The 68,979-nt window shown below is 36.8% G+C and overlaps 1 protein-coding gene and 1 long non-coding RNA gene across 2 annotated transcripts; both read left to right on the top strand.

Moving 5' to 3' along the window:
* Positions 1-1,108: 1,108 nt before the first annotated feature.
* Positions 1,109-4,864, top strand: LOC146004076 (uncharacterized). Its single transcript, XR_014443892.1, has 4 exons — positions 1,109-1,384; positions 2,481-2,642; positions 3,256-3,382; positions 4,739-4,864. It is a non-coding gene; the product is annotated as an uncharacterized LOC146004076 (long non-coding RNA).
* Positions 4,865-9,673: 4,809 nt separating this feature from the next.
* On the top strand, positions 9,674-36,252 carry G6P (Glucose-6-Phosphatase). The gene is made up of 6 exons (XM_083143182.1): positions 9,674-9,779; positions 15,269-15,375; positions 19,077-19,241; positions 28,576-28,779; positions 33,183-33,313; positions 35,720-36,252. The coding sequence occupies exons 2-6, from the start codon at positions 15,302-15,304 to the stop codon at positions 36,229-36,231; spliced, it is 1,086 nt and encodes a 361-aa protein (XP_082999308.1). The 5' UTR covers positions 9,674-9,779; positions 15,269-15,301; the 3' UTR covers positions 36,232-36,252.
* Positions 36,253-68,979: the final 32,727 nt, after the last annotated feature.

Below are 68,979 nucleotides of genomic sequence, written 5' to 3'. Positions count from 1 at the left end.
CGAATTGCGAGTGAAACGTGCGAACTTTCAGACTCTGATATTCAACAAGAAGGCATAACAGAAGATATTGGAAATCTTCTTGCAAAATTATCCATACAAGGATATACCCCCTCGTATCTCCAAAGTCGATCAAATATCCCCTCCCTTTTCGGCTAGGAATTTCCATTTCGAGCACTGTCTGGCAAGATTTTGTCGGGCTCAGTGACAGATCCTGCAGTGCGGTGCTGGGCTTCGGAGGGGGGGGGGGAGTGGCCCCTTCAACAGTTGGTTTCCCAGTTCCATAACGTTAACAACATACAAAATTCCTCTCCATAGACCTAATATGAAAATGAATATGACACATTAATGACACTGTGGTAGAATTTGTTAATTACTGAAGGGGTTCGTATTTGTTTGGCGACTGTCAAACAAATGTTTTGACCAATAATATAATAATACAATGCCAAAAATGTACAAAATATTTAGCAAAATCATCTCCACAACAAGTACAATGTTGATTGAATTGATGTCTTAAGTCCACTTTATGCACAGTAACGCTAATCGGGACTGGACCTAAAGTTTAAAGTGAGATCCGAACCACTATGAGCCTCCACCGGGTATCGAACCAGGGACACCTTGATTACAAGGCGACGACGCTCCCACTGAAATGAAACTGTGGTATCGTTAGAGTGTACATATTTTTTGTTTGAAAATTATATTTGAGCAATTAAATATAAAATATTAATAATTGAAAATATTCAAGCAGGTGCTTTTATATGATGCTTTTCTTCTTATCACAAGTGTGACTTAAAAAATAAAAACATGAAGCATCCATAGCAAATACATTGATTGCGTTCATTGGGGTAAAACCAAAGTATATTAATTATCAAATTTATTACAAGAAATTTTACCTGTGAACTGGAAGATATGTTGGATTCATAACCCGCCCCCCCTTACGAAAATCCTGGGCACGTGCCTGCTGGCATGATATTAGCCAATGGCAAACACAATCATGTCCCCATGGGATCAGATTCATTGAGTATAGAATAAGTCATTTTTTATGGTCCCTAGCATAGGCGTATCCAGAATATTTTTCTGGGAGGGCATGGTTCATGATGTTCCAGGGGCCTAAGTCTTGAACTGTCAACACGTTAAGGTCTAACGAGTTCGTGACGTTTTTGTCAAGAAAGGCTAACGAATGCCATTTAGTGTAGTCTCCACTCTTCGTTAACGAATACGGTTACGGACGCGCTAACAGAAAACGAGTGGAACCTACTCACAAGCCAGGCACCTACCGAGTTCGTTCACGGCTGCAGATTTTCAAGATGGACACTATCAGCTGTTGCGGATGATGGTTTTGAAGAAAGAAGAATTGCAAGCCCACTTCGTTTCAGTCGTATTTCGAGTAAGTACGTCATGTTAGTATGTTATTAATATTATTGGGTATGAACATAAGGACAATTGGAACAAATCTGGGGGAGAGTGAAATACGTATGTATTGTGAATTGTTGCTACGATGTACCCAAAGAATTAAATACTTCGTGCCATTTTCCTTCTTATTGTTAATTACATTGTTCCACGTACTTTGTAAGAATTAGAGCTGATATTTTTGCAACATTCCTTAAGCTTAGCAATCGCGAAATAAAATAGTACTGCAAAATATATTTTGATACACCTGGGAAATGTATGCCAACATTCCACCAACGTCACATCAAAATGTAAAATAACGATGCCGCACAAAATAAGAACAATTAATTTTCTGCAACATATTGTCCTGTTACAACCAGTAAATGAAATTACGGTACTATAAAATACATCAATTAGGCACCACTACTATATGTTATATATAGGGGGGAAAAAATGGTACACATGATTTATACAGTACGTGAACTGATGATAAAGATTTTAAAGGAAATTTTGACACTATGTTTTAAGTTGTATTAATTGCAGGTCGAGTGTACTAAATTACGTACTCCCTCGAATTTCCAGGAAAAATTCCCCATGGAAAGATTAACTGTTGTTAAGACTATATCAGAAGCTTGGGGGCATAGAAACGTATATTTACAGAGTTACGGACATTAGAATTTATCCCAAATCTATTTTTTTATCACGACGGGAATGTAAAATTATCTTTTTTTTTTATTGTAATCACAAAATCTAACCTAAACGCCTAAGCACCAGTAAAAGTGAAAGTACTCCATTCAGTTGCCCAGACACTGGTGAGAGAAAACCTTTTTTTGTGACAAAAATGTCATTAGTAATGTATATATGTGTGTGTGCATGGGAGGGGGTACTTGGTATACTGTATTCATAACCATCAATTGAAAAGGGGAAAATATTTTTTTCTATATGAAACCAGCAACAGAATGCACTCAGTTTAACTACCTTATGTCATGTGTTGATAGTGGGTAGCATGAAAATCTTTGAGTCAGTGGGAACTGTTTGATAGAAGTTTCCTTGTAAGAGAATTTATATTTATTTTTTCTGAAATAATTTTATAGGTGCTAGAAGCTCTCATTTTCACAACATGGAGGTACCAGCCAGATGGTTATAGGTCATCAGCCAGTGTATAGATCAAGTGTGCAGTGCTATGGTGGTTATTGCTCCTCACAATGGATGAAGTTCCCAATGATACAAGCAGATCAGCTGGATGTTAAAAGGAGGTAAGATAGTGTACGTTATTTTTGTTTCATTATAATAACACCTATTGACATCCATCATGTGGTGGGTTTTAGACAGCTTCTACAATAAAATGTAATAAAACATAAATACTGAAATGAGTGGCTGACTGGCCATGTAGGTAGGTATATTGTGCAAGTGAACATGCTAGTTTATTTTCAATACTATCCATATAGTTCTGGATTAGCAAACAAATTTGTATCACTTTTTTATCTCGTATTCCTATTTGCATGGACAAAACAATACAATTATAATTGTTAAGACAAACCAAATCAAAGGTGCTCATGGCAATAACAGTTCCAGAGTGATATTCTTTTAATATTTTATTATTTTTTATTGGAACACAGTAAAAGGTGAATTTGTGGGGTTTTCAAAACAGTTGCTATTTTAAAATAAATCAGAAGTAAACAACTGAGTAATGTGTAACATCAGATGGATGGTATTTCTCATTCAGAATAACATGAATATATATATATATATATATATATATATTTTAAAAAAATCATTAACTTTGTGCAGTATCTTATTATGATCAATACCTCAACTTGTTAACCCAATTATTTGTGCAAAAGTTACAGTACTTTTCCTCTTTTGCAGATAGCCGATTAAAATGAAAATATTGTGACTACTCTCGGTATCCAGGGTGGACACATGATGAATTCCAACATCAGATACTTTTGTCAATATAAGAATAAGGCAGGTACAAGGAACACTTGGCTGTTAGGTATGTAGATGTTCTAAGTCTGGAATAATTATTGTTAATAATTTTTCCATGAAGTATTTAAATTGCACTCATCTCATATATGAACTGCATTATTCAAGATGTGAAGTACTATGTTTATTACCATTACTGTATTATGAATACATGTGCAGTGTTGTTTCATAATTATCTATATTCTACAATAAGTCTAGTATTCTCTTCTCTCACCTTTTTATTATTACAAAATGTGCATTATCCGTAAATTTTAAACTTAAACATTTCTGAGTTCTTCAAATGTTATCAAAACGTTTTATTCCTAGATACAAGTAGTAATAATAATAATAATAAGAAACCCTACCAGTATACAACAAGACCATGCTAGGGACAATTTTATGTGGAAGCATTTTTATTAATAGAAATGTTACGTGAATGTTTCATAAAATCATATAACTATTTTTATTCCAGACAATACTTTTCATGGAAGCCTTCACATAACATTCACAGTTAGCATAATCTATAATGTTTGCCACACAATGAGCATGTGATTAAATATGATACATGTTTAATTTGGATATCAATAACAAGATTATTGAAATGTAATAGAATTTGTAGAATGTAAATTGAGGATGTTGTAGGCAAGTTTATAAAACACCTAGGAGTCATAACACATTAGCCCCGTCTAGTTGACTGCACTTTTTGACTCTCTTTGCACTGAAGCGTCTAGTTGGTTGCACGGTGCAACACTGAGTTGTCTAGTTTGTTGATTTGGAGTCAAGTAGTGTATTTGGTATCTGCACTACCTTTCGGACTGGTATATGGTCACGTGGTGTGTGCTAACTAATCAAATGACCGTTCAAAACAGCAGACAGGCATTTGTTGAATCTTCTTAACTGGAACACTGCTTTCCGTCTAGTTGGTTGAACGTGATTTCCTTGCACTACTCTTGACACTGGATACACCTGCACTGCACAGAGTGTAAAAAAGTGCAGCAACTAGATGGGGCTATTACATGTTCATTTGTTCAACATTCCATTTGCTATGGAAATAGAGCTTTTGTGGAACACTTGCGTATTTTTGGAAGTCAAACATTGACATTGCGATTTAAACGAAAGTACTCAAAATTTATATAAATGTGGCACTTTAGAGGATTGCCAAATTTAACATACAGTTTGTTTCATAAGACACTGGGGGGACCATCACCGGATATGTGCACTTTAGATGTTTTGAAGTAAAGCAATAGATTATAGAAGTGCTCATAAGTTAATACTTGAATTCCTGCTGATCCTTTAAAATCTTTTAAGTGAAGTTACTTTCAATTGTTATTGGGATATTTATTATCTACAGTGGAAACTCAGGACAGGCCTTTCTTTATCTTTGCAGGTAACAGTGGGTATCCAGAGGACCATGGGTCATGACACCAATAGATGGTGCTGGTGAAAACACTCTTGAGGTGCATAGCTGTCTAATGCCATTTAGACCATTGGCATCCTAAAACAAAAATGGAGGTGTCTTTTAAAGAACATGGTGCTTCACTATCACCCTCCTATGGCAACAAAAATCAAAGATGGAGGGATGGAAGAAAATTCAGTTTTCCTATCCACTGTCAACTCTGCATGTGTGTGTGTGTGTGTGAATCTTCAGATGTGCTTTAATGTTATTAAGTTTGTGTGAAATAGGTTTTCTGTGACATTCTTTTTGAAATATAACATTGTAACGGTACACCAGAACTTTATTTCAATATTGTTAGCAGTGCCAATTCCTCACTTATTTCATTTAATTATTGAATACTTTAAATGGTTCACTTATTTATTTTTACTACCTGCTGGAAAGTTTTCTTGAAGATTGGGACTCAACCAACAGAAAACTAAATATCTGCTTGAGCCAGAATTTTCAGATAATTTTTCAGTAAAATGCACATCAGCCATTTCATATGGCTTGGATGGCTGTTACCTTAAAATATATTTCTTTAAAGAAAGGAGATTTATATTTTCATATGCAAGATGAAACATGAAAAGGTTTATTTTATTCTGTTTAAAGCTTCCCCTTTGCAACAGTTTTTAAGCCTTGTTTGTTGTTATGAAATATCAATGTACTTCATTGCCTTAGTTACTTTTGCCATAAAGTAGTGTGTTGTTGTAGAACATTGTTATTGCAAGAGCTGTAACAGAACACACAAAAGGGTTTTCCTGAAGTTTTAGAAAGCTGATATTACATGCAAAGTTCCCATGTAGTCAGTTGTTTTTTTTTAACTATGCCTTTTCTGTGTACAAAAGGTCTGCATCAGTGTGTATCTGATTTCATGAATACATGTTTCATAATGTACACAATCACCTCCCACTTGATTTAGAAAAGTTTCATTGCAAATATATTTTTCAGTGCTGTTCTATCTGAAATTGGTTTACTTTACTCATTTGCTCACTGACAGTTCAAGCCTCTTCATTGGTGTATTGGAAATATTGCATGTTGCCATCTTGTAATCAAGGGATTCCATGTTCAATACTCAGCAGAGGCACTTAATGGTTCAGATACCACATTAAACTGTAGCTTCTTTGTGCATAAAGACGACCTCATGTCATATGTTGCCGTGTGAGAACCAGAGGAACGTAACTCTAAAAAAGCCGTGTTTGGAATCAGATTCACCCATGTCCAGCTTTTCTCATTAGTGGTAAAGAGGATTTAAGTATCTTCAAATTACTGACTTTTTTATATTCAGACATAATCACTCATGAAAATTACATAAATTTAAGTTAGGTCCAACTGGTTCTCGTACAACAATATTGCAATAGTCATTAATGGGAGGACTTCTTTGAACAGTCTCCCCATTAATAGATTAGTCAAATCTTAATTACCTCAACATCAAGGGGACTCCAGATTTCATTTTCAATCTCTTTAGAGACTTTTTATTATTATTATTTTTACCTTTTGATGCTATATTTCAATTTTCATACGGCATCCACAATAATTTTTATTACATCATCTACTTCAAATGGTACGGGTGCTTCCCCAATGGCATAGTTGTAACATATTTGCTTTGCAATCAAGGGGTTCCAAGTTTGAGAACCGGTGAGGCATAGTGGTTCGGATCGTACTTTAAACTGTAGGTCCAGTCCCAATTAGCCTATCTGTGCACAAAAGTTGACTTAAAACTCCACTCCACTCAAAGAGTAAGGGAAATCCTACACTAAGATTGTCATTATAATTCATAAATCTTTTCACATCACTGTCTCGGTACTATAACGACTGAAATAAATAGTTTTGAGGAATTATAGTTGTTGTACCAATCATTAAATAGCATCTAGGAAAGCAAAATTTACATGTTAGAGACATTAAAATTGACTGAAAATTTATGAAATGGAAAAACATGTCTTTGGTATTATGTGCCAATGCTCACAGAGTTTCCAAAAAAAAAAAAAACCCTGTGTATTGCACTCCCATAATTTCCACAACTTGGATCTCTGTGTAAATTTACAATGCCAGTTCTGTAACTTCTTGGTTCTGTTAGGCATTAATAAGTTACAGCATACAATTTGTCATGCAATTAATGTGTTCTTCCTGCAATGGAGGTGCCATCTAGTTAAGCATATTCACAACTTGCCATAAGCTATTGCATATAACTAGCTAAGGATATTCACACCTCCAGAAATGTTAACTTGAATGGTAAGTAGATAGGTTGAGGTACACAATGAAGATTGTGTGGCTGTCATAAACTTCCAGAAGTAACAATTTTCATTTTTGACAAAGCACCTTTATGAAATCAGTAAGTATATTTTCAGATTTTTTTCCCCTTACAGGCCTCAGATTTTTGTCATGTTTTTATCCTAGCTTGTTTCTCCACACCAAATTAAATTTCCTATCTTCTGTGAACGCTATGATGATGCTGTCATTTGTCATGTAAATGCATACAAAACCTAAGGCATATTTTTTAGCAAATTCATTGTATGACAGCATATTTTTGTCATTTTTGAGGTATGTTTTCTGTACATTTCACTGAGGAAAATCACACTTGAATTGGTAATGCAAAGAAATTCTGTATACTTCCATCTCCATTCAATAAATTATGAATTAGTGAGGGGAGGAACCTGGATTTACCAGGAATGTGCCATAAAAGAATTACATCAAAAGGTTGCTTTTGCACTTTAATGTTATGTCAACAATGGATAACTCCTGTATTTCCCAATGTTTGATGTCTTCGTTCGATTTTTCAATAGTTTTTTTTGTAAATAAAATTTGGAAAATATAGGATAAAATGCATACATATTCCTACAATGCTCATAGAAAATCACCCCTCATTCACAAACTCCCGCAATTACCTACCGAAAATCAATATTCTGCCATTAATAGAGAAGTTGGCAACGGTTCCGAATGTTGAATGGTATTCTTTTCTTTTTTCTATCTTTTTCATTTTTGCAAATTTTATAGATGTATTAGAAAGTAGTTTGGAATACTGGAAACAATATGTAAAGGTAAGTTTGAAGCTTGGAGAAATGAATTATCACTGTTAAATTCTACACAAAGTATTATTTACCCAAGATACTTCGATTTTTAAAGGAGCTTACACGAGTAGCTGTGATTTGCAGCAAATAATCATTCTTGGTTTCCGGTTATGTAAGACATGGAGTTTTAGCAGATTTTCATCAAGGTTCGAAGGGAGTTTTGTGCTTGAGATTGGATGTTTTGTTCACTTAGAGATATTGTTATAATGCTAAGAACCCTAAACCTGACTAACCCAACCTTACAACGAAAGTATTTAGGAATGTTTTATTAATTCTAAGAGCCTTAAATCTAACCTGCTTAACCTAAAACGTAAGATACCAATCAGCTATTTGTATCAAAGACAAGCAAAACATTCATTTTAGGAATATGTGTGTATCTTTGCCATTAAAATTTCGTAAAATATTATTTACCAAGAAAAACCTAACCTTCAATATGTTGCAATATATATATACTCCCAAACAATCATGTAGGTATGTGTGGAGGGGAAAAATCGTTCTTCACACGAGATGCAGCAAGAAATCACTAAAACTATAAAGAATGTGTGGTAACGATGTGTTAATACAGATAAAAAAATCGAGCCGTGTAAAAAATACCATTAATTTTGAATTAAACGATCGGAACTTGGACCACATATTTGAAACACCTCTTTTCATAATAAATTTGAAAGAAACAACACTCCATCTCCCTGCCTTCTATGCAGTGAAGAAAACTACTATTACATCTTTAAAAAATATTGGGCTGGACATTCATAACATTGTACAACTTTTTTCTTCCTTTTTTAAGTCTTGACGTTATTAGCTAATTTGGTAAGTGCATAGATTTGTTTTATTTTTTCTTCCGAAAAATCCGCATGGAGTGCCACTCACATACATACATGAATATTATCTATTCGAATAAACTCACTATTTATTTTTCCGTGCAGTTTTACATTTAAGATCAATTTCGACATTTGGGCAACTTCATAAGACAGTAAACAAACCACAATCGATTTTTAGGAAGATCGATCGATTCTTCACGACTCTCGATTTCAATTCTCGCCATCTGATTGGTTCTTTGGGTGTAGCCTCTACGACAAACTTGTTTTGAGTGCATCACAGACTATATTCTCAGTCGTTAGCGAGAACTCGTAAGCCATCGAAGTCGGCACTCGTTAACGACCAGTCAGGACTACGATTTTCTCTCCAATCACGAGTTGGGGTGATAACGAAATGGTCGTTTCCGTTCTCACGTATTGAGAGTCGGGACTAAGCACCCAGATTCAGTTTCTCGTGGTGGCACACTTCTGTGAAGTGAACAGTCCGGATTAGCTACTTGTGCTAAACTTAGTTTTATTTTTGTCTGTAAAACGCAGTGGCGGCGATTGGGTTTCAAAACCGGGAGGGGATCTGCCAAAACTGGGGGGCAAGTACAGTTATTTCGCCCTGTAGATAATGTTTAGCATGTGGAGCAAACCTGGTAAAAACTGGGGAACTGCCCCCTCGCCCCCACCTAATCGCCGCCACTGTGTAAAATTATATTACTCAAGGAAGCTATTGAAGGGAGGGACACGTGCCCCTCCAAGTAAATCCACCAATGGCTACTAGCATCGAAACGAGGACATAACATAATTCACTGCAAGAGTGACGATTGTTATTGATTTGTGGCATAGTAAGTGTTTCAAAGATAATTTAATGGCCTAATGATTTTAAAAATGATTGGCGAAGAATTCTCGTTTGAAACAACTCGTTAGTTTGAAGGAGTTAAACATAAACAGAACAGAAATTATAAATGTGCATCTTTTGTTAGTGGTTGACTGTAGCAGACGCACTCACAATGAAACAAGCAGAATGCAGTGAAGAATGCGGCACATAGACGTTGTAGTGAAATGTTTAATGTTACTGGTACTGAAAGAGCTGTTTACATTTTATTATTATTCGATAGTTGACAGGTATGTGCATTCAAGTTTTAAGTGTGGGGTGTTATGCTAAAGTTTTTGTATTTCTATCAGTTATTCTAGTAATAACCTGGCTCGCTTCCGTATGTTTATACAGTATGTAACATTCTTATTCGTACACACGGATTTTCAAAGAAAATGCTGTAATATCTGAAAGGAAATACACTCTTTTAAAATTGTTTCTTTACAATTCAATAACTAATATCATTAGGAACATAAAATCTTACCCAATAACTAATATCATTAGGAACATAAAATCTTACCCAAATTCTGTATAACCAATGACAATAATAAATTAAAGGTAACAGTAGTATAAGCCGGAGACACATAAAACTCTGTTGTTTTCAAATAAAAATCATTGCTACTTACCTCATATGCATAGCGGAAGATTTTTCAAGCTGGCCATAACTTTTTTCCCAAGAAAAACACGTTACTTTTAACATTATAATCATTTATTGGTCGTTGCTAATTCGGCGGGCAAATCTTGACTCACGTTGTCTATCGTCAGCTGATGTGCAGTGTTTCCAAACTTATGAACCGATAAATGCCGCACAAACTATTCACAAAAGGTTTTTAAGCGAAAATTGAGGCTAGACTCTACTTTACGTCCTTATCTGCATGGTGATTGCTTCTTTGCGTTCGCGGTGCGCGATCGTGGTGCGGCACCCGGCATCTCTTTGGGTAAGTACCTTTTTCTTTTTACACTTTCTGTTCACGATAGCCCCACTATCCATTCACGGGGTCGAGGTATGCCTACGAGGTTAGGTTAGGCCTGTTAGGTTAGGTTCCATTAGCACTCATTTCACCCCTAAATATGTGCTTCAGCATCTAAAAAATACCTCAGTACGTTCAATTGGGCATATCCGGACAACATCGGTTTTTCTCGATATGAAATTTTTGCTCGCTTTGGGATTTACGTTGTTGAATTCCTTATAAAATAAGCTTTCCAACAATATATGACATGTAAGGACGTAAACTAGAGTCTTGCCTTTTATTGGGAAAAAAAACGCTCACACATCGTCTTGTCAAACTTCCGCGTGGTTGCTACACTGTGAAGGGGTTACATAACCGAACGCACGGAACATTTGATTCACGTAGTCGACGGTAATGGCGGCATGAGGTATCGCACAACGGAGATGCATGATTGACGAAAAATACCTTATTTACAGGCAAAATACGTAGCACGATTATAAAAAAAAATATCTCCGGCTTCAGAAAGTCCTCAAGAACACAATTCCGTAAGTACTTTCTCGTCTTTTCTCCTGTAAATTTTAAGAAATCCGTCTCCGACTTATACTACTGTTACCGAAAAAAGTATATTCAGAGCAAATTGACTGACAGTTCTAATACTTTGATGCGTATCCTTTGGCTTTAATTACTGCTTGACACCTGTTCTTCATAGAAAACCAGTTTCCAACATGTTTCAGAGGAGCTTATTTTATTCCACTCGGCTTGCACAACAGTTTTCAACTCTTGTTTGGACGACTCGCCTCTTCAAAATTGCCCATAAATGCTCAATGGGGTTTAAGTCTGAACTTTGAGCTAGTGTTTGTAGTAGTTTGGGCACATTCCATATTAGCCAATTCATGTTAACTCGCGCCTTATGCTTACTGTCATTGTCTTGTTGGAATCTGTAGATAGGCGGCATGTCCATTTTTTGGGCACTCTGCTTTACATTGTTCTTCAATATGTCCTGCGTCCATGATACCATCAATAAACTGGATGATACCAACACCTTTGGACGACATACAGCCCCAAATTATTAATGACCCACCACCGTGTTTAACTGTTGGAACTATGTTAATGTGATCGTTGTCTTTATTTGATTTTCTCCAGACCCTATTTATCCCATCTGACCCATATATATTAATCTTGGACTCGTCTGACCATATGACACTATCCCAAAATTCCGGTTCTTGTGGATGTGCTCTTTTGTGAATGAAAGTCTATTCCTGCGATTCACCTTATTTACATACAACCTCTTTCGTGGTATTCTGCCATGATATCCATGCTTCCACAAGGCACGTTGGACAGCAACGTTTTCTACTAATGGTCGGAACTGAGGAACACTTAGTCGGGGGTTTTCTCGCACTCTTTTTAGAATAAAGTGTTAATCATGTTTATTCAACCGTCTCTCTTTTGGTTTTCTCGGCACATTCTGTGTTGAACCTTCCTCTCTAAATTTGTTTACTATGTATTGAACTGTGTAGTGTGATTTATTGACTGTTTGTCCAATTTTTCTTAACGAATAACCTCTAACGGCCAAATTTATAATAACATCCTTCAGTTTGGAACTAAGTTCCTTCACCTTGCCCATTTCGAATATGCTGATAGATAGACGATAGGCCTACAACAATACCTACGCCAGCATTCCGCTTGACTGGGAGCGTGCCTGCATGTTCAAACTTATTACGAAGTTGCAAACTGCACGAAATCACCCGAATAGCGGTGGCGCTGTATGCGAGGAAGATTGAAACTCTTGCCTGTACGAATATCAATGTTGCACGAAACAGTGTGTTTTTCTCTTTTCACACAAATTATATGCTCTGTTTATACACTTTGAACATACTTTTTTATTGACATTTGTTGGTGAAACCTTCATTAACATTAATTTCCAGGTACATATGAAAATGATTATATTTACTAGTAGATATGACTTTTTTCCCTCGGAAATTCTATGTGTACGAATAACAATGTTACATACTGTATTAGGTAAGAATTTACAATATAGAGAAAGTCTCCAATTTCATTAATTTTTGGTATACTAACTAATTTTGGCCTCCTAATCACGAATCTGTTGTAAAAAACCGGGGGTCATGTCTGGAAATTGTACATTTTGATGAAAAATTGTTTGTTAGCGCCAAAAACCATCCATGGGTAGCCCCACAAACCATTGACGTTAGCCCCAAAAACCATCCAGGGGTAGCCCCATAAACCATCCACGGATAGCCCCGCAAAGCATTGACGTTAGCCCCGAAAACCATCCACGGGTATCCCCACGAACCATTCACACTAGGTTAGGTTAGGCCTGTTAGGTTAGGTTCCATTAGTACTCATTTCACCCCTAAATTCATCGAAAAAATAGGGATCGTACTAGAATTGAACATCATAAATCATTTTCTTGTAAAACAACGGCGTGGTTGGACACAATGACAGGAGATTACATTTTTGTTCGTAAAACTACGCATATACACTTATATATAAAAAAAATTCAATCGGCTTTTTTTCAAATTTTCAGACGTGACCCCCGGGTTTTTTCAACAGATTCGTGATTAGGAGGTCAAAATTAGTTAGTATACCGAAAATTAACAAAATTGGAGACTTTCTCTATATTGTAAATTCGCTCCCTGTATTATGTTGTGTAGTTCGTAGACATGGACAAGTGTAGAGGTTACCTGTAGCGGACCTTTATTTGAACTACAAGTACTGTAATTTTTTAATATGAATGAAGGGTTCACAAGTAAAAAGGTAAATGTATCTAATTATAATAAATAAAATATTAATTACAAGTACTGTATGTCTAAATGAAAAAATAATAATTTCTAAATTACTATTTACATAATAGTACGTGAACTCAGGCATATTTATTATTTTTGTTCATTAATAACAGATCACATTAGATCTCGTTGTAAAGAAAACCGTTATGTGTGAAGATGTTCTCAGAGATAATGAAAAGAAGACCAAAGTAAAGTTGCCGAATGGTTAGAAAAAGTAATTGTTATGTGAAAAACTTTATTGTGTTTTTAATTGTCTTTTTGGTGTTTGATTCCAAGTTTTCTGAAATTGATGTTGTGTAAGGGAAAAGCTATTAACCCTCTGGCTGTTTTTGAAGAAATATAATGTAATCTTTTAATTTATAATTGGCAATTTCTATGTTGATTATGTCAAGATAGAACACCGTGCCCCAAAGGTATTATTTAGTCTGTCAGAAATACTAAAGGTTTTGTCTGTGTTTACGTGAATTAACACTGGTAGGGAGCAACTTCGTATTATTTTCTATTGTCTGCATTGGTCGATCAAACTTCTCACCTTTAATACGTGCATAGTTGATATGTAACATTAGATCTAGTCAAAGATGATTGAATGTTTTACGGAACTGAGTGAGAATAACACTTGTAAATAAATACATCTGTTCCCCACATATGCCATTCTTTTCCGCATTCTACAATCAATGAATTCACTGCATTCCTCCTATGTATGCATACATAAGGCCCAAGTTTCTTTTGTTTTATTGCGATTTCATCATGCTACGAATGCAACTTTAACATGGTTCAATTTCGATTTACTTCTGTTAACACATACTGCAGAGTTTTAGCGATTACTTAACATTTTGTTCAACATATGCATTCGTAGTTAGGTTAGGCAGGTCAGGTTTGGTTCTCTTAGCATTAAAATGAAGTCCCTAGATGCATTCTACTAGGTTTCAATTTACTTTTACATTAATTCCCACTAGTCTACGATACTTACAGTTGCTTGTCAATGGAAAATGCATTGTCCAAGGGAAGCACGCATGCTTGCATAAGGTAATTTTTAAGTTGTTTTTTTTATTTTTTATCATAAATAACTTTTTTTGAAATCCAAACAGTGCTCATTACTTTAAGGAAGTTCAAATTTTGTGTGACAATGATTGCCAAAATTCTACGATAATTAGTCTTCCTGCTAAGAGAATTCGAAAAAAAATCATAAAACCATCGGAACGGTTACCAAAATCCATACTCCCATATTATACTGAGGATAGGAAAGAGTGTATTTTTTATGGAAATAACTTCTGAAACATAATGAACAACAAAAATCCTTTCTGGTAGTGTACACCATTTACTTTACTGTTTCAACTGTTATCCTAACTTCTTGCAAATCGAATGGTCACCCCTTAACCTTCCTAAAATTGTTGGAAATGTTTTATTACAACACTTAAGACAGGTGGTACACCACCCTAACTTGTTGATGCTATCCTTGTGCAATCAGTGAATTGGATTTCAAGTTGTTTGCTTTCCATTTTAACTCTAACTTCAATCCTGAATAGACTATCTGCGCATAAAGCAGACTTACCGAAAGATCTGTGTGCTGGATGATTTCCATAAGTTGAATTGGAGGATGAAGAAAGCATATGTAATGTGTGGATGTAGTACCAATAATCACAAGTTTTGAGAATGTTAATTCCGCATTTGAGAGTCATGGTCACTTTATTTTGAATATATTTGTTTCTGAAAAGTGGATTGAGAAGCCTTTTTTTCTAAGTGTTCTGTACGAGTATAGAAATAGATCGAAAGTAGAAATAAACTATATTAGTTCTAAATTACCTTCTTGTGAGAAATCATCCAGTAGTTGGATGGTGGACCGAACAAACATAACAAAACTGCATTTGTGTGGTTAGACACAGTGGAGTGAGGAGAACACTCTCTCGTCTCCTACGTAGTATTGCTGTAATTTTGCAAGAATGTTCCCATGTTAATAAATTACATGTTTTTCACTTCATATTACAGATATAGCATTACAAACAGTGTACAGTAGAAAGAATGCAAGTGCTAACACAATGGTCGGAACAAATGAACAAAGTTGGAACAGATATGATTGTTGCTTTGCAGCAGGGGTAAGTAACTACAGTGTTTAATTTGTCTTTTGGTTATGTTACATCACTTTTCTAAGTATTTGGTTAATCACAAAGATTAGGATGGATGGTAAAAAATACAATAATACTTCCATGTCCAGTAGCCAACTTTTGAGAAACATTGGGTGGGCTGAAAATTTTATGCAATAATGTCAATTTGTCATGCATAAGAATTGCCCAAAATGTGTATGCTTTTATGTTTTAAAACTGTGTAAGGCCATTGTTGAGAAGAATGCATCAATTTTATAGACATTGTGTTTCCTATTTTAGTCATAAGTGCCTATTTTGAAGATAACTGTTATTGAGAACCTAATCTGGGAAAATGATGGAAGTCTATCAATGTTCATCACTTGTAGTATCTATTTTATATTTTTGGTGCTATTTTGCCTGCGTGTTTTGAGATGTTTTAGTGCCTATCAATCATCATTCTGGTTATGAACCATTATCCTCCTTACTTTCCTAAAACCGATGTGATCACAGGTACTGTAAATAATATAGGACCCTGAAATTGATCATATTGGAAATGTAAAAGTTTATTAGGGGTGTAAGGGGTACCTTCCACGTAGGTGCCCAAAAGTCAACCTCACTTCCACATAGTGCACCCTGGACTAAAGACTAACGAGGCTCTGGCGACAGGCATTATGGCCAGTATAATTTTGTTTGTGTTGTCCTGTTTTTTGTCCTTGTGTATGCTGAGTGCCCGTTTACTGCCTCAGCTTTTAACAGAAGTCAGAAGATTTTACGATTTTTAGTTATGCAACGTTAGAGTTGTTATTTGTAATGATAGGGGCTGGCCCCCGTATAATGTGACGGGAGCAAAATAGCCTAAGTGCTGACACTCCCAAAATTTTAAATTCAAATTCAAAATTCAAGTAAAAGTTTATTAAGAAATAATATGACAACACTCTGTCAGTAATTGTGAGAATTCTTGAAATGTATAATGATGATTAGGGAAAGGATTTTAAGGTGCAAAATTATGGTTGGGAAAGGGAAAAAAAAAGGTTCTGAAAATGTTTTAAAAAAGGTGCTGATGTATTTATTCAATGCTTTCTTTTTCTGCGCCTTCTGTATGTAATGCATGCAGACCACATAAAGAACTGTGGTTCTGCCGAATAGGTTTTGTTGAAGTGTGTGTTTTCTCTTGCGGGTTTTGCTACATTATGTTGGGAACTATTGGAGCTGCAATGATTACATTATACCATATTATAGCTCTCATTCTGCTCTACAAAATGAGACGATAGGATTTTATGTAGCTGCTCAAGAAGAGTGAAAATCATTTATTTTTCTTCCCACGTTTTTAAGAAAAGGAAGGAAAAAGGTGCTGAAACATCGAAGAGGGGGTAAACAAAGGGGATAAATGTGCTAATCTCACAAAAAGGTGCAACAAAGTGTGTTAATTTTACTTTGTTCCATGTCTTAAAATGCATATCTGAAATGATCGGTATGAAAATAGCTATATTTTTGGATAGGTGCTGCACCTCAAAATCCTTACATTGTGTTAAGTGCAGGGATTTTATTTCTAAAGCAAAATATAATAACAGGCGATTTATTGGGTAAGCTCGACCCCCATGTCCACTGTCCACATCTTATACATGGATTGAATGTAGAACCTCCAGCTTCATAACATGTTATGCTGACAATTCTTGAAGGAGGCAAGTGACTGAACAGGTATATACTAGCTATGGTTGTTGTGAATTTTGATGTTTACCTTCGTTTGGTTGACTTATTACATTTTGGCATTTACATTTGAATGCAGTAACTAAATGGAGTGATATATCAACTGTTACTTTTTCCTGTTTTTTCTTCCCAGAGCCATCTACAAATTTTTAAATTGTATTAAGTATTCTCTAGCAGGGTGGAGGAAAATCAGGATTTTTATTTAAAAGAAATAATTTTTGATGATTTTTTTTATTTAAAAGAGTTTTTTTTTATTTCAATCGATTTTTTAAAAAAAGACCATGCTTAAAATTGCTTTTGTGATTTTTGGCACCCATATATATTTTTGTAGAAAGGATTTTTTTTTGGTAAACTGTCCTGTAAAATATTTTAATAGTTTGATTAAAACAAATAAAAAATTACATGTAAATATACATTTTTTCTGTTTTTGATACTGTATATGTGAATCCACTATGGAAATGTTTGTTGGGTGTGTTAATGAAACCATAATGATTTCAGTAACTTTTCTTCCAGTGAAAATGAAACATTCTGGATGTACTATATAATTGTAACTTTATATATTTTTACAGTTTTTGTAGCTGATTTTTGGTGATTTTTTAAATGACAATTTGCAAAATATCAGCTGTCATGTTTATTTACAGTTTAATGATAATGACACTATTTATGGTTTAAAATGATTAGTATTTGTATATTATTAACACAAAATGTTTGTTATTTTTGCCTATAAAAATGATTGAATTTTAAATCAGGAGATATTTAAGTTTAAAGTAAACATATTACATTTCTTTTTGTATGAGCTTTACCCCATCTGACATATATTTTGTTTTCTTTCTTAGAGCCTAATAAACACCATTAAATGATTGAGTTTAATATACTTTCACCAAAAGTGATTTTGATATTTACAAAATCCTTATGCACATTATTGTTTAAATTATTTCCTTAAGTGATTTAAATCGGTGATTTTTAAAAAAATCACCTAATTTAAATATTTTTAAAAAAATCACCTGATTTAAATGAATCCACCTTGTTGTCTAGTAAGTTAGAATTTGTAAATTACACTAACCCCTCTGCCTGGGATTTAAATCTCCTGCCTGCTTAACATTTAGTGGTATTTAAATCACTCAGCTTTAGCATTTTCTGGTTATGTCAAACAAATTTCTATATTTTTAAATATAGAGAATATATTTAAATCAAATATTCAGAGTTATTCACTGACAGTGTCCTCACACATCTTGAAGGGTGGGATTTTTTGTTTATGACTATAATATTTGAAAGTAAGGAACAACTGTTAACATAGTGTTTATCACATTAACACTTGTCGTTGCAAATAACTTGAAAAATTACAATACATTTGAATGGCTTATTGCAGAAAGGGACCTGAGTCACATTTTTGAGGTATCGGAGTCACAACTTTTTCATCTCCTCTGTCTCGAGCAGCATACTGCAGGAGGGTGCATTGAGGGTTGCAAAATTAACTATTCATTATGCTAAAAATTTGAGCCAACAACAGCACATTTCTTTCTTACACTCTCAATATTATACGATTTTTCTTGTTTTTCTCAGAATTGTGCAAAAGTGACTCAGGTCCCTTTCTGCAATAAGCCATTCATTTGTAGGAGAGTGTCAATGTCGAAGATTTGCAATTTGATCTTTGTAAGGTGTTCTCCCACAACGCTTACCAGTTGGTACAACCCAGCAATTGTTGATGTTTGACGGACAAAAACGATGTTGTGCAAGTATTTTTCTTATTTCACTATAGATGGCATAAAAAAACACTTTTGTGGTTAACTGGTAAAAACAGTTGATGTCTACCGCCAATAGATGGCATCTAACAGCAGTTTGACATCAACCATGCAGAGAATTACGTATGAACGTCGTTTCACATTGAGTGGTTAAATTTGAGAAGGAAAAAATGTGTAATTAACTAATTCTATTTGTAAAAATAGCATTTTTTTCAATAAACTATTACACCAACAAATGAATAACTGTTATTTTTTATATTGTAGGTTCCCAAATGGAGAAGGCTTCTTCATGGGCGTGACAAGGTTGGCTGATCCACAGTTCATCTGCTTCATTGTGTTTCCTTTCCTGGCAGCTTTGGACTCAAATGTGGCAGCCCTGTTTCTTGCTACGGCAATGGTATCCGATTGGACAAATGTTCTTATAAAGTGGTGGGTAGGGTATTATGTGCATGTGAATGAACTGTTTTCTTTTTCTTTCCATGTACTTGAGTAGCTTCATAATAGTGACACTGATGGCTGATTTACTTGTTGATAATTTTTGGTAGTACAGTAAACCCTCGTTAATCCGGACTAATGGGGGATAAGTTGACCAGTTTAACGAAAGGCCGGATTAACTGAAATAACCTAAAAGTACAGTAGAAAGTGCATTAAAATGCCATTTATACCAACAAAACACGCTTATTATGGTGTACTTAAAGGGCATATGCCTAAATACACTATACAATACAGTAAAATGTTATGGAGCAATATGAAGAATGCGATTCTTGACTTCTAGCCACATTTAAAACCTTGCATTCCGGTGTTGTGGCATTAGCACCTACATTGGCAGAACCATCCACACTGTCCAAGAACGGATTAATTAACACGTAGAAGGTGATGAAAAAGGACACACCAAAATCAGGCCTTTCTCAACACCTCCACTCCACAAACCACACCATCGCCTCCGTATCCATACTTCACCCATCCGGCTCTGTCATAGAAAACACTGTCAAAGAAACCCATGCTATCATTCAACAGAAACCAGCATTGAACCTGGACAATGGACAGGCACACCCGACTTGCTACCCCGTCTTCAAAAAATCCCCGGCCAGGTAAAGAAAAGATGCCATGTGCATACTCAGCCTCCCTCCAACCACGTGGGGAACAGGAACTGCTCTGCACCGAGCAACACGATCCAGCCCCCCAACCACCAGCACCACCCGACGACATGAAGCAGACGACGCAAACCAGGATACACACGCCAGCGCCGCTGAACGAGATAAATTGCAACTACCGCCACCTGGGAACAAACAAAGCAGTGACGTGGTACTATCTCCGCTCCAGACACCGTACCCTTAGTGAATGAAGACAGAGGATCTTCGAAATTAATAGGATTTGACTATTAAATAGTGCAAAAATACGAAATTTCTAAATTTCGTAGAAGTAGAGCTTCGACATTTCTAGAGGGGAGGGGAATTTTTTTTTCAGGGTCTCAGAATTGTGCAGTATTAATTTCTCATGGCCTACTTTAATGTTTTTAAAAAACATGGTGATCAAAAAATACAGCTATCTGAATATCACTCTTTTGACTGAATTTCAAAATAATGGCTCTTGAGTGCAAACTCTGTTATTTGTTACAACTCGTTAGAATGAGTTTACAAATATTAGCAGATGGATGTAATATTTACAAGTGGTGTAGAGATGTAATATTAACGAATTCCCTGTCAAGTGAACCAATGAAAAACACCTGACCATCTCTAATTTTATTCATACTTAATTGTCATGAAGTACTAGCTAAGGTAGGAAAATCTGCAAAATTTCAGATTTTTATCTGTTGTACATTTTTAGTTAGATCCCTCTAAAATATGAAAAATAGCACAATTTGCCAGACACATGCAATCACAAATAAAGTCATAAATGAAGCTAGAATTGACGTAGAAGGTTGGAATAAGAACCAAATTGTTGCTTTTGCTATGAGCTTTAATTAGATATACACATGACTACTTTTAAATTTTTTTCATTTCAAGGTCATTCAAACTTTTCTTGAAAATCAAATTTTTCAAATGCCTATATTTTGGAATTTTTAAAAAATATGCATAGAAACACATATTTCAACATCAAGTGTTAGAAGTTTTGTTATGGGATTGCAATGGGATCATAGTTGTTAACATGTATAAACAAATACAAGGTGCGTCTGAAAAGTTCAGTGAATGATCCCATATTTAAAAAACCGCGCTGGTTAGGATGACACACCCCCACATGCGCATTGAGAGACATGTCAACAAGCGCCCTTTATCATGCAAATCATCGAAGTGAATCAGTGGTGTACCAAGCTAACGGAGTGAGTGTGCGAACTCATGTCATTGCAACATGGAGCGCAAAATGGAGCAACGCATTAACATGAAGTTTTGCTTCAAATTAGGGAAAACTGCAACTGAGACTCATGGAATGTTAGTGCAAGTGTACGGTGTTGAAGCAGTGAGTAAAAAGTGTGTGTTTGAGTGGTTTAAACGCTTTAGAGACTGAAAGGAAGGTGTCGAGGATGAGCTGCATTCGGGTCGACCGTCAACAAGCACAATCCCAGAAAACATCGAACGAGTGTGACAGATGCTTGCGGATGATCGGCGACTCTCGTTGAGAATGATCGCAGAAGAGTAGCAGATAAAGCAAAGACAGTGTACGCACTATTGTTCATGAACATTTGAAAAAGCGAAAGATTTGTGCCCGGTTTGTACCGCACACGCTGACAGACGAGCCGAAGAAAACTCGGATGGTAACGTCTGGAGATGTCATCGACATGTCTGACCGGAATCTGCAGTTTTTGGAAACCATCATTACTGGAGATGAGACCTGGAGCTACCAATATGATCCGGAGACCAAGCGACAGTCAATGGCATTGTGTTCATCGTCTTCCCAGCCTCCCAAAAAAAGGCGGCTGGCAAAATCCAAGATTAAGACGACGATGTTCGCCTTTTTCGACAGCTAGGGCTTGATCCATCATGAATTTCTACCCGTGGGTCAAACTGTCAATGTGGAAGTTTACGAGGGAGTTTTGAAACGGCTGCTGCAACGCATCTGGCGGGTTCGGCCAGAACTGTACCGGAGTGGACAGTGGCCTTTCCTCCTCGACAGCACCCGTCCGCACACTGCGATCCGCATGGTCAACTTTCTCGCTCAACGCCAGGTGACTGTTCTTCCACACCCTCTGTATTCTTCAGATTTGGCACTGGCAGACTTGTTTCCCTGCCTTAAATTAGCCCTGGAAGGCTTCCGCTTCGCAGACGTTGTGGATATCCAACAACGCGTGACCACGGTGCTTCGAGCGATTCCACATGAAGCGTTTGTTGCCAGTTTCCAACAGCTTTACAACCCATGTGAGACGTGTGTTGTAGCTATTACTTTGAAGGCCAGTAAAGGTATTTTGTTTGTAAGTTGTTTCCTTTATTTTCTGAGACCATTCACCGAACTTTTCAGATGCACCTTGTACTATACACTGTGTGTGTGTGTGTGTGTGTGTGTGTGTAAAATTTAATGTTTTAAAAATTTTAAAATATTTTTTTTAACAACTTGCTCTGCCCCCATAAAAAAGCGAGACCCCAAGTTACGCCCCTTTCCTACATACCCATTACTTCATCATTTGGCCAATTTGGAAAACAACATAGTCCCTTTACAAATGAATGGAATTTACATTGCAATATTCCCATGTCATATGGTCTTACCTAGTGTATAGTATTTGTTTATACGTGTTAAAAACTATGATCCCATTGCGATCCCATAACAAAACTTCTAAGATTTGATGTTGAAATATGTGTGTTTCTATGCGTATCTTTAAAAATTTTCAAAATATAGGTGTTTGAAAAATTTGATTTTCAAGAAAAGTTTGAATGACCTTGAAATGAAAAAAAAATTTAAAGTAGTCGTGTGTATATCTAATTAAAGCTCATAGCAAAAGCAACAATTTGGTTTTAATCCCAACCTTCTACGTAAATTTTAGCTTGATTTATGAGTTTTTTTGCAATTGCGTGTGTGCCGAAAATTGTGCTTTTTTCCATATTTCAGAGGGTTCTAACTGGAGAACTACAACAGATACAAATCTGCAATTTTGCAGTTTTTCGTACCTTAGGTCTTACTTCATAAGAACTAAGTATGAATAACATCAGAGATGGTCACGTTCAAAGTTGACCAAAATTTTGTTCACTTGACATTAGGCAGTGGTGAAGTATAACATTTTTACGTAGTCATCGCAAGACTTTCCAAACCTGAGGGTCGATCTTTCAACCGAGGGTGGAGGACAGTATTCGTCCGTGGTAAATGCCAAGGTCATTGCCGCTTCAGTGTAAAAGCTGACTGCAGGGCCATAGGGCTTATGACGACAAAAGACAAATGGTATCCCATATGATGAGAATTATGAAATCTGATTAATTTGTATTCTTCCTGTAATTAAATATAACAAATTGACATGTACGAATTACAATGTAAACATAAAGGCTACAGTACAACATGTTATTGTATTTTCTTTTCTTGTTCATAGTGCTTTTGTGTGAATTGTCAGTTTATATACCAGTTTAAAAATACTGGTAACAACACAAGAAATTATAAACTTGGAAGAAAATGTTTGGAGACCGCACCACTTGAATTGAGCAATACGAAAAAGCAAGAATTTCATTTTTTTCTTTCTCCCCTAGTTTGAAACTGAAATGCAAACATCTCAATTGGGGCCTCCCCGTTGGCGCAGTGGTAGTGTCGTGGCCTGGTAGTCAAGGGGTCCCGGGTTCGATACCCGGTGAAGGCACAAGTGGTTCGGATCCCACTTGAAACTGTAGGTCCAATCCCGATTAGCCTTAGTGTAAAGTGGACTTAACCTTTTACATGCCGAATTGTCTTTGGATTTGAAATTAATGAGTTTATCAGTAATTTTTGTCTCTTTGGTGTACATTAAAGAGAATTATTCAAAAAAATTGTTATTTTTTATTTTCTCTATATTTAAACTGGAGTGTTCCCAATTGGGAACATTGGCGTTTCATGTGAAGTATTATTACAGAGTTTTCTAATTATAATTCAACTGGTCCAGCATCTTTTCCGTTTATATATTAGCATAGTAAATGTACAGAAATATTACATCTAAGCTTACAGAGAGTGAAATAACATTACAACCTTCAAAATACAAAATACTAGTACAAATACATAATAGGGTAACATAATTGTATAAAAATGAGAAAAAATCATTGTGCAATTTTACTCAAGGGAAAAAGGATTTGTTTTATTGAAAATGTAGCAATACCAAATTTTAAATATATGTAGTTTACACATTTGAAAATGAAAGAGAAGAATACAGACACACACAGAATGTCCTAAACTGGTGATAAGCCGTGGCAGTGTAAATGCATATTTCTTGCACACTCGCGACATTGTAGGCGAGCATTTTTTTTTTTTTTGGGGGGGGGGGCAAAATGCACACCTTCCTTGTCCTGCTTCAATCAGAAAAAGACCATCAGTTTTCCTCATAGACCCTGGGATTTCAAATCGTGGTCCTGGCCTCGAAGATGTTCGTGGATTTTTGCGAACGAGGACGGTAGCTACTTCTCTTCGAGAATCCAAGTGATTCTTTGAATTCATCCTATGAAGTTCTTGGTGAATTTTCCAGGCTGCAACAACTGCCACATTCAAAGCATTGGAAAATAAATTCCACCACCATTTTTTCCCTCGAAGCTGAGGTCTGTAGCTGGACAGCATACGGTCGAAGACGTCGACGCCCCCCATTCCTTTATTGTACTTTCGTACTAAGTGAGGTTCAGGGACATCAATCCTCTTCTTTGATTGCCGAGAGTACCGCTTTGTTGTTCCTAATGGCAAGTGTGTCTGGTAGTTGGATGCCAAGGTGACTACGGAATTATCATTCCATCTACACATGTAAATATCACCATCGCATCGAAAGTCAAACTCTCCTCTTTTCTTTATCTTCATTTCATTTGTGAGAACAAAGGGACGTCTACCAGTCCTTCCTTCTCATACTGTACCCATTGCTTTGAACCCCTTCATTTTCAGCTCTTTCAGCAATGTGTATGAGGTAAAGAAATTATCAAAGAAAACTTCAACTTGCAGAGGATTAGTGATAACATTCAATAAGGTTGTCACCACTCTAGTCCCAAGTGGAGAGTTAGATTCATCTTCTTCCTTTCCTTGATAGATTTTCATAACATAAGGATATACATCACTTGAACTAAGAGTCCAGATTTTGATTCTGAAACTAATCGGTTTTCCCTTTATGAACATCTTGCAAGAATGATGCCCATAATAGGGAACCATGGATTTGTCGATGCTGAGTTGTTTATGAAAAATTCCATATTGCTGAAGATTGTTGTTTAGCTCATTATATAATAGTTAAATTTTTCCACGTTTATCCCCTTGTTTCAATTGAGTATTGTCCATAACGTGGAAATATTTCTTTATATCCCGAAATTTCTGCCTGGGCATCGCAGTTGGGACAATTGGTACAGTCACGTCTTCTGCTGTTGACCAGTACATATCTTCTCTTGGAACATTGTGATAACCGCTGATTAGAAGCAAACCAAAGAACTGAGCTATGTCATGTTTGGTGAACGACACAATTTTGCCCTTTTGAGCTGCATATAAGCACGTCATTGAAGATAGATGCTCGAGGTATGTCTCTGGTAAAATTTTATGAAACAACTCAATGGGTTCCAGTGGCAGTAATTCTGGGTGTTTGTCGGATAAGCACTGAAATGAATCATCGCAATGGAGCGAATTGTTTTCTATAACCGTAGACTTCTTCCACGAATAATGTCCAACTGTATATTTGATGCCCCTTTAGCCTTTCTTGTTGTGGTTGGCTGAAGAGACTCCGGAGTAGATTGTTCCACGTTAGTTGTGACAACCAATTCACCACACACATCTTTAGGAACCACTTCTTCCAAGACGTTGTCATCAATTTTTTCCTCGTCGGTAAGATCTGCAGTTTCTTCTGGAGGCAACTGACAAATATCCACTACATCTCCAATGTCTTCAGTATCGCCATTTAACATTTCATTCAAATACTGAAAAGCTGCTTCCAATTATAGGAAATGATTCGATGCAAATGTTGTTGAAAGACTGAATTTTATTACAATGAGACAGCATGAATCAACAGAAGCAGCTAACAGAACGTGGCACAAAACACCCCGGGATCTTTGTTATACAAACAATGTAAAAACAATTATTTCAAATGTACTTGTAGCCAACAATAAGCATGATTTTATTTCCATTGTTGACCAAGTTACAAAACAATCTTGACTCACAACTCTGAGAAAGGAAAATTTCTCTTCAGTTTTTTTGTGCGAGTTATTTGTTGTATGTAACCATTGTTCATGCAAAACGCCAATGTTCCCATTTGGGAACATGATAATAAACTTAGGTCCAGATGAATAGAAATCAATGAAAAGCCCATTCTAATGCATTTCATGTAATACTAGCATTATGTTCTGCCAGATTATGTACAAAGAAGACAAAAGTAATTGATTTGGGTGTAAATAAAAGATATATAATATTATGAATGCAATTTTAACCATTTTGGTGTAATTTCGTAGTATATTATCCAGACGATAATAATGAAAATATTAATTAAATGTTGTCAATAGTAAATATACACCCTAAATTAATAGATCAAACTAGAATACTATGAAAAATTTTGTTTCAATATAGTTGAAATGGAAAATTAGTTGATGTTCCCAATTGGGAACATTGGCAGGTAAAGGGTTTAAGACACCAAATAAAATCAAATAAAATCAAACATCTCAATTGTCACGTTTAAAAGTAAGTGCCAATTGTTGCCGGATATAGAAACAAGAACATCATTGAGATTTGCATGGAGCTTACTTGATACTTCCAAATGTCAAGTCACGTTAAGTCAAGTTTCGATGATGGTTTTGATAATGAAAGACAGATTTCATATCACTTTTACTCGATATGTATTTTTCCTCTTAAAAACAAGTGTTGCATGCTTCACAATGATGGAAAACTCGGAAGAAGTTAATTTTTTTTTGACATCAGAGAAACCCTGCTGTGGTTGTAAACATAGGAGCTGAAAGAGGCCTGTTGTGTGACCAGATCTTCAAGGGGCAGGGGGAAGTCTCTCGTCTTTCTTGTTGTAGGGTGTCTGCAGAGAACAGCCGAACGCTTCTGAACATGGTAGCGATTCGCTCAATTCTACTTGGAACTGGGACGTGTAACACCATTGCACTCGATAGGAAATTTAGCTAGAGGGTTCGGCATGGGGAATAGTACTGGGCTCTCATTTCAATACTCTAAGCTTAGCAAATCTCTTGCGTATTTCTGGCTGTTTCTATTATTTGCCAATATTTTCACTGGCCACGGTGGCTCAGTCGGTAACGCGTCTGACTACCATGCTAAAGGTCCCGGGTTCGATCCCCGGCCGGTTCAAATCCGGGAACTTTTCTAACGTTGGAAGCGGCCCCGGCGTCCACCCAGCGTCGAATAACATGGGTACCCGGGGGGGAAACCCTGGGGGGTAAAGGCAGTCAGGGGCGTGGTGCTGATCACATCACCCCCACTCACGACCGGATCAAGAAAGTGTGGGGCGTTACCCCCACACCCCCTATATGCGTGGTGCTAAGCACAGGGAACACTTTACCTTTTTTTTTATTTCTGGCTGTTTCATGCTGTCGCTTGGCTTATTTCGCGTGAATATTCTAACTTGTTTTTTTTTACTTCTCTAAAATTTTAAAATGCAATATTTTAATTATTTTGCTTTGTCATTCCTGCATTTACTAATAACTCTGGCATTAGGGCTGAGCCAATACCAATGCTGATGTATCGGTATTGACTAATATCAGTTTTTGTTGGTATCAAAGTATCGGTTGGATTTTATTTGCCAATATTTTTCCTGCATTTTGATCGTTTGCAGGGTCTGCAAAAATGCCACGCAACACTTTTGCAGAGTCTTATTACCCTGGATGTTATGCAAAATTGAAGTTTCCTTTGATTTTGTACCAATATTATTTGTAAGAAACTATTTTATGATTACATAACAGGTATTTTTATATTCTGATGTATTTTTTTTTAAATATTTTAAAGCAAAACTCTGGTAAATTGATGCTTTTAATTGGACTAATATTAATCAATATTTTGAACAACTTTTTAATTGTTACATTTTTTTTGCATCAGCATCCGTGGGAATTGGTATCAGTTCCAAGTGGTATCAGCTCAGCCTTAATTTGAATGAAAAACAAATAGAAATGAAAGTTGATCAGGAAGTTGGGGTCTCGGAAGTCAGAAAAGTGGTGGTGTGACCTGATATGCTAACCATGCATCACTCAACCAAGGACTCCTCAGCAGGTTTTGCCTCAAAGATCGTTAAGATTGGATTGATTTTGCACAGGACAGATGGAAGGAGTGCAGCAATCTACCTTCGGGTGTAGTGGCCTCCTTAATGGTATAGTGGTTGCGTCATTGCCTCATAAGCAAGGGGCCCTGGGTTTGATATCTGGTGGATGCACATAGTGGTTAAACTGTAGGTCCAGTCCTGATTAGCCTTTCTGTGCATAAAGTAGATGTAAAAAACAAAATCAAATCTTCAGGTGTAGGAATGCCAGAGAGTTAGTTATTTTACTTTTCTTTTACGATTCGTGTAGATTTTTTGAAACAATAAGGCTTCGTTTTGTTACAATGGATTTAGTAAAAAAGGAATATACAATTTTGTAGTTACTAACAAAATTTTAGCCATTTGGATTTTTTTTATATGACTATTTCTATTATTTTTTATTGTCAGGGTCATCCGAGGCCATCGTCCATACTGGTGGGTCCGTGAAACGAATGTTTATGGAACCTTGACGAGGCCCGAGCTGTTCCATGCTCCAGGCACCTGTGAAACGGGTCCAGGCATGCCATCGGGTCATGTGATGGTGTCCAGTGCAGTGGGGTTTATGCTTATCAACACGTTTCTCCAGCAGATGGTAGCCCCAAGCAATGTCAGGTGAGTCAAATTACTCTTCGTAGATTGAGATTGTGATATTTTGTCTCGAAAAACATCTTATTGCATTAATTCTCATAATTCTTTTTAAAAATTTAATTTTTGCAATTTAAAAACCAAATAATTGATTATGTAAATGTCAGCTAAAATTTGGTTTTGCTAGTTCAAGCTCAGATCAATCCTACAAATTATTGCTGTCAGTGAGTAGCATCAGTTAAGGTGTAAGTCTTTTTCCTCCATAAATTTTGGTTTTGTCTCAATCCCAAACTTTCAATCAGTAATGTTTTGTATCATTATTATTTGTAGCATGCAGAGATTGCTCTGTTGTATTTAATTTTAAAACAATTTAATGTTAATTTACACAGGAAACCATTTAAAAAAAAACTAAAAAAACTACTGTTATAACCAATGTCTTCATTTGTGGAAGCTGATATGCCATTGATATCATGTTGCCATATACAAGGTCATGTTTTGTCATAAAGTGGCTTATCCATCCTTTAAATTCTCCTTGAAGAATTTGTATAATCCATGAAGGGTGAATTGAAAATGCATGTGGCTTTGTTCTATGTTACATCAGGAGATTGGGTTTAATAATTTCAATTTCTTCCCAAGAAAAGTTTTCCCCAAATGTTACTGCCGTATGTGTATATATGAATTTATTTATTTTTATTGGGGATGACACAAATTAATCACCCGGGTTCGATTCCCGGTGGAGGCACATAGTGGTTCGGATCCCACTTTAAACTGTAGGTCCAGTCCCGATTAGCCTTACTGTGCATAAAGTGGACTTAAAACCTCAATTCAACCAACCACAGATTATTCAGTACTCTATCTATTGGGCTGATATAGGCATATTGGTTCATAAGTAAAACTATAATTTTACTGATCTGATGTATCTATAAATATCTTATTATTTAGAACAATATTCTGCCATTTTGTTATAATTTTTATGAATATAATCTTCATCCCTTGCTTTGGTTAAAAGTAAATGTGTAAATATGCAGCCTCTGTTGCATTGTTGGGGCCTCCCCGATGGCGCAGTGGTAGCGTCGTCGCCTTGTAATCAAGGGGTCCTGGGTTCGATACTCGGTGGAGGCACATAGTGGTTTGGATCCCACTTTAAACTGTAGGTCCAGTCCTGGTTAGCCTTACTGTGCATATAGTGGACTTAAAACACCAAATCAATCAATCAATCTTTTGCATTGCAGTCATCTGGTAACACACATTTATTAAGGAGGTCAGTGAAACATTCATGTTTTTCAATGACCATTCGGAATATTATATTGGATCGGTTAACGCTATTGGTAAATTTTGTATCGGTCCATTCCTAATATATGTATATACATAATAAAATAGTGTAGCCTGTGTGTGCGAAAAAGTTATTCCTATTGGCACTCCCATCAAATGAATAATAATAATAATAATATTGGAGCCGTGGTGGTCTAGTTGGTAGAGTCCGAGTATCAAGCAAGAGACCCAGGTTTGATTTTTGTGGTTGTACCTACATAAAACAGCTCTGAAATGAGTTTCATGTGGGGAACTTTACCTAATAATAATAATATGTATATTTTGTGTGCATCAATTTATCTCATCAGTCTTAACATATATACTTGCATCTTTTACAAGAGAAAATTTACCTATGAAATTTAAAATTATTACATGAAATTCAGTGTGCAAATGTCCAGATTTTTAAAATATTGTAAGTGCAGAGTTATTAATATGCACAGCAGTGGAGTGGCGTGGGATTTTTAATGTCTTCCAAGTAGTTCATATAATATTAATCTGGTACGTCTGCAATTCAATACTAGATTTTGGTAAAGTTATTAATCAGGAAAAAAAATGTTAACATAAGGACTGAAGTGAAATCGCAAACATTGGTTGTTGACACAATAATACGTAATTTGATACTTACACAAACATCGAAGGCTACTTATAGAGCAGATCAATCCGACGACTCTTCTTTGAAAATACTTATATGATGCTGGGGTCCCGGGTTCAAATCCTGGCTTGGGCATGGACATTTGTTTTGTCTATTCATCAATTTCATCATATCATCACTCATCCCCAGCTTCGCAAATTAGCCAAAAGTGGCACAAGCGAAGCAAAATCAATCAAATCAAATCAAAGTTCTATGATGCTGTCATAAAGTGAAGTTTTTAATTTGAATTTTTTTGTGCGTCATGGTGATGGTCCATGTTATCCACACCTGAATTCCACTTGTTTTTTTCACCCGAAAATAGAGTACATGGCCAACAATACAGTTTCGACAACTCCGCACAACCACATAACCACGGATATTCGTTATACCACGAAACATTGAAATGTCGGTCATACCCAGCAGACGACTTAGTTTTTAAATCGGCTTTGGCCTCCCTTTCGCCACAATTTCGCTTTTTTCTGCAAAAGAACGAAACGAAAGATTGCTTCAAAATATCTTCTATCGCACAAGTACACACACTGTTCAGATAGGATGAACCCGCCACCTCGGAACTCGGAGCAAGCTCCATTCCACTTGTTAATTTATAATTGACAATGCCCGAAAACAACATAAAGACGAAAGACACCACTCACAAAACTCGCACTGCACAGTTCCTTCTGCAAACTGTTGTTTACTTTTGTAACACGTGAAGCACCCTCCTTGCCCCTCCCCTCTCAGCATCGGCTCTTTCGCAATATTTCCTTCGGAACCTGCAAGAAGTCCAGTTCTACTAATGTTGCCATCTTAGTTCTTTTGAAACCATATTTGCCCAAATTGCGAAACTGTTCGTTTCAAATAAGACATATGTACAGTAGATGTAGTCATATGTTTCCGTACTACTCCCACTCCCATGTTTCGCTAAATCAACTGAAATCTCATTTCTGACACCACTACTATTTCATATATTTTACGTCCCTTGCTACCTTTAAGGCTTTCGCTATATACTATAATCGTGGCGATGTGGATGCATGGTGAATTATTGAAATAAAATTATTATTTCTTTGTGTATGTAATTATTAATTTTTATAATTATGTAAGTAAAATAATAACAACACACATTGAAATAACCATTTCTTGCTGAGGATTCGAACCTGCGACACCTGACACTTCAGAGCGTGCTAAGATAACAATCGGGAAATTATGCTTGTAAGTAATGTTTTCACCCAAAAACAGTTCTACCACCTCAAAAACATTGCTTCAATCCGAAATTATCGCATTCCTGCGACAACGTATGTCAATCTCAATTGGCCCTTTCAACAATTATCAGAAATTCCTGTAACCGAAATAATATTATATGTGTGAAATATAGAATTTTAGGTTGACATTTTTTTAGAAGGACAGTGGACCCCTTGACCATACCCATCCCTCTCCTGTCCTTCTTGCCCATGATGTCGAAGAAGGACAAAGAGGACTTTCGTAATCGCTGATATTTAGAGTAAATAAAAAATATCACTTGGTAGTTTGCTTTTCCTCCAGTGTGATTTGATTTTTTAAAATTTTGATTTGGCGATTTAAGTCCACTTCATGCACATGGACGTCTGCAGGAGTTTTTCCAGGGAGGGGCAAGGAAGGATTTTTTTTCCGAGGGGGCAAACAAGGCACATTTCCCCCAATAATAGTATTGTTCCCTCAAAAAACATTGCTTAAATTTGAATTTATCATATTCATACAATAATTAATAAATATTGTTGTGGGTGAAATGAAATTATATGTCAAAAATATATAATTTTTGGTTTACTTTCATTTTACAAGGGGGACCAAGACCCCCCCCCCCCTTGCCCGCCCCCTTTCCGGACACCTATGTCATGCTAATCGGGACAGTTTAAAGTGGGATCCAAACCACTTGTGCCTCCACCGGGTATCGAACCGGGATCCCTTGATTACAAGGCGGCGATGCTACCACTGCGCTATCGTTCCCCAGTGTGACTGGACACCTTCAGAGTAAGATAGACCCGATTAGGTGACTTAGCTCTTTTCTGTCTATTGAATATGGCAACACTGATCTGTATCCGGTAAGGATCACCGGCAACTGCGCCGGCTAAACAGGCATTGCAATAACCCTCCTCCTCCTCCCACCATAACAGTCTTTGCTGCTACACGAAGTCTTCCTTGCGGTGGCTCAGAGCCCTTTCCCCATGTTGCCTGAGGAGGGTACCGGATCAGTCCTCCTCTTCGCTTTTGCCGGTGTCAGAAAAAATGTCAGTCTGCAATGTTTACTTTACGACAATATTACCAGTTTATGTACGTAATAATATTTTAAGACTGGTTCTTCAATTCTTTATATTTTGGTGTTACCTGCGGTAACAGCGGCTACATGCATGCCACGCCTCTGATGCACAGTGCATGTGTGCTCATTTTATACAGGAAGCGGATATCAGTTTTATTATTATTAATTGCTCTCCTTATAAAAGCAACCTTTTCTTTCCAGCAAGAAGGGTAAAGTGATGATTGAATGCCTCCTATGGACAGTGTATGTGGTGTACCTTGTCCTGGCTTCTACATCAAGGATCTACATAGCAGCTCACTTCCCTCACCAATGCATCATGGGATTCATTTGTGGTGTGTTCAGGTTTTCTTATTTAATTGTAAATTGTCAAAAATAGTACTCATGACTGTGATTTAATTCTTTATAGCATGCCTCTGTGGCAGTGATCTGTGCGACATGTTATAAAGCCAGAAGTTCTAGGTTGAAATCATGGGTAACATGGGTATTTCATTGTAGTTGTTCTTTCATCTATTTTTCATTGATTCATTGTTTGTTACTGACATTAATGTAAAGAGATAGAAGAGTGACATAAAGCAACCAAAAATTTAAGTCAGTCAGAAAAGAATGAGATTATCTGAATGGAACTTGTTTGAAATTATGGAAAAAGCAACTGTGGTTCGCTTAACTGATGACCTTGGGCCAGTTGTCAAGCAGAAGTGCATAGTTTTCCTGCAAGTTGGCATCATGGGGTGGGTGGTATTTCCCAGTAGTGTCGGGCTTAACTTGAACAAGTGAGGTGCTCTCCTGCTGTTGTGTCATCATGGGACATGACTACAGTGGGCAGCCTCGTTTTTGTGAAAGAGGGTGTAACATCATCGGTGACTGTGAATCGGTTATGCAGTGTGGAGAAATGATGATCCCATAACTTGACAAGTTTAAAAACAAGATGCTGCAATCCATTGTTTGCGCACCTCACATCACATTTCCCCACTCCATTATCTGCGGCGACTTTGGTTCGCAGTGTTGCAACCTGGAGGGAGCGGAATCATCTGAGAATTTTCAACAAAATTTGAATGTGAAAGGCATGAATTAGTATTACGCTAAATTATAAATACATTTTGATATTTTCCCTTTAAACCTTAAATGAATTAAGTTATATTAGGGATATTTCTTACCAGCATAAGAAATGTATGAAATAAAACGATAGAAAAATGAAAAATATATAAACGATAGAACTGAGCTCACCTTCTAAATGTTTTCCAGTTCTCCTTCATCAGTTTCACTCTCCCACTCATCCGAGTCTGTGTCTACAAATTAATCTGTGTCCGTGTCTGAATCGGCTTCACCAAGTCTAATTATCAGTTCATCTACACGCTCGTCCATAAGTCCATCTCTTTCAAAGTAAGAATCTTGCAGCCAAGAGTAAAGAGCATGAACATTTCAATGCTTTAGAAAAGAACACAGGCAAACGTGTTATCAGATTGCCTTCTCGTAGTGATTGTTGTACGATAAACAAATGAACCACCACCCACTCGGTTTAATAAAAATAAAAAAAAAGACCACTGCTTGATGTCGCATTCAGAAAGTGAAGTCATTCGCCCTGTAGTTTCTCTTCGTTATAAACCTTAACGCACGTGCGTAATACTACAGTTTACGATTGGCGCACCGCACGCATTTTCAAAGGGGGATTAAATAAAATGAACCACTGATATAATAGGAGCCTGCATGCACCGTCACGCTAAACAGTGAAAATCGTTTGTCATATTTGTTTTAGCTTAATTTTTCTGAGTTGGCACCACTGGTACTCTCAACGCCAGGCCAGTGAGTAGAAGAGTGGTGGGGAGGATGACGTAATAGGAAGTGCTTTGCAGCGATCTGCGCATATCGGGACTTAACTTGTCAGGCTATAGCTGAGCATCTGTGTTTTTCCTTGGATGCATACTTTCAAGGACCAAACCAGGTTCCACAGGTGGAAAACAGCTGGAATCTGTATTCTGGGATGCTGACGGTGTCCTGCTGCTGAAATGGCCCCCACACTGCAAAAAGATCAGCAGTAACAGCTACTATTACCAACTCCATCATCTTTAACAGAGAATTCATCAAAGACAGCCAGGGAATTGTTCAACGACAATGCCAGGCCCCATATATCTCCACATATTGGGGCAATACTACAGGAACTTGGGTGTACCATCCTCAAATATCTTCCATACTCGCTGGACCTTGCTTCCTCTGATTGTCTTGTTTGACAGCATGAAAGAGCTAGTAAAGCAGCTAGAAATTCACCGATGTTGAGTCCTTACAGGTGGAGTTTAACCATCCCGAGAGACTAGGTACATCTGGCACTTATGAAGCTTCCAGACAGATAGTGTTGATGTATTTCGGCAGGGGAGATTTATGTCCAGCATGTCAAAAAATCTCAAGTTTCTCCTATGGGATCGTCTCATCTAAATAAGAAGAGTCTCATTCTTTTCTGACTGACCTAAATGTAAAACTTTTTACAGAATAGTTTATTATTGTATTTCAGTTATTCAATATTGCGTGCGCAGACCTCTATGGCAGAATGGTTTGCGTTGGTCCCAGGTTCGAATCTCAGCCTGGGCATGGGTGTTCTTTGTAAGTGTCCCTTCATCAGTTTCGTCATATCATCACTCATCCTCATCATCGTGATTTTCCAATAGTGGCAGAAAAGCGATGTGAAATAACCAAATGATCCAACCAATCAATCAATATTCCTGATATACATTTCTCTGCATTTTCAGGTATCATTGCGGCAAAGGTGGTTGCTGGCCAAATGAGTGAATTACAGGAAATCTCACGGAACACGGCTCTTAAATTGAGTTTTGGTATGATTGCCATGTCATTTGCATTTTACTGGTGCCAGAAGGGACTGGGCATCGACCCTCAGTGGTCAGTCCATCTGGCTTTCAAGTGGTGTTCCGACATCAACTACATTCACGTGAACACCACTCCGCTTTACTCCCTTGTGAAGGAATGTGGCAACGGACTTGGCCTTCTGCTGTCCCTCAGCACTCGGCACCACCACAAAATGAACGAGGAGCAGGAACCGGACAGCTTAAAGGTTTTCGCCACGAAGAGTGCTTGCATTGTGTTGTGCGTTCTTGGTGTGCAGCAGGTTGAGCGTGCCATTCCGAGCAGCGATGCTCGTGTGTTCTATGCGTGCCATTATGTGGTTAATGCTTTCTCGGTCTACCTTCTGCTCGTGACGCTCCCCTGGCTGTGTTCGTCCTTCAAGAAGGTCAAAGAAGAATAATTTATATTTAATTTTATTTATTTGTGAACAAATTCAAGTATTTAATCACAGTGTTGTTGAAAAATGTTAGCTTTGCACCTAAGAATGCTCATGTACTTTTTTTTTTTTTGTTTTTTGTGCTAGTCACAGGTTGTTACAGCAGCATAGAAAGAAAATTGCCTTAATATTGTGTTACAATGTGCATGGGTCGAGTGTAGATGTTGAAGTTTAAACGAGAAGAAATGTATGTATATATTTCACTTTACTACAAAGTGTAGGAAACGGAAATGCCTTAAGTTGTAATATAACTGTTGTTGGAATTTTGAGGTTATTAATGGCCAGTTGAAAGTTAATAAGGACCTGATATTTATTGTGAAAACTGTTGAATCACTAACGTGAACTAATTTTTTGTAGTAGGTGTAAATTGAGTTCTGTAATTTACCATATCATCTTCTTGGTGGATAATTCAGGTCTATCCTAATGAAGAGGATACTTGAGAGATTTTGGACCAGTATTTAGGACATTCATGCATTTAGAGAGCCTCTAGATTCCTTTCTACATGTTCACGTACTTCACATTATAAATTTGTTGAAGGTTGAAGGTTACCATTCCACTTGTGATTTTAAAAAAAAGCATCACATGTGCCAGTGACACATGGTAGGTCACTTGAAAATCACTTTTCGTTAACCCTTCCACGGGAGAGACCTTCCTTTGGTAGTTGAAGTGGACATCCTGCGTGATCATAATTCTTTGTCATTTAATCATTGTTTGTAAGGCTTAGAAAGATCGCTCAGAAATGCACATGGAAAACACTAACAATCATAATGCCTGCCTGCAGTACTGTGGTGCTTTTTCTTACAAGCCACTGTTTCTATTTTGGTGCAAATATGAATCATTTGACTTCATATACATTCTTCAAATCCACAAAATTTCATATTTACCCTCATATATGTTGAAGAGAGTACAATATATAATTGCGGTACAATTATTAATTCAGATAAATTAGCATTAATAGAAATGGGTGCGAATGTTTCAGAGTTTTACAATAATATTGTAATACTCTGTTTGGTTGTGTGAGTGTGTGTGTGTGTAGGTTGGGTAGGATTTGATTGACCCCACTTGTAGATTTTGAATGGTGCAAGGTTTTTCTTAAATATTTAAACTTTAGCTTATAGAGGACCAGTAGACAAAGCCTTCTAAGAGAATCTAAAACATTAGACAATTGAATATAAATCTACCTTATATTTTCATATATTGATTTTTCTGTGCTTTTCTTATACTTTAAGAAAATGGCTATAAAAAGCGAACTTAGTGTGCCTGCATGCTACGCTTGGCAAGGACCAATTCTTTAATGTCTTTTGCTGTGATTTGTCCAAAAAATGTATATATACATGTAATAAGGTTTTTAAAAGATGGACCACAGACTTAAGAAGTTGCAAATGATAAAAGTAGATCTTTGTATTGCATTATATTAGTAGTAGCATTTTACATGCCACAAAAAACTGAAAGGCAGTGGAAATCACATTTTAGAACATCATTCACCATATACACATGCATTATTCCACTGTAGACGGCCTGTCTTTTGATAACGATCTTGTTCAATGGTGAGAACTAGTATGTTGTATTGTCTAGGAAGGCACTTGTGCATGTATCTTGAAAATGCCAATTCTAGTCAGTATAGTGGACCTTTGTTTCCTCAGCTGAAGAAGAGTAGCTATACCCTCTTTTGCAAATGCCTTTCTAGCAGGTACTTGCTCATTTGGTATCTATGACAATAGATATGAAAAGACAAGTGAAGTTTTTCTGTACTTTTCACCTCAATCCCTCCAGATCATTGCTAAGTGACTATCTTATGAGGTGTGTTCAACTGATATTGTTTACATGCATTACAACATATGGAACAAATTGCTCCAGGCTTTGCGTCCTGACCTTAATTTTTTCTCAAGCTGCAGAGAACTGTTTGGGTGGTTTCCTAAACCATTTCCTCATTTACACCAATATCTGACCAAATCTCTTATCAGTTAACCTGTAATACGTGGTGCAATAGGCTGTAAGGGAAAGTGCCTCACTCCCACCTGCCGAGGTGGAAATTCATCCTACAAGTTACAGGGTGACGTGTGGTCAGCACGACAAACCCTCGGTCATTGTAGATTTTCTATCACCGGGTTACGCTACTCATTCGCAGCTCCAAATTTCCTTATGCTGGTGGCGGCTACCATTTCCATACACAGGCCGAAATCTTAGGAGAAAAGTTCTTGCACATCCCCCAGAAGACAAACCCACGCACGTCCTCTACCTGGAGCTTGCACCTTAGACTGCACAGCCATGGTGCAGGATTATCGGTTGGGAATTAAAAAACAAGAACATTGTAAGGGAACAAGTGCACGGGCTGCTTCATATTACAGCGTCATCTAATACATAGCATTGCTGCATCATGTGAACCACATGTAAACAAGATTTGCGTTGTGAAAAAGTTTGACCTTGATATTTAGGCACCATTCGGTGATCGATGCTTAACATTTAGGGACTCAAAGTTGACAATTTAGTTGCCAAATGTGATTCAGTGGTATAAAATCAGGTAACATCATTTCCTTGTAATCAAAGGGTCCTGGGTTTGATACCCGGTGGAGGTTCAGATCCCACTTCAAACTGTAGGACCAGTCCCAATTAGTCTACCTGTGCATAAAGTGTACTTAAAAATCGAAACCTCAAAACCTTTACAACCACTAAACATGGAATAAAATTAATGCAACCTAATTTTTTTTTCTAAATATTTTTGCATTGAAACTTATCTGGTGCTGAAAAGATAAAGGCCTTGAATACCAATCCAGGCTGATATGTTCTTCCCTGAGCCTCCCAGATGGCTTAGTGGTAACATTGTCACACTGTAATGAAGGAGTCCTGGGTTAAATACCTGGTTCAGATCCCACTTTAAACTGTAAGTCCAGTCCTGATTATCCTATCTGTGCATAAAAGTGGACTTAAAACAAAATGCAAACCCTGGTTGTTCTTTCAGGAATTCCATCAAATATTCACGTACACCATAATTGTGATTAACAAGCAAAGTATAGAAATGATTGACAATATAAGTGTAAGGAAAATTTCCATTGTCTAATAATATATCATATAGTTTGTGTGCCTGTTTAAAAAAAAAATCGAAATAATATTGAAATTTTCCATGATGTTTATAAGAAAAAGAACTGCATTCTCACCAAGAACTACAAAGACAGTCGCATGTTGAGACTTGCGGCTGCTAATTTGTTGCAGTCGTTACAGCAGTGTGTACCAGCATGGTTTTAAAAATGAGAAGATAATCTACTATCACCATATTTTGCCAGTATGTACAGTCGTGGGAATAAATACTTCTCCAATAACACTACTTGTATTAAGGCTCTACTTACTATAACTACTACTTTTGTTTGATGGTTGACATTCTTCAACCAGAGATCTTGTTGAGACAAATCTTCCTTCTGATATACCATTTTGTAACTCCTACACAGTTAACTCCATACCTTCAGCTTAGCTTGCTGCGTATGCATGTTCCACAATCAACCATTACAGATCTGCAGTTAAACACATCTCATATTCTTTGTTGATGGTAGTTATTTCCATTATATGAGTAATGTGTGTGTATCATTCACTCAATTAGCTTTAACGTCCCATTATAATATCAAGTACACAGTTCTAAAATGAGTAGAATGCAAATATGTGGATATATCAATGAAAGTAAACTAGAAGGTTAATAATGTAGCAACAATTGTAAACTGTCGACGCTATCTGTCTAGTGCCGTATGTATTGTAATATCTTCCTGTGGCTTCATGACATTTGACAATAGGATTTCTATTCTGAAATTTGCTTAAAAAACTTGTGCATCAGCAGAAATGATAAATTTATTCTCATAGGATTCATGTGTATTGTAACATTTTCTTTTCTAACTCTTGCACTGTTGCCTAATTTGTTAATAATGTAGATACACCGTAGAACAGAAATGTTTTGGTCAGTGGTGTAGTCGTACCATTTTACCTCACTATACGAGAGTAAATATTTCATTTTTAATTTCACTTTATTTACTATTAACAGACCTAACATAGCACAATTATGTTATTGGGAGTCACTCGAGACTAAATCCTGCTTTCGTTTTTTTCTTAACTTTCATCTTCCTGGAGATTTAATCAGCTCAGGCATTTATTAATCAGAATTATACGTTAAGTGTATACAACTAGTTATACATGATGATTGTGTAGTGTAATGCATTTAGTACTACTGGTATTTTATGTCATTGTTGCACAGTTTGTAAATTGTTCCACTGCTATTTGTTTTATGTCTACACCACTGATTCTGGTATTGTAAGAAATGTTGAAAAGAAAGAAGGCATTTTTTTAATGAAACTGCTCTTTGCAGTGAATTATGGGAAGAACAGGAGACGTAGGAATAATTTACATTGATCTGTGAAGGCAAGATGTACCTCCAAGACAAATATTCATAATGCGATAATTTGTCATTGCCAAACTTCATTACAAATGATGAAAATTTAAGTGTGTTTGATATTTGAGCAGCTCAGGAGGAAAACTTGATAATCTAGAAAAGTATAGTAATTAAGAAATGCAAGCAAAAGTTTGTCCATTATGTTATATCGTATGGGCTACCCAGATGTTCACATGTGCTCGTGCCTATCACTACGTATTGTATGAACTTGGTTCAATGTTATGCAACAACTTCATCCAGTGTTAACTCATCAGTTACGTTTTACTCCAGGGCTGCTAATTTTGTCAGGATTCAAGTTGTATCTACATTACTACTACTACGATGTCAATAATTCACTGTATTTTCATTCAGTTGGTTGAAAGTTTTTAGTATGTGTGCAATGAATTTGAACTTAGGGTCGAAACAGAACCATAACCAGGCAGTTTTTGTCAAATGATGTGATGCCATTTCTAGAATAAATATTAGGAAATGTTTTTATATTCCTTGTAGCGCTAGTGTTGCCAAAGATAAAATATAGCTTACTTCTGCCCTGTATACAATCATGAATTTAAACAGATATGGGCACTATCAACGTTTACACAGATAAATTGATTTCAGAATTATCCTGAAATGTCAGCATTAAATTAAATTCTTCAACATGGGGATAAATATAATTTTAATGAATATTTTTATGTAGATTTCAGAGTAACATAACCAATAGCAGATTTAGTTTATTGGAAATCGAAGAGTGCATCAGATCGTACTTAGTTACAGGGTCTGTATTTTAAGTAATGAGAATATTTTTTTCTGCCGCGACTAGACGTCAGAGCGTGCTGGGACTGATTGGAGTCGGTAGTGGGGGGTGTGACCTTGAAAGCGCTCCAATCGGCAGTTGCCTGCTGGCATCCATTGAGGCATGATCACTCGTGGCGTGGACGTCTGCAAAGTAGTGTGTGCAAGAGCAAAATGCAGCAAAGCATGGAACAGCGGTACGCGATTAAATTTTGTGGGCGCCTTGGAAAATCTGGTGCAGCAACCCTGGAAATGATTCGGCAAGCATACGGCAGTGACAGTTTATCACAAGCGCAAGGGTTTCGGTGGCACAAAATGTTAAAAAAAGGCCGGGAGAGCTTGGAGGACGAACCCCGCGCTGGGCGCCCGTCAACCGCACGAACCAGACACAACGAACAACGTGTGCGAGATTTGCTAGCACACACTGCAGTCGCCTCGACCAAAAAAGGCGTGCATTCCAAGTCCAGAATCAAAGCATTGCTGATTGTGTTTTTCGACAAGAAAGGTGTGGTCCACGTGGAATGTGTGCCTGCAAAAATGACAGTCAATGGCTCCTACGTGGGGGTGTTAAAAAGGTTAAAGAGACGGGTCAGCCGAGTGCGACCACAAATTCCCGCCGATTGGAAGCTCTATCATGACAATGCGCCATGTCACACGTGCTTCGTGGTTAGAGAGTTCCTGACGAAATCTGGCATCACAACGATTCCTCAGCCTCCCTACAGGCCCGACCTTGCCCCTGCAGATTTTTTCCTCTTTCCCAGAGTGAAAACAGCCCTCAAAGGACTCCACCACGGAACCCTGGATGCGGTCAAAGCGGCTTGCACGCGTGCTCTCAAGGCTGTTCCAGTTGCTGACTTTCAGGGAGCATATGACGCGTGGAAAACACGCCTGCAGAAGTGTGTTGATGCTCAAGGGGCATACTTTGAATACTACTAAAAGTTTGTAGCGATATCTGTAATAAATTTTGTTTTCTGGATTTATTCTCATTACTTAAAATACAGACCCTGTATATTGAAATTATTCACAGAGCTCTCCCTTGTCCTCACAATACCAGGTCAACACTATAATTTTTTCTGCTTTAGAAAATCACCTTACTTATCAAGGACCATTCCCCAAGGACATCTTTGAATAACTGTGGTGTGCTTGTAGTATATATTTAGTCAGTTCGGTATAACCACATATTATAGAGCGACCGCAAGCAAAAGAACCTTCTGCCAAAAGTCTCTGTGCACCTTTCCGTTCGACTCTGGTCATAAGAAAGCATGCTCCACTCTGCCCCTCCCCTCCATGTGAGAGTACGGTGCACAGGAGTTGCGGGTATGCAGGCTTTTTTTGCTTGTGGTTCCACTATAGAATTAACTTGTTAATGGTGCACATTGTATCTAAAGATTGTGGTTGCACGGAGATAGGTAATTTACTCTGATAAGTTCACTTTTCATTTTTCCGTGCAAATTTTCTTCGTGATCGATTTTGCCACCCATCTAGTTGCTTCGTCAGGCAAGAAAATTTGCACGGAAAGATGAAGAGTGAAATTATCAGAGTAAATTGTTAGTGGTGTATTTTTGAGTCGGCAAGTGTAACCTTCTCTGTATATTTTCCTTGGGATTTTTCCATTACTGGACAAAATTGTCAATGCAATATATATTTTATTACATTTAAGAATTCAGAAAGTGCAAAATAATTTATTTATTGATATTGGCCAATACTTTTCCTGCATTTTGGTCTTAGGGCCTGCAAAAAATGTCATGTGACACACTTATTGAGTCCAGTTATCTTGGAAATTATGCAAAATTTGTCTTTCTTTTTATTTTGTGCTATTGTTGTTGGGAAAACTATATTTTGTGATTATGTAAGAGGTATTTTAATATTCTGATGTAATTCTTATATGCTTTAAAGCAAGACTCTTGGTAAATTGGTACATGAAATACTACTTGCAAACTAAAATTAATTATTATTTTGGATAACTTTTAATTACAATTTTCAAGCATCCATATCTGGGGGGAATCAATTGGCATCTGTATGTGTTTGTATGTCCACTTTCTACAAGAACCTTGATCCTGCCATTTCTGGTATGAATGGATGGATGCATCATGGTGTACTCTGATGGACAAAACATGAGATACTAAATCTATTTTGGCACCCGGTGCAGAAAACCACAAGTTCTACTATGGATGGGGATAACCTTTAACCTTTAGCCACCCGAGCGTCTTTCGAATGTAACCCCCTTGCCGCCAGAGCTGATTTTCAACAAAATGCAGAGTTTTATAAAAATGACTAGATCGGGTGCTAATTGCCATAGACAGACAAATGATATATCGTTTTACTTGGAATGAACCATAGATTCAGACTATATAAAATTTATGCACATTCGCCATATATATGGAAGGGGGGGAGGAAACTGAAATTTCCAAAATTTTTGAAGAATAAAAGGTTTTTTTTGCCCACCCCCCTCCCAACAAAAGTAAACGACATTGTATCAATACACATGGAAATAATCGCTGGAGTGTTAGGAACAAAAAAAAAACAATTGCACTATTATCATATGATCAATAGAACACGACTTGTACCCCCAGAACGACATGTCTGCGTGCCACTGACTCAAGTCTCGAATTTCAACAAAATGCATAGTTACCTTCAAACAACTGTAGATTGGATGCTAATTGCCGTAGACAGACAAATGATATATCGTTTTACTCTGAATGAACCATAGATTCGGACTATATAAAATTTATGCACATTCGGGGTATATATGGAGGGAGGGGGGGATGAACCTGAAAATTCAAGAATTTTTTTTTAAAAAAATGGGGGTTTTGTCTCCCCGCCCACCCCAACAAAAAGTACAAGACAATGTAACAATACACATGGAAATAATCGCTAGAGTTTTAGGAACACTAAAATAATTGCGCTATTATCATGTGACCAGTAGAACATGACTTGTACCCCCAAAATGATTTGTCTGCACACCACTGACTCTTTCAGAATATACGTAAGTGCATATTTGGTCAAAAAGTCATTGGAAAAGAAGTACAAATACGATGTCTTTTGTACTTACCTCTGCTGCTGCAGCTCCCATGCTTGGTCTGGAGCAATGAGACTCACTCATGGTACTCCATAAAACATCTCCAGACACAGCGGCACCTCAACCCCTATTCCCCCCTCCCCCCCCCCCTTGTGGCGACACGTGAAAAATTCCTTGTGACTTTGGGTACTGAGAAGCAAACTTGTCACCCGTCTAGTTTTCAGTGGTGGAAGAAAACAATTGCTAACAAATCTGGCCTTTGTTTGTCAGAATTCTTTTTCAGACGCCATTTCCCATTCTTTTTTGTTCGACACCAAGAAGTGCCAGAGTCATAATTGTTTAATGTATGTGTTAATAATAATGTAAAAGAAGAAACTCAAATCCAGCCAAAAATAGCAACATTGTAACGTAAAGACTACGAGCATGCTAGAGGATCTTGATCGAGACACTTGGGATGCAAGAGGTTACATGTAGGATCTCGATCGGGATACAAAAGGTTAAACTATGTGGACTTTATGTAATAATACACAGGGGTTGAATATGGTCAGGAAAATAAGTAATGTCAGTTTTTTCTCTGATCAGTAAGGTCTGTTCTTTTTTGTTTTGACAACTGCAATTTTTGATGCTGGCCCAGTCTCCCAAGTCTGTTATGTGGTTGAGTTTTGATCTCACCACTAAAGTTTTCAGGTTTGAGACCTGCCTTGGGCATGGGTGTTCTTCATAGATTTCATCTAATCTCATTCATTCTCATGGTCGCCATTAGCCGAAAGTGGCAGAAAAGCAACACTGCAAACAAATAATTGTCACAGATTTTTTAAAAAAATGTGGGGTGTGACTATTATGTGAAGCTTTGTTTTAAAAAAGAATTGTGTTGGTATTACTGGTAATTAAAAATAATTTATTACTAAGCTGCCTCTGGTGCAAGATTAGGATGTACGGAATACTCGTGAATATGCTACGTTAAATTTGAATATAGTCCAAATCGGTGGACATCATTTCTTCATGACAGTTTAGTGAACATTTGTCCAGTGTAAAGAAAAAGTTAACACATTAGTTATTGATTTCTTCATTATAATTGAAATTTTTCACTTGAGAAAATTTACTGTAGTGTTGCGAAGTAAGGACTTCTGTGTGAAGATGACAATTTTTGTACTGAAAAAAACTGTGTGTGACAGTTATGCGTTGAAATACTATTTTAATCTTCATAAAAACATTAGTTTCGTGCTCAATAAAACAAATGGGGATCTGGAGGCCAGATAATATATTTTTGAATGAAATCGCAGTTCTTTTAAAATGCTGATTTAACACTAAGCTGTAATTAAAATGTTCAGTATTTAGTCCGTTTTCTTGGTATTTTGCTCAGTTAAATCAGTAACTTTGAACCTTTGACTAGTTTTCACCCCTCTATTAAAACATCATGCCCACTGCAGCATACTGGAGTTTACGTATTCTTCATATCCAGTTAAGAGGTTGAATGAAACCATTCATCCAATAATTTTTTGAATTGTATATTCAGTTGATTTGATAGTGCCCATGTCTTATCTTTAAAATGTACGTTCATAGTTTTTCATTCATGAAAGGTAGTTGTTTTGTTTGTATGTAAAATGTATTAGGAGAGAGGTTAAAAACCCTTTTTTTTATTATTTATTTAGAAATGGTTGCTGCTTCTCCTGTGATAAAATTGCTGTTAATATTTCAGGAAAATATCAATGATATTTTTGCTTATCTTGTCCTTTACTGAAAATTTTTAAAAGAATTGTGATAATAGGTATGACATATTAGGAGAGTAATGTGTTTTTGTTTGATTGATACCTGTGTGTGTGTGTGTGTGTGTATGTGCAAAAAAGTCTCCATTTTTCAGAATTTACTAATACTGTTACTAGATATTGGCTTTTGTAAATAAATGTTATAGTTGATGCAAAATGAGAAATTTACTTTCTGTACATTTCCACATATATGTACACTTCGCAACATCTTATATGACCGCCCCGAAAGAATTCTAAGTCCCGAAATCGTAAACTTAGCAACATTGCACGTCGGCTCCAGGTGAGAGTAGCCAACTTTGAGTAGGTCCTTCCACTAGACGAAAAACGCTGGGATGAGAGGTTTTCAATTTAACACTTTCCATGAACTTAGAAACTATAAACCGCTATTATAATACACAATCAAACAGAAATAATAAATTGGAAAAAGAACCTTGAGGGATATTTACGATTCTGCGTGCTCGACTTGAAATTTGGGGATTTGAAACACTGAATAGAGTTTTTCTCCACCTGGAGGAAATTGCCATCAAGTTTGTGCAGAAAGAAGCAAATTTGTGAGTAGTTTATGTGACATTTTATTTACAATACCTTCCATAATATCGAACAGTTCTCAAAAACATATATATTACTCGACTTGTCGAGAAAATGTGCTTGAAACACAGGAAGGTGGGAGTCTTCATAAACGTCAACATGTTTTTAAGGGTATAACGTCATTAAGTTAAAGTAGAGTAGCTGGTTAGGCGTTGCTATCCTTATTTTTCGTCAAGCGTGAAAGGTCGCGGGTTCAAATCCCACCCTCTCCTCTTTCTTTTTTTTTTTCTTTTTTTTTGTTTGCTGAACAGATACCGTTGATATTAGAATATTTAAAAAATGAATCCGATGCCCACTTGAGGGACTTCCCTTCTGCGCATATTTCCCCTTAGAAGTTGGAGATTTCTAGGATTTAAAGTTAAAACTTTTCTTTTTAGTTATTGTTTATATGTTGTGTTAACACACACATCATGATTAATTCACAAATCACATATATGTATTCAGGATGCAAAATGTAATATTATTTAAGTTATGTATTGTTTGTTCTTCACTGACACCTAAAATATTGATTATTTGATTTCGATATACTAAAAAAAGATATACAGTTATGCTGAATAGTGATTTAGTGCATTACTGTAACGAAGGAGAGCGTTTAATGAGTTCAAATTGCTAAGATTGGTAATTTTATGTCCGTTCCTTCGTAATGACTTTTGTCAATCCCCTCACCACCATCTTACCATGCGTCTAAAACAAATAGTAAATCGCTAATTAACGTAAGTAAATGGTTATTGCGACGAAGGCCGATTCGATAAGAAACTACTAATAAGTATTTATATAGTGAGTGACAAACAAAAAATTCAAAACCTCATAATGATCGTTAATTCGTCACTGCTTTGTATCTAAAATGTTTGTCTTCTTTGAACAGAAAGTACGAGTATCAGATATAACAAACTTTCCGCACTAACTTTGCAATATTCGAAACCACCATTACAGACTTAGCTCTATGTAACTTGATTCTGCGCATTCCACGTGGCATGTGGCTTCCTCCTATCATCGAAATAACTTCCTCCAACTATTTCCTTTCCTCTCGTGAAATACAGAGACCAATGTTAACTTCTTAGCACGGTGGATAAACTTTACATCCAACGATAAACTCCTGAAAAAATCCTGCCTAGGTGGAGAATCGAACCTACGACCTTCCTCGTGAAAATCAAGCACACTACCTCTTCTCCAGGTAGCTCATGTTAAAATTTGCTACCAGTTTGAAGAAACCAATTCACACATAATGTCATATCTATAATTTCCTCATGGTAGTTTTCATGAGGAAACTAATTCAGATAAAATCGAGAAACGCTGTAAGGTAAAAATGATGAACATGTCTATCGGCGTTTTGTCATATTTTGTAAATTGTGTAAAAATTCCGTGTTTTGAACAAGCAATCGTTTAGTTACGAAGTATTTTTTTGTTTGTTTAAAGTAGAAACAGGAGAGCGAAAAGGAGTCATTTGAACCAGACCCAGTTTGACAAGAAACTTCAGCTTTTTAACAAAGACTATGAAAAGAGAGAGGAAAGGGATATTCAACGTATGAAATATAAAATATGTGTGAAATTAAAACAATGGAAACCTTGAAAGATAATACTAACGAACTTCAAACTATGAAAAACATATTTTCGTGGTGGAAAACTCCAAGTCATTTTCGAAATATGAACCATTTTTTTCTGTATTATAGGGCCTCCCCCATGGCGCAGTGGAAGCGTCATTGCCTTGTAATCGAGGGGTCCCGGGTTCGATACCCGGTGGAGGCACAAGTGATTCGGATCCCACTTTAAACTGTAGGTCCAGTCCCGATTAGCCTTACTGTGCATAAAGTGGACTTAAAACAGCAACTCAAACCAAACTCATTTTCTGTATTATAAAGTGGAGGTATGGAACGATACAATCCCTCAGCAAGAAAATTTTAAGTAAGCTACCCCCAACTTTTTCAATGGTCATAATTACTAATTAGGATCCGGAAATTGATGAAAAATCAACTTTTTTTCTGACCCTTAAAAACAATGCTAAACCTGATATCATGTCCATTTCCCTTCAGTTAGAGCCGGAAAACACTTTCTATTTTATATATTTTTTGCATTTTATGGCCTTTTTTGGCTTTTTAGAAGTTTTTGTTGCATTTTTACTTATTTTTGAGGTTTATTTTTCTCCTCCCCTGTTGTTTCGTGCATTTTAAATGCATTTACTAGTAAAACCTACACATTTAGATTTCTTGACATGGTCCTATTAGCAAATTCACCATGAATCGAAAATATGGTCAATGGAAAAGCATAATATTATTCTTAACTGAAATGTTTGGCAATAGATTAAAATACTTTGTGTGACGATCTACTTTGAGGTTCTTTTTCTGGACACTTTAATCTGCAGTTTTAAAGTAAAATTAGTCACAATATGAAATGCAATTACACTCTGGTATAAGCGAAGCAGAACTGTATTTTCGGATGCTGGCCGACTACAGTATCATAGAAGGCCCACTCTGAAAGGAGATGAATTGATTGATTTGGTGTTTTAAGTCAACTTTATGCATAGTAAGGCTAATCGGGACTGGACCTACAGTTTAAAGTGGGATCCGAACTGAGTGCATAAAATAACGTGAACCGTGTGGTGTAGGGGGATTGTTTGCTTATGGAATGGAAGGTCATGGGTTCAAACCTGCTTCTTTGCAAAATCTTTTTCGGGAAGTAAACGGCTTTGGACGAGAATGCTTATCTACGTTTCTTGGATATTTCCGTTGATATTTATGTGATTTATGTCCAGCATTTCTGGATGCAGAAAGTTGACATGTAAGTTCTGAATATGTGTTAATTTATAACAGCTGAATGAAAGGAGAAGTATTTCCTAAAATCCTGCCAATCACTGAAAGATTGAAAACATTAGTAGAAGCATTACTTGAGGCATGCACAGTGGCGACGATTATGGAGTGTGGAGGGGCAGATGACCCCGCACTATGCTAAACATTATCTACCAAGGGAAAGAAACTGTTCTTGCCCCCCCCTTCCCCCCACCTTGCCCCATCAGTTTTGAAACCAAATCGCCGCCACTGAGCATGCATCGCATAAATATTTACAGTAATATCATATAATATTATACTACGTTATTAGAACACTTCGTACTCGGCAAATAAAAAGGAAAAAATAATAAAGAAAGGGTGGGATTTGAACCTACGATGTTTCGATCTTGACGAAAACAGTAAAAAAATGAAAGTGTTGTCATCTAACCAACTACTCCAGGAGATTGCTAACAGAATGCTCAGTAAAGCACGTTATTCTCAGTTAAAGCAACATTGTACCGGAGTTTCGAACCATTTTTCGCCAAGAACCAAGGAAAAGACACACTTTGCAGAATCGTTTGGTGTTGTGCAAGGTATCTTGACTAAACATTTCGCATAAAATCATCATAAATTTGCCTTCTTGCATTCAAATGTGACCGCAATTCTTTCCAGGTGGATGAGAACCTGTTTAGTGTTTCACAATGCACATAAATTTCCCTATTTTCAAATTCAGAACGAAGAATCTTGAAATATTTTCAACATTTGTATTTCTACTTAACATTTTTTTGTCTACTCATATATTTTATTACTGCTTTAGGGTATCTCTACTTTATGGAATGTGAAAGAATGAAAAAAAATCACGAGCGTTTTCATTCAGGAAGAAGAAATGTCGCAAAGTTGGCTACTCTTAGTTGGCTCTGAAACGCTATGCTGCCAAATTTACGAATTCCGGACTTTGAAATTTTTCAGGCTGGTCAAATAAGATGTTGCGAAGTGTACACTGTATCACCAAGGGGGAACTTACATCGAACAATCTTTAGCTTAAAATAACATTTTTTTTTTTGCTTTGATACGTGCTTGAGGGAGTCATTTGAAGAGCCACCTAATCTAACCGAGCTCCCTAATGAAGTATAATAAATTTACATTTGTTTGAACTCTTTCAAATAGGGAGATAATGTAGAGGAAATAAACTTTTGATGTTTATTTCACCCCTGTATTGAAACAACATGCCCACTGCAGCATACTGGAGTTTACATATTCTTCATATCCAGTTAAGAGGTTGAATGAAACCACTAACTAACTAACTCTCTAGCCTTCTTAAACCCGAAGGTTCATGGCTGCAGCAACACAGGCCTTCCATCTTTCCCTATCTTGAGAAAGTTCTATATACTCTTTTCCATCCCTACCGATTTCCCTTAGGTCCATCTCAACGTTGTCCCTCCATCTTCGTCTTGGCCTTCCTACAGGTCTCTTACCATCAGGTTTCCCAACAAGAATCCTGTAAACTCCTCTTTTCTCTCCCATTCGTGCCACATGACCTGCCCACCTAAGTCTTCTTGATTTAATTATTCTAATAATATCTGGACATGTATACAAATTATGTAGTTCTAAATTATGTAACCTTCTCCACTCGCCTGTCTCCTCATCCCTTTTAGGTCCAAAGATTTTCCTAAGGATCTTATTTTCAAATACTCTCAATTTATGTTCCTCTTTCAATGTAAGGGACCAAGTTTCACATCCATATACTACTACAGGCAAAATTACTGTTTTGTATATTTTAACTTTTAGTTTCTTAGATATTAAACGAGAAGACAAAAGTTTATGAAGAGAGAAGTAATATGCATTTCCTGAATTAAGCCTACTTTTTATTTCCTCTTTAATATAATTTTCATTTGTTAACATTACTCCTAAGTATTTGAATTTGGAAACTGGTTCAAACGAGTTGTTATCAATAATTAGATTTTGATTATTACCTAACACCTGGTTTCGGCCTGTAAGCATATATTTAGTTTTCTCTTTGTTAACTTCCAAACCTATCTCTTTAGCAGTTTTGAAAAATATTTTAGCATTATTCCTAATTGTATTCACATCATCCCCCAGGAAGTCTACATCGTCTGCATATGCTAACAACTGAGTCACACCATTTAATTTTAGTCCTTCTTTAGTTTCTTTTACCTTCCTAACAGCATATTCTAAGGCAAAATTAAAGAGCAATGGAGATAATGCATCTCCTTGTTTTAACCCATCATGAATTGTAAATTTGTCAGACATATTAATACCCACACGAATTTTACTTTCTGTTTCACTGGTGCATATTTTTATCATACTAACAAGCTTCTTAGGTATTCCAAACTCTACTAATATATTATATAATTTATCTCTTTTGACCGAATCATATGCTTTTTTGAAATCAATGAATAGCTGATGGACATTTTGATTATATTCCCACTTTTTTTCAAGTGTCTGTCTGATGTGAAAAACTTGATCTGTAGTTGATCTGTTACGTTTAAATCCACATTGAAACCATACGTCAAATAATTTTTTGAATTGTATATTCAGTTGATTTGATAGTGCCCATCTCTTATATTTAAAATGTACGCTCATAGTCTTTCATTCATGAATGGTAGTTTTTGTATGTAAAATGTATTAGGAGTGTGAAACACTTTTTTTTTATTTATTTATTTAGAAATAGTTGCTGCTTCTCCTTTTCTACAATGAAATCCTTTCAACTGCAATAACAAGAACTATCACAATTGCGCAGTCTTGTTTCTTGTGGGAGTCCATAATAAATCTCCCAAACTGCAACAGCACAATGCAATTTGCTACCTTTCATGGTTTTTGACATAAGTTCGTTTTATTGCCCATATAGGTATGCATAAAGATTGGGTGGGTTTTTCAGTCATTGCAAGATACTAAAATTTTAGTAATTTGATGGTTTTGTTATTAGTGAGGTTACAGTTAATAATATATTTCTAGTCACTGAATTTATATATTGAATTTTGATGTATGCTAATTTTATTATGCACACGAATTTTCTTACCACAGTCAACTCTATGTCCCCAGGAATAGCATCCTTCTTAAACTAATGACCTTTTTTCCAGAAACAATGGAAAAGTTGTTAATAGGAGCTTGAAAATTTGAATGAAATCTACTGAAAAATATGTTTGTTGCACTTATTTTGGTTGCTGTGTTGTGATTCTCTTCCCAAGCACTGTATTACTCGCAAGTGTATTGTTAGTGCATTGTACATCCCCAAAATGTAGATAAACTTGAACACAATTACCACATAAACATATGCCGGTTTATGCTGTTCTAGGCGTATGCAAGTCGGTGGTATGACATTTAAGACTGCTATCTCCGACAGTAACCTGTGCACGTAACTGCACTGGTGGGTATCATTGTAAGCAGTAGGGTATCCACTGTTAAAGGACTAAATTTTTATTTATTCAGAACTTTTCCAGTGTGCAACTGGTATATCAAGGATGTCGATGTGCACTCCAGTTTTTCAAAAATATTGATGTTATCTTTGGGCATATCTGCACCCATGGGGTATCACTTTGGCACAAGAGGTCTACCTCTTAAAATAAATTTCATTAATATGCACGAAAGCTGTTAAAAAATAGCTTAAGTACAATTTTAGCGAAATGGGGGTCAGTGTCAATCAGGATTGGTCCAAATTCCAATAACAACCATTTTCCCGGCGGGAACCATGAAAGGATGCAGAATTGATCCTAGACTGTGCATTTAATATTAATTTAGTGAATCTTATTATAAACTATAAGAATTACATATCAACATTTTGTATACATTCATAAGATTATGAAAAATTACAACTGAAATTTATCCAAAAATTTGAACTCCCATCAGGTGTAAAAGTAAATTCAACCTGAAAATAATTGTACATTAACTATAATTAGAAGAAATATATGTTGTGTATATCTGTAGGTCATCTTGTAAATCATACATAAAATTTTCAGTTTTTCGTGAACGCAGCTTTGTCCAGTTATTGTGTGCTTGATTATTTGATTATAAAATAAATGCAACAGTAGGGGGCAGATTTTCTGATGTTGCTCACTTAAATCTTTTGACAGCAAATTTTCTAAGAAAGAGAATATTCTTCATTATATATTTTGACAGGCTAGACTGTGGCCCATGCATGGCACTGTCTTTGGATTTGGACTCTAGGGGGACAGTGATTTCCTAGCTACTAATTAGGACTAATCCATCTTTTTGACGGGTACAGTTTTTCTTGGCAATATTTTCCATTGCTGTTATTCTAAGCCAGGGACGTAGCTATGTTGATCAGTTTTGGGGGGCCCAAATGTCAGAATTTTATCTATGAAACCAGTAAGAAATTTAACATTATGTTATGCAGGACTTTAAAAACACACTGCATACATATATGGAGGGAAGGGGGGTACAAGGCATAGGCATTCGCAGACACTCTAAGGGGGGCAAAAGCCTTGATGAAAGTTGAGTAGGAGAAAGACAAACCTCATTCCATCTCGCCATTTTATTTCATTGATGGGTACAAAGCAGGAGTGTATGTAGTGTGTATCCAGACCCACTGAAAACCACTCTTATTAGAAAAATTCCAGCTTCCATGGTTCAGAAGCTGACTAACATGTAAACGTAGTTTCGCACATCACATTCAATACAACTACAAATAATTTATTCATTTCCAACAGTGGTGGCGATAAGGGGCAGTTTCTCCTCCTTTTGACCCCACACTTGGTGGCGAAGCGTGTTGTCGCTGGAAGGGTAGGCACAGGCGTGTGAGTTTGTGTTGTTAACCTTTAAAGTTATTTTTGAAAATTAACAACATATTCTTACATCTATCAACGTACCTGAATAGTAACCCTTGATGTGTGCCAACTCGTAAATCGTATTTCTTGATTTTATTGTAAATTGATCCTTTAGATGTCATTCGAGTGACAGTCCTCAATGTTCCCGATGTCCCTTCTTTCTTCCTATGGCCGGTAATAGGCTTTTATGCTTGTTTTTGTAGCATTCCAGAGTAATACAAGTCATTATTCCCCTTGCTCACTTCACGCTTACAATAATGAAAGCCCCCCCCCGTGGCGGAGTGGTTAGCACATCGTGCTACGATGGCCAGGGGTCCTGGGTTCGAACCTCGGCCTGGGCATGGATGTTTCTGAGTGTCCATTCGTCAATTTCATCATATCAATACTCTTCCCCAGGTTTGTACCGTGTGTCCAGCGTTGCCAACCTCGCAATCAGGGAAAGTGTGCTGATTAAACTCTTCAACTCTAAATTCAACTAAATTGTGCTCGGACGACTTATGTCTTTAAGTTCATTTTATGCATCTATGTTGGGGGGCAGTTGTGATGTGAACATGCGTTATTGATTAGTTAAACAATATTGGTAATTTCCCCCATTAAATTAATTACAATGGTTTAACCAATATAATTGGTTCAATATAACACTTGAAAAAGTTTAAGAAAATTCGACGACTACGAAAGGCGGCAGCTTGTTTTATCTGTGACCCCAACTTTCTAGCAATTTCCTTCAATAAAATGTTCCTTGCGAGCTAAATAAAGAAAAGATGAAAAGAAAACAGTGTACCAGGTGTGGCTGGTTCAGAATGCTACCTTTTGTTTGGAACAAATAAGATGTGAAATTTTTTTTAAAATTTATTTTTCAAAATATATTCCTCTAAATTCAATTTATCTGTCTCCCAGGGGAGCATGTTTATAGATGATGCTATATTTTACCATTATCCCAAACTCAGGGTGCTAGGTGTCAACGAAGTTCAAATTGTACTACGTTTAGCATAATTATGCTAAGATTGGCATCACTACGTGAGGCCGGACTCACTGTATCCATTTCGGGCGAATGCGCCCCTGATTTTATGCTTTTCCTCATGAATCACATAGAATGTTATGAGACCAGCTGAGGCCCTCGGGAGAAGTGGCTCGACATGTGACGATAGAGCCTCTGGCAGGGATGGAAATTTGTGTAAATTATTGTAAGGCCTAGAATTTCAGTTTTCTTGTATTAAAGCGTCGTTTAATGAAATTATAAGTAATAAAATAATCTGTAATAGCTAAATATATTAGGGTAGGCCCGGCCTTCAGGTCTCTTATGAGGCTTCGCCACTGCCCCACACTGTAGATGCCTTCTAGCACCCCAATTTTTGGCACCCAATCGCTGCTGCTGATTTCCAATGTGTGGGTAATTTATTTGCAAACATATAGTTGTAATGCAACTAGCGAAGAAAGTGTGGGAGTTATTACTTGAGAACGAAGTTAGATAGTTCAATTACATGGGAAATAATGCACCCCTTCCATAGTTGCTTTGAACTTGAAAATATTTAATTTGTCTTAAAGAGCATAATATAGTTTAATAACAGTGATAAGTTTCTTATACAGTAAATTTTAAGAGATTATTAGGGGGGCAACTGCCCCCTTTTGTCCCTCTGTGTGCACGCCTATGGTACAATGACTTGGAGGCGCAATCGCAAATTTTTGCCTGGGGGCTAAGTAAAAAAATTGCCAGGAATTTTTATTGAAGGTCAGCCCAATGATACAACTTTAATAATAGTAATGAAAGTAATAATAATAATTAGTAGTAGCAGTAGTATGCTTATTATTATAAACAAATAACCTAATTTATTAGAAATTTATTATCATTATCACTATTATACACTATGGGAGACTTTTCAACTCGACCACCACATGATTGATTGATTATCCAGCACAACTTTTTTCTTTGTCTGGTTTTTGGGACATTTCCATCATCGGAAAATGGCAGACCTACAGATTATTTACCTCCCTTTGGAAAAGATTGGATACCTGTATCTTAAAAGCTTGATTTTAATACATTTGATTTTAGCGCCAACATCGTAACATGGCTAAAATACATATTATTTAGATATTTACGTCCCTTCGGAAAAGATTGGATACCTAAACGTTAAAAGCGTGATTTTAATATAGCCTATATGATTCTAGCGCCATCATCGGAAAATTGCTGAACTACAGATTATTACATTCCTTGGGAAAAGATTGGATACCTCCATGTTAAAAACTTAACTTTAATATATTTGATTCCAGCGCCATCATCGGGAAATGGCTGAACTATTTACGTCCCATGGGAAAAGATCGGGTACAGTGGGATCCTTGAGTATTACCGTGCAAATTGTCCATGACTATTTTCATTAATTTTTATCTTACATCCGATGTGTTTTTAAGCGATTGATTTTTATGTATGATGGTGCAGAAGTTGTCAACAGCTTGTTTTGAGTTTTCTTTTATTTTTTGAAGCTCCTATTGGGTCAAATAAAGTGCACGAACATGGTGATGGACAATTTGCACGGTAATACTCATGGATCCCACTGTACATCCGTGTTAAAAGCATAATTTTAATATAGTTGATTCCAACGCCATCAACGTGAAAATGCTGAACTACAGACTGTTTACCTCCCTTAGGAAAATATTGGATACCTCCATTTTAAAAGCGTGATTGTAATATGTTTGATTTCAGCGCCATCATCATCGGGATGTGGCAGAACTACAAATCATGTACCTCCCTTTGGAGCAGGGTTGGCATGTTTAAAACAAAAGTGTTTAAAACACTTTGTTTTAAACGTTTAAAACACACGGCTTTGTTTTTTTTACAAATGTTTTAAACGTTTAAAACAATATCTTTTAAACATGTTTTTTTTTTACAAGTGTTTAAAACACATTTTGGTGGTAGATATTTTATAGTCTGTGATAATTTTTTTTGGTGGCAACCCTGTTTTTCATTGAATCTGTGTCAATTCATCCGTGCTTTACAGTCTCACTTATCACACAACACTTGAGCAATCTTATGTTCTGACGTCACGGGAGAAAGCATTTTAATTTTAGGCTAAATGCTATGTTGTTAGGTTAGGCAGGCTAGCTATGTATGCACAAGGTAGCAAAATTGTTGTGCGACAAGAAAGACCCGTGCTTTACTGTAGAAATTGAAACGTCTCAGTTAGTTGTTTCGTATCGTCCTTTACGTTTGAGACTGGCGGAAGCTGGAAATGGAATCTAATATACACAATGCGTGATTTTGATCATGACGTGATTTTTTTTTCTTTTGGGATACGATTCATTGGTCTGTATAACTGAATGAAGCTCAGATGCTTACTTTTGGTAACATAATTTTGTACTTTGAAAGATAAATTCATCTGAAAAATCTATTATGACACTGCAGGTTGTTTTCTGCTATATAAACTGTTCAGGCAGCAGGAAATATTTCACCGTGATTTTTTTCAGGACGAGGATAGTAATTCTATAATATTTACTTTCTTGAAATTTAGATGAATATAAATCCTAACCTACTTCAGTAGTGTCGGAAAAAGGGGGGCTATTACCCACAACTTTTGTCCCTGTAGTCACGGGCGCCGACTTGTCAAAATTATTGGGGGGGGGGGGCTCTGATCACTGAAATAAATTAATGAATGACTCACTCTCTCCCTTTTTTAAGTTTTGGCCTCAGTGTTCGGAATCTCATAAAAACTAGGGGTGTGCGCGATCCCGAAAAGTCAGGACCGGGATCGGGGAAAGATTTTCCCGTTCCGATCCGGACTTCGGGAAATGATTTCCCGAATTTTCGGGATCCCGTGCAGTCGGGAAATACCGAATTGTCATTTGAAAATGTCGTTATTTCTCGACGTTTTCTGCATTATCAATTTCTGGAATTTACCGAAAATTGTTAGTTTTTAATCCAGAAATCACTTAAAGTGAAAATGACGTGTATAATTCGAGATTATCAGAGCTTCGGGAAATTTTGAACATTTCCTGACTCAGTAGGGAAATTGAAAAATTTTCCCGTCCCAATCCCGTCCCGCACACTCCTAATAAAAGCCCATCAATTCCTCAAAAATATAATATTTTTATATACAGTTCGAATGCAGAATATTAATTGTCCACGGATGGATATGTCACAAGTTTCGTCAACCATTCCCGACTTTTATTATCTGCTACCACGGAGCGCGAAACAGATCTCCCTAATATATCAATGATCTCGTTCTGAATGTCATGCGAGAGCCATTTGTAGCCCGAACGTCCCATCCACTACCTTAGTTCATGCACATCGTCTTTTGAAACTTTTTTTTTAGTAAAAAATTTAACAATACTCATAATTACATACGTAGTATATACTAGTAATAAGTCATGCGTTTTGCTGTCTCTGGTCATAGCCTCCCCAAAGTTGATGGTTTAGCGGTTTCAGTCCCCCAAAGTTGATGGTCTAGAAAATTTTAAATGTGTATTAAAAGTTAAGTTCATGTGGCACAATTCAGAGTAAACTTTAGAAGAGAAGCAAAATAATACATTAGATCCTCTTAAGCAAAATTATTTGGGGGGGCTCTGCCCTCACATTGTTAATATTGGGGGCTCGAGCCCCCCAAGCCCCATGGAGTCGGCGCCTATGCCTGCAGTAGAGGTGTGCTGGATTCCGAAAAGTCGGGACCGGGATCGGGAAAAAAAATTTCCGTCCCGATCCCGACTTCCGGAAATGACTTCCCGACTTTTTGGGATCCCAAGCAGTCTGGAAATTCCGAATGGTCATTTTAAAACGTCGTCAATTCTAGACGTTCTCTGCATTGTGGTTTTGTACCAGAAGTGCAAAAACAAGCACTTAAGATGGAAATTACGGGTAGAATTCGAGATTTCAAGAGCTTTGGGAAATTTCGAACACATCCCGTCCCGAAAATTTTCCGACTTTTTCGGGAAATTGAGAATTTTCCCAATCCCGAATGTCGGGATTTAAAGAATTTCCCGTCCCGACCCAAAAAATTCAATCCTGCACACCTCTACTACAGCGCCTAGAATAACGTAGTGTGGAAAACGGCATGCTTCTGCGCTCTCAGGCTGGTTCCACTCGAAAATGATCCGCTACAGGCGCTGGTGTTGACCCCGGTGCTTGGTGTTCGACTGCTTATAATGGAAGTAAATGGAGTTTTCGCTGCAACGTCTGGATTGGATTGATTTGTTGTTTTAAGTCCACTTTATGCACAGTAAGGCTAATCGGGACTGGACCTACAGTTTAAAGTGGGATCCGAACCACCATGTGTCTCCACCGGGAATCGAACCCGGGACCCCTTGATTACAAGGCGACGACGCTACCACTGCGCCATCGGGGAGGCCCTCTGCAACCTCTGATTCTTTTACATGAAGCATTTCTATGAATGTGATAATTGCTATGATATTTGGTAGAGTGGTCGCGAAGATATTAACGAACATTCTAGACAGTCGACCACGTCCTGTTATCGTCATACTTTCGGTAATAATACGGGAGAAAAAATACGCGTGGAATGCTCTTGGCAACTAAATTTTTGTGTATGAATTAGGTTCATTATTATTATCATCATCATCATTTCTTTTAAAGATATACACACTGAAGCATTTGTATTTTGGATATTTACTGTCTCTTTTCTTCCGCTTTAAACTAATCGCGGCGATGATGATAATGATGATTGCATGAAACGACAAAGGGAACCCCACAAAACTTTCTTAGTGCCATCGACATGAGTGTAAGGAAACTTTCAAACCAATGGGACAAGCGACACGAAATGTTCACACTGTCACACTAGTGACACACACTTCCAGACTGTAAAATAGCATTCATTGCACATGAGGGTCCAAACAGCAAACGACACGTTCATATGGCGTATTCGCGTGCTACTTGTTACTTCGGTCGGAAAGCTCCTTAAAGGAAGGGTAGTCAGACCGAAGCGAGGCGCTACAGGGGAAGTTCCCAACTAAGTGACAAGCGACATGGTGCCTTCAGTCTATTAGCAAGCGTTGCTTGCCAACAACAGATAGGCGACATGATAAACCGCACATTACAACAACAGATCTAGGCGACACGATAAGCCACACGTGTCGCTTTGTCGCTTCTCCGTCGCTCAAACTGGGCCATTTCCTCAATAGCTTGCAACATGTTGCCGTGGTTTGTTGTTCGCGCATACGCGATGCAATGAGTGTCTTGCTTTAGTGAGATTGCGCACCAAAGCGACAAGCGGCACGCGACACTTATCGCTTGAGGATTTCACCAACCGAACGCTGGCCTGTGCTTCCCGTCATGCCGCTACGATGTGAAATGTTGATCTTGATTGGCTCCTTTCCAAGCAACATGTGTCACTTCGGTATGAAAGTTGCCTTGGACCGAATGACCCGTGTCGCTTTGGTGTGAAATCCTCGTATCGTTTGTCGCGTGTCGCTTTGGTGTAAAATCTCCTTGAGGAAACAGTGCAGTGAGAGCTTTTGTCCCTACGGTTCGAAAGGCTGCATTGATTTCCGACTGCTCGCTTTCAAGCGACATTTGTGGTTTGTCGCCTCGGTATGAAATATCTCTCAGGATACTATTTATATTCTAATAACATAGAAAAATAAACTCTAATACACAGTCCAAGACCTGACGTCCGGAATCACATTGCGATGTTTCTTCTTGTGTTACGCATGCTATTTATTTATTAATTTTATTTTACTTTTCTTTCCAAATTAATGCCATTTCGTGACTGCAAATCACTCCACAAATATAACTGTTTCCATCAATTCACTTACGGCCTTTCTAGAGAAAGAAATCTACACAATATATTCCGAAAACTAACTAAGCCGCATTACTTTCATAACAAAATTAGCACCTGGGTCGATTGCACTGCCATCTACTTGTCATCGTCTCGGGGAACCAGTTTCTTGGGTCGTTTTCCACACTACGTTATTCAAGGCGCTGTACCTCTACCTGCAGTATGGTAAACCTTATCTCCAAAGGGATATAAACTGTCCTTGCCGCCAATGTACTCATAAAAATGAGTATTTTTTCCCTTTAACGACTTTAACTATAATTTACTGGGAAAAGGTTGAATTTGTTTTGTTTAAAACATGTTTAAAACATGTTTTTTTAACTCATGTTTAAAACTATGTTTAAAACAAAAAAACATGTTTTAAACAAAAAAAAACAGTTTGTTTTGTTCTTTTTAAAAAAAACACAAATTTTGCCAACCCTGCTTTGGAGGTGTGTAGACCTTTCCCAGAGGGAAGTAAATAAGCTTTAGTTCAGGCAATTTCCGATGATGGCGCTGAAATCAAATATATTAAAATAATGCTTTTAACATGGAGTTATCCAATCTTTTCCAAAGGGAGGTAAATTATCGTAGTTCAACAATTTGCCGATGATGGCGCTGGAATCAAATATATTAAAATCACGCTTTGAACATTGAGGTATCCAATCTTTTCCCATCGAACGTAAATAGTTCAACCATTTCCCGATGATGGCGCTGGAACCAAATATGTATATTAAAATCACTCTTTTTAACATTGAGGTATTCAATCTTTTCCCAAGGACGCAAAATAATCTGTAGTTCAGCAATTATCCCGTGATGGCACTAGAATCAAATACACTCTGTAAAAAAAAAATAGCATCACTTCATTATTTTTGGGCGTCAGCATTTCGCTCGTGAATTATCAGTTTTATTTATTTAATTCGACTTGTCGATTTGTTTTCCTAACAATTATATAAAACACTATATCTGTACAATATATTTTTATTATTTAAATCATAGTTACTTACATAATGCACTTTACAGAACTAATAACAAAATTATTGCAAATATAGCTTGTGGAACGTTTTCGCACAAAGACAATTTTTACAAGTAAAAAGAATGAACAAAGGTTCTAAATGCATCATGATATGCCAATTTGAAATGATAGTAAGTAAATACATTGACTAGTATTTAGTGTGGCCACCCCTTGCCTTCCTAAGTGCTTCCAACCTTCAAGGAATACTATGAATGAGATTTTGACAATATTCGACCTCAATTTCATTCCAAACATGTACAATTGCTGCCACAAGTTCCTCTTTTGACCTGAACGTCTGATCACCATGTGTTTTTGCACATAATAGCCCACAGGTTTTCTATAGGATTCATGTCTGGAGAGTTGGGAGGCCACCAAAGTCTTTCAATATTCATATCATGAAACCAGTTATTCACCACCTGAGCACGGTGACAGGTTGCATTATCGTCTTGAAAAATAAAGTAGTCCAAATTCTGTCCAGAAAAATGATCTCCTGCAGTTTGTAGAACTTTCCGATTCAGGATTTCCAGATATTGATCAGCCTTAACGGTCCCTGTGCACATATGCATCCTGCCAATCCCTTTTGCAGAGAAACATGCCCAAATCATAACACTGCCACAAAACTTTTGAGTTTCTAAAATACGAGATTTTCAAGTTCTTCTCCCTTCCGCATCCACAGTTTAACTGAGCTGTCATTCCCCAGCAATTTGAATCGTTTTTCATCAGAAAATATCACATGTTCCCAATCTGTATCATTCCATGCGCCATAACGTGTGACAAACTCACGTCTAGCTTTTGCATGTGCGTCAGTTAGTCTGGGTTTTTTACGTGGAACGTGTTTAGAAACACCCTGTTTCTTTAGTCGTGATACTACAGTAGCATGAGTAAGATTAACTCCCACCTAATTTTGAAGTTTATGTGCAATTTGGCGTGAACTCATTCCTCTGTTCTTCAGTGCCATGTCCTTTATCATACGATCCAGTCGAGGTGATGTCTTTTTCTTACTGCCACAGTGACTTCTCAGTGATGATTTTCCATGTTCTTGTTGCTTTTGCAGGCAGCGGCTAACTGTGGATTTATGCATTTGAAGTTGTCGACCAATTTCTCTCTGATATTGATCCATATGCAAAGCAAGAACCATTCCTTGCTTACGTGATGAAATGTCACACTTTCTGCCCATTTGTTTCGAGAAAACACGCTCAAATACACTACACACCACCAGAACACTTTACAAATATGATAACGTATCCAAACTGTCAATAATGAACATGTAGTTTGCAACATAAAACCCGTCACAAGTTGCACTACTAACATTCGTTTTACAGATTCCTGAGAATTGATTACAAAGCCTTCCAGCAGTAACTGATTGCAACACCCTCTAGCGGACACTCCAAACACTAAATCAACAAAAGGATAACACCATACTACGCAGTGATACCAGACCAATGCTTCAATCAATTGATTTCAAGTTGTGCAGGAAAGATGCATGCATAATCCTCTACGACTCTTGTTTCCCCTTTAATACCAAAGAAGTGAGGCGAGGATTGTCTTATCGGCGCAGTGGATGATCATATATTAGGTACTTAAAGTATACAATTGGAACTTAATATTCGTTAACCCAATATTTATTACAATACATATTAGTACTTATACTTTCCAAATACAATTAATTCAACAGAAATGTCTATGGATTATCTCCCAGTTAACCTAGTTTAATTTGTCCCATTTGATAGTCAGCAGTCAGTAAGTAAAGGCTACACGAGTCGGAGCAAATCGCAACCCAGCCCAAAACCCCCCACAGCCAACATGACCCGGAGCAATCCACCAAAAAATCTAAACTAAAACAATTTCCTTTTCTTGCACTTTTAAGAACTCAAAATAAATCAATAGACTTTAGGTAAATTACACCCGGCCATGAGGGCCTATAAAGGGTGATAGACTGTAATGCAATATACTCAGCCTGTCCAGCCAGTGTCCAGTACATCAGAAGTCTCTCGTATTCGGCAAGGATCTGCCACGCTAAACTTCTCGCTCGACCAGCGCAGAAGCCCAGCCAATGGCAGAACCTTCCAGAGTCACCTGTCTTGAGTCTCCATCCGTCATTCATGAGCAATATTACACTATGGGCTTACAAAACAACCTCTCCCCCAAAATTACAATTTTCTAGCACATAGTGTACTACTAGTTACACATATCTTTTTAGAATTCACATTTCAAACATACTCTTCTTACATAACCAAGTTTCAAGCTTTAGAGCGAGGTTTCGTAATAGTTATAGGGGTTTGCGCATGTCATCCCTCCAACTCCATCGCCTGTAAATATTCAAAAAGAAAAAGAAAACAAACTGGTACCAGTACAAGTTTACAAACATAAACCATTCATTCTTACTATAATACAGGCAACCTACACCAAATCTACAATAATTTACATTTATATAATGGGAGAATCCTTAATTAACCTTACATATATTCTGAGATCTTGCCGATCCATGTATTAAAATTACCTATTCTCCTGGGCTCCAAATATCTTTTCAATTTATTCACATGTACTTTGGAACTTACATTTTCATCATCAACTTTCTTAACCAGAACTGAATTCTCTGTTAGAAATTTACTTATGAAATATGGACCCTCGTACGTATTAGAAAGACTTTTAGTTATCTTGTCCTCTAAGGAAGATTTAATCTTAGTCCTAACTAATACTTTGTCATTGACTTGAAACGTTATGGGTGCATATCGCTTCTTATACAATTGTTTTCTTTTTTCCCATTCCCTTTGCATATTTCTGATAGCGTTTTTCCATTTATCTTGCAAATTACCATCTGCTACATTAAAATCCATATCAGATAATTGCCATTGGACTTCCAATGGATCCCACAAATGTCGTCCCAAAAACAATTCCGACGGAGTATACTTCAATGTATGATGGTATGAACAATTTAAACTATACTGTATCTTTTTCAAACCTTCATGCCATTTAGTTTGATCTGCTGAATAATAACATCTCAAGGCAGTTTTCAAAGTACGTATGTATCTTTCACTTAAATTGGCCTGAGGATTGCCAACAGATAATCTAATATGCTGAATTCCATGGTTAAATAAATAACTGGTAAATGCATCTGATACAAAATATGACGCATTGTCTGATACAATCTCATAACAATAGCCATAAGTCATAAAAATATGATCTAATTTATCAATCAATACCTTTGAACTCAATTTCCTAATTGGCTCAAATATACAAAATTTTGATGCTCCATCTACCAGAACAAAAATATATTTATAACCATTAGATACAGGTAATGGTCCACAAATATGTATGTACAACCTTTTCATAGGAATTGTTACAATTTCAGACGTTAATATATTTTCAGGGGTTGTGTTTTTACACTTAGCTCGTTGACATACATCACAAGATTGAACTAAATCCTTAACATCCTGAGACATATGTTCCCAAGTAACGTGTCTCTGTAGACGCTTAAGTGTTTTCAACCAATTGCCATGAGATCCTGTTCGCATATTAGTGTGATAATATAATATTAAAGGATGTTTCAAATTATCTGGTACACATATCCTATAAGGAAAATTCTTGGCTTAGTTCTTTTGTATAAGAAACCTCGATGCAATTTATAATTTGGGAAATTTATACCTTGCTCCATTTGTCTCATAATATTGGCCAATTCCTGATCTTTCAACATTTCTTTCTTCAAGGTATCGGCATGAAATGGGTTTACCAACATGGCCAAATTAACATTACTAACATAATAAGAATCTAATTCTTCCGTGTGATAATCTCTCCAATCATACATACGAGATAATAAATCAGAAGTCACATTTTGCTTCGAGGGTATGTGCACCACTTCAAACTTATAACAAGAGAGTTTCTCCATCCATCTCGCATATTTGGAATATTTCCTAGATTGTTTAACCATATAACTAAGGCTCATATTATCTAATTGAATAATAAAAGGCTGAATTTTCAAACAGTATTCAAAACGTGATATGGCTTGCATTAAACTTATAAGTTCAATCTCATAAATTGTTAGTTTTCTATCAACTTCTTTTAATCTTTTAGAAAAGAACGCCACTGGTCTCAGATTATTATTTTCATCAGCTTGTAAAAGACAAGAGCCGAATCCTCTCAAGGACCCATCACATTGAATAACAAACGGTTTATTTAAGTCAGGCAATTTCAAAATTACATGTTCTCTAAATAGAGTTTTAATTTTTTCTAGTGCCTCTTGTTGCCTAGAACCCCAATAAAATTTTATTTTGGGTGTTCGGATTTCATTTAAGGGAGCTACCACAGTAGAATACTCTGGAATAAATTTAGAATAAAAATTTAAGGTACCCAATAATCTTAATAATCCTTTTAAATTTCTCGGCGAAGGGAGATTTTGAATAGCTTCAATTCTGTCTGGATCCATTTCACAATTTCCTTGCCCCACAATAAATCCCAAGAATTTTATTCCCCTTTTCAAAAAACAACTTTTATTGGGGGAAATAGTTAACCCATATTCTCGTAATCTCTGCAGTACTAAACGTAAATGTTCCAGATGTTCTTTCTCATTAGCACTATGAACAATTATGTCATCACAAAATAAATGTAAAAACTTTCCCTTATAATCATGAAAAACTTGGTTCATAACTCGTGACATGCAACTTGGCCCAATACTAATGCCAAATGGAATGACCTTATATCTATACTGATTATTGGGAGTTACAAAGGCTGTTACATCTCTACTAGATTCATCCAAGTTTACCTGGTTGAACGCTCTTTTCAAATCAATAACAGAAAATACTCTCCCCTGACTCAATTGAGCCATAGTTTCTTCCATATTAGCCACTGGGTGCGCATCATAGATTATTTTCTTATTCACTGCAGAATAATCACAAATAAGTCTTTTAGTCCCCCCTGAAGAAGGAATTACAAAGCAAGGTGCTGCGTACGGTGACGAAGATGCTTCAATAATGTTTTGTTCTAATAATTCAGTAATCACTCCATCTAGTTCCTGTTGTTTAGATGGTGGAACAAAATATGGACTCCGATGTACAGGAACATTATCATATAATTTAATTTTATACGAAAAGTTCTTTAAACGTCCTAGCTTAGAAGTAATAACATCAGAAAATTCACTTTTCAACTTACATAACTGTTGTTCAGTATCCTCTAAGGCAAACTGTCCAAAAGATGCGCCAGAAACATCAGAAGCTCTGGATTCGAGTCCACGCCTTCTCTCTCGTGGCCTCCACGAAGTCCTGGACTGGCTCCGAAAGGAGTTCTCACCATTGTTTACATTTCTGACGAAGTTTTCCTGGTTCGCACCTGCTGCCTGCTGGAAAGCTACATGTTGACCTTGGTCAGTTCTTGTGCGCTGATAAGACCGAGCTCCGACACCTCGGCCTGTGCTGGCTGAACCCTGGGCAGGAGAACGTACAGGAAATGAAGGACGATCTTGTCTTTGTCTTTGACCTATATTCTGTAAAACACGAAAATTTTTGCATAAGCTTTCAGAGGTCCATTTAATAGGGATTTTCTCATCACTTCCGGAAAAACCAACAATTTGTTCTAAATAGTTAATCACCATGTGGCACTGTTTCTGAAATCTCACACCAAGCACTAAGTCTAGAGGTATGTTTTTGCAAACATGAAAAGTTGTGGTCCACGATAAATTTCCAAGACCAACATTTAACATAACTCCTTTATTAATATTCATAAGGTTGTTGTTACCAACTATCACTTGCATATCCAAATCCCATTCTCGAACAGTTCCCCTAGTCTTTATTCGATCTAAGAGACTTTCACTAATTAAACTATATGTTGACGCAGAATCTAAACAGGCCAAAAAATTCAGATTATTGATTTTACAGTCAACAAACACAGCCGTCACTATAGTTTCACCACCTTGTCTGGGTCCTATATCACTACGCAATCCTTGCAAAGCAAATTGAGCACCTCTCACATGCATCGGACACCATCGCTCAAAATGATCATTTGCTGAACATTTACGACAATATTTGGGCGTATATTCTTTGAATGCATGACCTTTAGCCTTGAATTGTCGTTCGATATTATGTAATCCCCAAAAATCCTTGGACAAATAAGAAAGTTTTTCTAAAACTTTCAACTCGTTCTGCAATTCATTTAAAGTATTAGGTATCCCCTTTAGATACAATTTTTGGGAATACTGAGGTTTAAGTCTATCCACAAGATAACTTACAAATGTACTTTCATCAATATCAAACTGCAAAATCTTAGCAGCTCGAACTCTACTGTCTAAATACTCTAATGGAGTTTCATTGTCTCTTTGATTACCCATTACATACTTATTACATAAATACTGCCTCCCAATAGAAGTTGCATACTTATTTAAGATCATTTGAACTACATCATTCCAAGGGATATTTTCAATTATACATTTCATCCATAATTTACCCATTTCAGTATTTAATTTTGGTAAAACTGCGAGCATAATCTCGTGAGAAGGAAACATTTTTCTGTCTTTAATACCCTGCAATACATACAGAAATCTATACAGGCTTTCAGCATTAATTTCCTTAACTATAGGTACGGTAGCTATTAATTGAGTCAAATTTTCTTTGGCCATTTCCATATTTAACTTTCTCAAATCGGACCTATTATATAATACTCGTTCGTCTTCATCAGACGACGACGAACTTTCCAAAGGCTTACTTGGGCGTTTATTCACCCACCGGGGTTTACAAGGGACCTTTACGTACGTTTCTACATCTTCCCCCTCCCTTTGTCGTCCTTGGGCATTTTCTGGGGTGTGTGGTAAGGGTCCTAC

The sequence above is a fragment of the Lepisma saccharinum genome, chromosome 21 (genome assembly GCF_977018435.1).
Source record: "Lepisma saccharinum chromosome 21, izLepSacc3.1, whole genome shotgun sequence".
Lineage (NCBI taxonomy): Eukaryota > Metazoa > Arthropoda > Insecta > Zygentoma > Lepismatidae > Lepisma > Lepisma saccharinum.
Note: the sequence above shows the minus strand (reverse complement) of the source record. Positions and strands in the feature narration are given on the sequence as shown.

Bases quoted from the DNA above. Each gene is read 5' to 3' on its own strand.
- G6P (XM_083143182.1), top strand. From the start codon at position 15,302: ATGCAAGTGCTAACACAATGGTCGGAACAAATGAACAAAGTTGGAACA. The intron at 19,242-28,575 runs GTGGGTAGGGTA...TTTTATTGTCAG, and splicing joins ACAAATGTTCTTATAAAGTG to GGTCATCCGAGGCCATCGTC. The intron at 28,780-33,182 runs GTGAGTCAAATT...TTTTCTTTCCAG, and splicing joins GTAGCCCCAAGCAATGTCAG to CAAGAAGGGTAAAGTGATGA.